At 43.1% G+C, this 72,089-nt stretch overlaps 2 protein-coding genes across 2 annotated transcripts; both read right to left on the reverse strand.

The window, feature by feature from the left end:
* Nucleotides 1-9,899: 9,899 nt before the first annotated feature.
* On the reverse strand, nucleotides 9,900-11,432 carry kcnj2a (potassium inwardly rectifying channel subfamily J member 2a). Its single transcript, XM_070851482.1, has one exon. The coding sequence runs from the start codon at nucleotides 11,232-11,234 to the stop codon at nucleotides 9,951-9,953; it is 1,284 nt and encodes a 427-aa protein (XP_070707583.1). The 5' UTR covers nucleotides 11,235-11,432; the 3' UTR covers nucleotides 9,900-9,950.
* Nucleotides 11,433-18,401: 6,969 nt separating this feature from the next.
* On the reverse strand, nucleotides 18,402-19,652 carry kcnj16a (potassium inwardly rectifying channel subfamily J member 16a). Its single transcript, XM_070852366.1, has one exon. It carries the CDS (start codon nucleotides 19,650-19,652, stop codon nucleotides 18,402-18,404), a length of 1,251 nt encoding a protein of 416 aa, XP_070708467.1.
* Between the last annotated feature and the right edge of the window lie 52,437 nt (nucleotides 19,653-72,089).

Raw genomic sequence — 72,089 nt, forward strand, 5'->3', positions numbered from 1 at the left:
TCAGACAGCTGTCAGCTGGTCGAGGTGGCAGAGGTTTGGAAAGAGAGGATCACCTCATTAGTTTGTTTGAGGAGCAGCAACGTGTTTCACACAAGCCTTAAAATGTACTCAAATAAAACCACCAAGCAAACGGCACTTTGTCAGGTTCCACAACGAACGGCACCTGATTCCTGCCCCTCTGTTGTTTTCAGTCAGTATTAGAGATGAAATACCGTAGCGAGTCACCATCACTGTCATCTCTTATGTTTGAAGATGCTACAAATCATAGCCAACTACAAAAAACCAGTGAAAAGCAGACTGTTGGAACAGAAGTGGTGTCGTCGTCTCGTCTAGTCACGTCGGTGCAAACTTGGCAGGATTCAGCTCGTTACAAGTAATTGCCATTTTGACTGGTCTGGTCGTGACAGAATCTCTAACTTGGATCTGATCTGTCGCTGTAACGATGGCCACTTTTGGTTTTATCCCAAAACAAGTGGAAGAGGTTTTGTGTTTTTTGCTCCTGTTGAAGCAGGAAGTCTTTAAAAGAGGACGGATGTTTACGGACATCGCTGTCGATAATTATACAGTTTGCCTTCCTTTTCTCTTCCAGTTAACAACCTCTCTGATTTCCTGACTGTTCGTTCTTCCATCTCTCCATTGGACCTATTTTTAGCAATGTTGGAAATGAATTTGGGTGCAGCGCCATCATAACAGGTAGGACGGCAGGAAGCACGGAAATAAAACCTTCTTTGATCTAACTGGGAAAGAGCAGGACTTGGTGACAGACAAACTGTAACAGCACTGGTTGCAGCGGCAGGTCGTGAGCCGTCGGTGCAGCTACTGTGTTTGACGTCACCAGTGAAAATATGATCAACAGCTACGTTCCAGCGGGTGTCACTGGCAGTGCAGTTTTATGGGCTGTGCCAAGGCCTCTTCTAACTCCCCACTTCAGTAGATCCTCGGCTATCAAACATTACACAACGTGATTTAGCTGCTCAGCAGCTGCCACGAAGGATTCAGACTGTCGGTGTCCAGATTTAGGAGGAACAAAGGGCTAAGACAATGAACACACAAGCGTCCCAGTACATCAGCCCACTGTAAATATACTTCACGGAGGAGTCTGTCATTAATAACTCTTGTGGCCAGTTTTTCTACCTCCTGGTGGGGAGGGATCTTATAATCAGACTGATCTGCCATTTTGTTTCACTTCATTATTCAGTCTGACGCTGTGTGTTATGTCAGCCACTTTTCTGTTTCTCTAAGTTCACTTATGAAACTCTGCTTGCTGCCATTTTTGTGGTAACTGTTCTCTTTGGGGTTTTTTCTCGTGCAAATTAAATATTGAAAATATTTGTCATTTTTGCTTATATAATAAAGATTTTAAAGGATTATCAGTTAACAAAAGTTAGTTGCTAATTAATTTCCTGTCGCTACAAGAGTGAACAGTAAACAACTGGGCTCTTTCCCGTGAATCCTTTGTGCGTTTGAAGGAAATTTGAACTGAATGCAGGAATGACGAGCTATGTGGAGGGGCAATTAAAGAGTAAGTACATGGATACTGTTGAACTGCTGACCATAAAAAGGACCAAGGACCCAAAAAAAGGACCAATATCATAAAAATCTTATTAGGTTTTTATCTTCAAAGGAGGAAAAACAGCACACAAAGGTTACTCCAGGTCGACAGCAGCACTGTCCGGCTTTTAAATCAGCCTAGAGAGTAAAAACCAGCCCTGCATGTGATCCAGATGTCACTGTTTTCTGTATGAATTCCTGCTTCTACCTGCATTATTGTCGGTGAGCTCTGTTCCCTGATTAGATTTGTTGAACGTTGCTCCGCTGCTGCTGTTTGCGGTGTTTGTCTCATGCTCTATAAAAAGACCAAGTGAGGCCAGATTGAATTGACAAAATGATTCGACCTTGTAATGATGATGATGATGGTGATGGGAATGCTTCCTAATTGGCCGTTACTGTGTGTGTGTGTGTGTGTGTGTGTGTGTGTGTGGTTATCAGTGGGATGAGGCAGCAGAGATCTCAGTTCGTACCCGTAATGTGTTCTTGTCACCCTGCTGTGGCTACAAAGCACCGAGCGACTGTGCGTTACACAGCTACATCACTCTGCCACTCACATCACTCACATTCTTTGGCTTTTTTGCCAACCTGACATTCTAGTGGGCGTTTGATAGGCGGATAATAGGAGGATCAGAACTGGAATTTGTTGAACAAACTGTGGTGCTTTGACTCGGAAACCTTTATTGTGGGTCCACAGAGTCCATAATGCTGCATTCCTCCCCCAGGTGAAGCAAAGGGGTGATGATTTTTAACACTGTTGTTACTCATATGATGCGATGAGACATCATTTTCAAAGAGGAAAGAAAAATTACACAAATGTGTTTTAAAAAAAAAACAGTCTTATGGTGTTTACACCATAAACTTGTGCTCTGTTGGAGCTCCTAATGTGTTGAGCTGCTTTTATTTTGTTACTTTTGAAGATTTCACAGGCTGCATGTGTCCCATGTGCCAAGTAGAATAAAACCTTTTCTTCATTAAGCTGCACTCGCTGCACTCTGCTGTGTAGATTCAGGACAACATCATGTGCAGGTGAGCAAATCTGAAAAACAAAACCACAAACCTAGTGAAGGCAAAGAGGACAAAAAGGCTCTGGCAGTTATGGGAACCCAATGCTGGGGGGGGTTTACATGTACAATCGTCTGTTTCGTTCATCTAGGTTGTCACATCATGGACAGCTGGCATCTTACTGGAAGTTGAACATTGTGAACTTTTCATTTCATGGTTGCTGTCCTAAACCACGAGGAGAGGGGTGGTTTGTCACCTCTATTCTGAAATAAAGGCAAAAAGAATCACACATAAATAAGAAGATTGATTTTACACATGGCCGCTGTGCTTCAGAGTGTAACACTCAGAGCTGTGCACTTCTGACATTTGGTCTTTTCTCAGGAACATAGTGGATCACACCGGTGAGAAGCTGTGCTGGGAGCCAAAAGCCTTTTTAATACAGTAAACTGTAGATACAGTCTCCTCGTAATTTGGTTTTATTGATTGAGATACAAAGACGTCGGACTACATTTTTACGTAGCTTTGATGTTTTCTTTCACACGGATCAGAGGTTTAGACGCCTGCGTCATGTCCCCCGTCCTGCCTGGTGTCTTATGGGACACGTCACAAATCACCGCTGACTGGCAGCTTTGTATCCCAGCGTGTTTCTTACATTCTCCTCGTCTGTCAGCGTGCATGAAGAGGCTAATCTCCCCCGCACAAGGCTCAGAGCTAAATATGAGGACAACCCCATCCGTCAAACAGTAAAGCCCCCCCTGCCAGTTTCAGGTTGCTGAGAGCGGCCGCACCCGACCCGACCCCCAAACCCTCCGGTGTCCCGTTAACCTCGGCTAGCTGCACCACTGGGAAGGTCAAGGTTAGACCGCATGTGCCGGGTCAAACGTAGGTCTAATCCTGTCAGTGTGCACGGCAGACGAGGAGAGAGACTCCGAGCACGACTATCACCGAACTATGCTCAGCATGCGTGAAGTGTTTTGGTCATTAGCTGAAGATTATCACAGTTACTTCTTTATAATCCTGAAGATGATCACAATGATTAACTTTAAGGAGGATTTTCAACAAGCTGAAGGAAAATGAAAGTAACAATCGTAGATTATTTCATAACAGACTCACGTTAGAGAGACCTGGTTACATGGTTTATATATAAAGTGTTTATTAGTTAGCAGGATGTTTAGTTTAACAGTCTAATAGTATTCTGTGAAATCTGTTGGAAAGTTAAGTCATGAGCGAAGGAATAAGTGATTAATGTTTGGTGTGGATCCCAGAGTTTGTAAGAGATCTTCAGTGGGACATTTGAAATGTAAACTGTGAGATTCTCCTGGATCTGGTTGCGCTGTAGGTGTGGTAGCTGGTAGCTGGTAGCTGGTAGCTGGTAGCTGGTAGCTGCCTGTGAGCACATGCAGGAAATGGAGACAGCGCTTCAGGGGACATGATTCATCTGGTCAGAGATCTAACTCTCCCTTTAAACAGGACAGCGTGCGGGGAAGATGAATAATTCAGGACGAGACCGAACAGCAACACGTTGTTTACAAACCTTCTGTTTCAGCTGTTTCAGAGTAAAATGCTGCTCCTTCCCACACTCTTTTATTTGCCTCTGCTTCCATTTGACTTTGGCTGTGACCTGTTTGTTGACAACACAGACCAGAGATGTAACAAAGCACCCATCTGTCACCCCCACTGCTCAGGATTTTGCCAAATAATGCCACCAATGCGAGCGGACCCCGACAGTATGTCAACTACCCAAGACTCGCGCAGGACAATCTGAAAAACACTTGACTGGTTTGCCAGAAAACAATTCAACAATGAGAAAAAAATTTCAATGGATGCAAAAGAGGGTTACGGTTCAGGAGAAAACGATTATGTGCCGTCCGATGACAGGGGTTTTGTCTCTGTCGGTGACAGTGTTTGGCGTCACATCAAAGACGGGTCAACAGCAGCTGGCAGAGCTTCAAAGTGCAGCTCCAGCGAGAGGCAGCGAGGCGTTTGAAGTCCACTGGATGGTCAGCTCCTCGGAAAATTCCACTGTCTCTCCGCAGGCCTGTGTGGCTGGCACACACAGCAACCTGCTGCATCATTCTGCTGTTTTATTATTGTTAGTAAGTGTTTTTGGTTCTGAGGATCACCGTCAGACATGTTTGGCATTTGTAATATTGGATTAGACGTTTCATTTTATTCAACACACTTTACATGTATGAATTCTAAGCACTTACATCTCCCAAGGCAGTAGAATTACTCTAAATTACAGATTTCTAATATATATCTGCTGACATGAGTCATTTATTGATTTAGTTAATTGATACAAAATGAATGAACAATTTTGATAATTCTTTGGTTACAGCTTCTCTCCATTTTCTCTGTTTTTATATTAAGATTAATTTCTTTCACTGTTGGTGGACAAAATGAGACATTTGCGGACCGCCTTCGATGGTAGGACTTCTCACATTTATTGGCTGCACTGTTGATTGACTGGGATACATCGTGCAGAGACTGACGGGGGGCGGGGGGGGTCACACTGCTTCCTCTCTGGTGTTATTATGGCTCCATTCAGTTTCAAGTTGATGGTATGAGGCGGGCTCTGAAAATGCTCTCCTAGTCATTATGATATTGCATTAGGAAGTGAGGACTTCCTCTCGGTCCTGACGAGTAATAACTCTTGAGAAACTGGGCCGTCTTGATTTGTAACGTACTGAATTCATTACTGTATAGAAGCGTCGTCCAGCCGTCCACCTTCTGCGGCGATGGTTTTGTCTGGCTGCGCAGGGGTCCGTGTGAAGCAGGAAGACTCGGCTTCAGCCAAAGACAAAACACACCGAGGATCACAGGTCTGAACGAGAGCTGCAGTCTGTTTGAACGTCAGGTTCCCAGAAGCTTCGATGAAAGCCAGAGGTTCCGGTTATAGTTCAGGAGCACAGATTGTGTTTGTGTTGCAGGTCCAAGCTTTTTACTCCTACATTGTTGTCTCCAGATTATAGCTGCAGCTCTGAAAGTCTCAATCAGCTGTGGAGCACGATGTAAAAAACACAAATAAATAGTGATAAAAAGTAAACTGTTTGGATACTTGATATCTCAGGGGTTTACTTAGAAATAATGGAAGTTGGCCTAACATTTATCTTTGGATGTTTACTCTGCTGATATACACTGTTATTGTTTTCCTAAACAGGGAATGAGCAGAGCTGCACAATAGAAAGAGACGTTCACCTCCAGCAGTCAGAGCCGCCTCACTGCTGCACCGCACAGCGCCCAACAATGTGCCACTAGTCTTCCTTTCGGACAGGAAGTAACCTCAATGTGCCTTTCCTGGTCACAACTTTAAATTAATAATTCAATAAATAAATGCAATATTAAATGGTGTGACCGGAAAGTTACTCCTTACTTTCCCACCAGTGTCGCCCTTCAGGGACAAATCGGGGGGGGGGGTGCTTTTGTTTACAAAAATAAATAAATGAGGTGGAATTTTTTTTATTTCTGTGCCATCATATCGCTTTTGTATTGTTCTAAATGCTTGACTTGTGTATCTTCTATTTAATCCTGCGCTGTGGTTCAAAGCATGATATTTAATTTTAAATTCTATCTCCTAGTGAAAATAGGAAATACACATCCTGACTATAACGAGCACGTGAAACAACTCCGATGACTCATTTTCTTTCTCTTCCTCTATCAAACTGATTGAGATGAATCGGATGCCGTAACTGCTTTATGTCAGATGAATGGAACACACACACACACACACACAGAAATAGCATTACGTTCAAAGCTCGAGCTCTGACTGGAGTTATGACTCCAGAAGTTGACATTAGTGTCAGTCTTCCTTAATGGTAAACCAAGGAATTTTCCATTGAGTTGGGTTCATGTCCAGGTTTTTTTTTTTTTTTCTGGGTCTGATTGCAGTTGAAGGGAAGAGGAAGAGTTGTGTAAGGCAAACTCTTACCAGCAGGAGAAAGAAAACAGTGTCCTCTGTGTCTGCTGGCTCAGAAGTAGAGTAAAATCATTTTGAAGACATTACTGGTCACAAAATACACCTTGATTCACCTGTATGTGTTTTTCAGAGTGGGAATGTCTACTTGCATCGTCTCATCACTTTGTCTATAAATTCAGGTCAAATCAAAGAAGGGTTTTACTTCATCACGTTGTTTGTGATCATTTTACAGCCTTCAGACTCAAACAGTGAAACAAAGAGTCGCTAGCTTCTCTGTTAGCTTGAACTTGGGCTAAATGCTAACGTCATAATGCAATGCTATGGCGATCACAATGACAATGCTAGCATGCTGTTACTACATCCTGTTTAGTGTAGCATGCTAATGTTTCTACCTGTGCAAATTACAGCCAATCCATTCAATAAGTGTTGACAAGCGACGTATCCAATCATGGCTGCACCTGTGCACCTGTGCACCTGTGTCCGGTGCACAGGTGCAGCACGATCAAACAGACAGAGCACAGACACTCGCTGGTCAGTCATCTTCTTATTTACTATGAGCAAAGACAAAGGTGTTTCAGCTACAAGCCGTCGTCAGTGTAATGAAAACCAGCAGAGAAGACGAACAGGTGAGGCCCAATCAGAAAAGAGGAGCCTCTTTTATGCAATCATGTGAGTAAAAGTTGGCCATCTTTGCCTGAACCTCACCTGTGTATGAAGACGGTCTGCTGGGAATGATTCCACTGGTGTTGTTGATGATTTTCCTTTTTTAAACTATATCTTTGCTCTGCTGCTCTGGGTTTGTTGCTACAAGCATTAATATAGAAGATAATTAGTGTTTTACTAAAAAGTGTGTGTGTGTGTGGCTGTTAAACAAGATTTAAACTTCCGATGTGAACATGTGACTCGCTGTGACCACTGAGTGGACTCCTGAGAGAATGATCGTGGACGTTTATAAGGACCAGAGAGACGGATGCAGAGAGAAAGAAGGATGAGCGCAATGTATGTCAAGAGCTCAAAAGAAAAGAGAGGGCGTTGATCCCTCGTGTGCCAGTGAAGGACGCAGGACGAGGCGGCTGGTTAGTGTCACAGCACACTGCTGCTCTTCTGGGTATAATCCTTGATACACTTATGGAAGGAGAAGAAGGAAGACGTATTGGGATCTTATGCTAAAATAAAAATGTAAAAGCATTGCATTCATGATTTCACTTATGTGGAAATATTAGCAGCAAAATCTCCTGTCAGTGTTTTATTTTAATTAATATTACTGATGCATTAACGTGTGAGCAGCATTTTAATGTTGTAGTTGGTCAAAATGCAGCTAATTCAGGTTGTTTTACATTTTGCATGTAAAATCTTGCTGGATGGTAACTAGTTAATAATGCTGTTAAATGTTTAAGTGCATGTAGCAGAGTAAAAAGTACAGGATTTACCCTGAAAAGCAACACAGTAGAAAAATAGAGTAGTGCCTTACTTCACAGTTGTTTTAAAAGCAAGGCGCACATAAAACTGAATTAATCCCAAAGATAATCTAAGTGTCATCTAGCCCCTCTGTCTCTTGGTGATTCTCTCTTTTTCTCTCTTTTTTTTTTTTAATGAAGTTTTATATAAATAAAACTGCGCTGACTTGTTTGAAGAGCTAAATAACTGAAAACGTCTGACCTGCCAGTTATAACGAGCGACACAGCGTGGTTCTGACTGTCCACTGACATTTTATTGAAAAAGGAACAATATAATATCATGTACAATAATAATAATATTAATATTAATACAAAAATCTGTACATTCCGTGGTTTTGCAGTACATTTGGAAGACTGATACAAAATAACTGCAACAGGGAGGGAGGTATTTACACGTGGATCTATGGAGCCTAGTGGCCGTCCGTCTCTGTTTGTCTTTAAAAAAAAACAAAAAGATACAGGATATAAATTTGTATTGATGCAAACTCTTGTGCAGTACACCTTCATATGCCGGGGTTACAGTACATTTGGCTTTGAACTACGCTTTTTCAAATCTTACATTCTCAAGTAAAACAAAAAGCATTACAACAGAGAATGGAAAAGTCAAGTAGTGTTGATAGTGAAGTATCGGTAGCCGATCGGTAGTCTGCATACAGCAAAAAGGGAAAGTGGCATTGAAAATGTTTTTGGAGATTTGATATTTTTTGCAAGAAAACTATTTTGCAAGAGAATTTTTCTCCAGTCATAACACTGTATCAGATTCAGACATTAGAAAGGAGGTCGAGTTGAAGTTCTCTTTGCAAAGCACATAGTCTACCACTTCCTATTTCATAACCTTTGAAAAGAAATAATCTTTTTAGCTCAAGTTGACACCTGAAAATCCTCCAAATAGGAGGAGGGTCACTTGTTCTTGTCCAGTAAAGCTTTGGTTGATTTGTACATCTTCACTTTCCCACTTTTTGACTTTCCAGATTAAGGCTTGATGAAGTGGCCCAGGGTAAAGATCATCGACGAGAAGAAAAAAAAAAAAAAAAAAGAAACTGTACACACATTCTTGAAAAACAAACCTTGTTAAAACACCCTAAATGTTCTACTTCTCTGTACCAAATCTAACCAGGTGTTGTTTTTAAGAAACACATAACTATGATAATAATACTCTTTGGCATTTTTCATCAACCGTTAAAAAAAAAAAAAAGAAGCAACATCATAGCAGCACTTTTAAGAACATTCAGATTCTCATATTACCCCGGTCTCTGTTTTAAATTAATGATTTTTCTGTCAGTTTGATGCCGTTAATACTACCCTGCTCTATCTCGTGACAGGAGCAGGCATGTTTCTATCAGTCTGACCAGCCATGAACAGTCTCTCAGACCAACAACTGCAAAGGATAAAGCAGAGGATCAGAAAATCAGTGCTGTAGAGTCAGAGGAAAATCCTAAACTTACAGGTCGCTCGACCTTTTATTGCATATGAGGTGTTTTAGGTGCAGTTTATTCAAACTCATGCGACGTCTGTTATGAGACCAGCTCGTGAACAAATACTCGTACCTTCTTTGTTCCAGACATCTACCCTCATGAACTCTTTGGTTCTTCAATAAAGCACAAAGTTTAACTTCCTCTATTTTCTAGCAGCACGTGAACATATTCTAACTATAAAAACCACCTTTCTGAAAGCGTCTTGTTCATGCCGGACAGAGAAACTGAGACATGCCTGCAATCTTGAAGTCATCTCAACAACCTTCGTCCTCTCTGTCGTCTTGCAGTCACCAGACACTGAGCACACATTCATGGGGACTTCATGGAGAATTCTTCCTGCAATATGCACATGGTTCATAGTGCTGTGTTTTGTCATACTGTATGTAGTCACAGTTCAAAAACTCTTACATACAATGTCCTAAACCTCGCCTCTTCCCACAGCAGTACCGTTCAGCTTGTTCCTCTACCCAAGGCCCAGCTCGGCTCGTGGTGCCTTTTGGAGCAGAGAGGTGATTTTAGAAAACCTCATGAGGTTTGAGGTCTGAACAGTCATATTTCTGATTCTCGTCTCAGAGGCCGAGGCTCTAGCGGCACCGTAGCTTGGCTGTGTTCAGTCTCTGAGATGTTGTCCGTCTGGGTGCCGTCGGGCCCAACGCTGCCTCCGTTCCCCTCATCCGTGTCCTCTTTGTTCTCCAGCGCCATCTCGTTTTCATAGCAGAAGGAGTTGGAGTTTGAGAGAATGTATTTTTTCTCTGCGAGGTCTCTGGCGCTGCACAGAGGGGTGCTCGGCACCTCGTATGTCTTATGGAAGCGGGAATAGTCCACCTTGTAGTAGTTCTTCTCCTCGAAGAGGACGGGCTCAAACCGATGGCCCCAGAGGATCTCGCCGGCGATGTAAGAGCTGCGGCACTGAGTGGTCATGGCGGTTGCCTCGACCATGCCCTCCAGGATGACCACAATTTCAAACTCGGAGTTCTCCAGGTCCTGTTTGCTCATGTCGTAGAAGGGGCTGTCCTCGTCAATCTCGTGAACAATGGTGATGGGCGAGACCAGGAAGATGCGGTCGACCCCACTGTCAAAGCCCACATCTATGTCCATCTGGTCGAGGGGGATGTACTCCCCCTCGGCTGTTGTTCGGGATTTCAGAAGTTGCGCCCGCACATGCGCCTCAACCAGGTGGCTCTTCCTTAAGTTGCCCACACGCCACATCAGGCAGAGCTTGTTGTCCCTCATAGCCACTGTGGCATTATGACTAAAAACCAAAGTTTCATTCCTCTTCTTGGGCTTTGCCATCTTTGCCATGACAGCGCCAATAATGAAGGCATCAATGATGCAGCCCACGATGCTTTGGAAAACCACCATAAAGACAGCGATGGGGCACTCGTCTGTCACGTATCTGTAGCCGTAACCAATAGTGGTTTGAGTCTCAATGGAGAACAGGAAGGCAGCGGTGAAGCTGCTCACGTTGGAGACGCACTTCTGGGCGTCACTTTCAAAGTCCCCATGGAAGATGGCCACCAGCCAGAAGACGCAGCCAAAAAACAGCCACGACAGGAGAAAGGCAAGGCAGAAGATTATGAACATCCACCTCCAGCGGATGTCCACGCATGTAGTGAAGATGTCAGCCAAGTACCGCTGACCTTTCTCGCTCACGTTGATGAACTGCACGTTGCAGTGACCGTCTTTCTTTACAAATCTGCTTTGCGGCTGGTGCCTCGTGTGCACCTTGCTCTTGCCGTTCCCGTAGCCGTTTGGTACCGCCATAGTGGCAAGCTTCATGCCGTCCTCCTCTGATGACACAATGCTGTAGCGGCTGGCTCGCACGCTTCCCATCACCTCAGTCTGGGAGGGCTGTGCTGCTTCTGCTTTGGAAAACAGTCTGAGTTTCTGGAAAAAGCGTTGGAGAAACAGTTTTGAAACACTTCTGGGGGACCAACTCGGAGAGGAAATGGTGACAATATGAGGCGGGCTGAAGGGACGCCTCTTCAGCCTCAGTGGCCCCTAGATGGAGTGCAACAAGAGGAGGATGAAGTGGTCACTCCTCTTTCATCAGGTGACTGGGCCTCATCAAGTTCATGTGCTGCGACAAAACAGAGAAGATGTCTGTTAGTCAAACCAGTTCCAGATAGAGCAGATAAACTTTAACGTCATCATGTCCAGGACATTTAAATTGGCAACAAAAATATAATGGTTAAGCATTCGAGCAACTACTTGTTGAACATGAACTATCTTTGACATGTCAGAACTGATAACTTCATCACCGTTAAGGCAGGCGTGTGTGCAGCCTGAGAAAAACCAGCAAAAACTTTAGACCCGGGGTCAGCAAAGCTCCTCCGTCTGTGCCAACAATATTTCATCCAGTTATGACAAACAACAACAGCAATATTTAACCCTGCTCTAACATTTCAACTTTCACTGAGAGAGGCCACCCTGTAATTGCACTCAGGTCCCGTTATTGGTCATTTACAAAGTCGACTTGTTTCTCTTGGCTGCCCTGCTCTGACCTGATCATTTCTTGTTGGATTGTGGGTTACAGCGTTTCTACAGGATCCCATGAACTGATGGTTTTGCCTGACTGATGGATCAAGTAAAAGTCTTTAAACTGAGAAAGTAGAAATGCAGAGCGTTTTTCTTGCTGTCATTTTTTTCAGATAATATGCCTATATAAGTTGAACCAAAGCAACATCCAGTCTGGATTGTTGATCACATCTTTTGTGAACTCCTGCCTTATTGCTCAGTGATGCATTATTAATGCACATTTTCACACTGACGCCCTCTCAACACCAAGAAAGGTGGAAAATGTTTTGCATGTGCAGCTTAATTTTGAAGTAGTTCTGGTTTTGTCACCTCTGGAAACTTTAAATGTCCCTAATAAACATCATGGGTATCATTTTTAAGAAGCAGTTTCATTGGTGATGTCAGCTTGAAACTGCTGTAGCTCACAGCTCAAGTCAGCCTCACATCTCCTGTGATGTCTGTTATTTTCAAGACGGATTTTAAAGGCAAAGTGTGAGCTCTGTCTTTGGCTGTGCAGCAGAGATGCACAGCTTGTTGACTCCCACAGAGTCCTCTGGGATTTCTTCTCTGTGCTGCAATCATAGCTGTCCTGAGAGGATTCTCCTGGCACAGCTAAAACACCACTCATTAGTTTTGGCTGTCCTGGCAACAAAGCCTAAATCGACCTGCTGCAGCCGACTGCAGTCTAGCTGTGTTCCCTTACTTTACTTTTGTTTTTGAGGGGATGGATTCCTCTCTGAGGCACTTAGAGATGAAGAGCAGCTTGTACTGAAGACTAGAAGGTTTGTCAGGCCACACGGCATCACATCCAGGCACCGACTGTGTGACATGACCACAACTGCAAGTCACTTAGTCATAATGTCGTTTCACTCCTGAACAAAGTCGACTGGCTGATGCAATTAGTCGGCGAGGCTGTCATGTACATACCATATAAAACTGCACATTTGTGCAAGTTCCAAAACAACATCTAGTGTGCATGCTCCACTGATCCTAATTACCACGGATGCTGTATTGACAGACAATGTTTAATCTTTACGCAGAAGATGGCTGATAGGCAAACATTTCAATTAACAATGCAGCAGGTTTTCTTCCTTTCCCTGTGCAGCCACATCTAAACTTAGGAGCAGTTATCTGAGACTTTTGTGGAAAACCCTAAAAAAACCTCCTATTTCTTTTAATGTCACTTGTATGGTGTTGTACTTTTAACAGTGTCTGACTGTTAGGGGACTGACAGAGCTGCTCTCGTGCAACAAATGCCAGCGACAAATGTTAACAGGTGCGAGGGGGGAAAAGGGAGCTGACTTCTGATGCAATCATCCACACACACACACACACACACACACACACACACCTCTCACACTGAGACACATGCACGCTTCACTTCCAGCTCAGGACCTCCGAAAATTAGGACTCATCTTCAAATCCTAAAATGAGAAGTGAGACGGAGTATGAGCGGATAAAAGTGAAACTTTTGGCGGGATCATCTGACAGTTGTGGCAGCAGATGTGCGTAAAAGCCAGGAAGTCGGCGCGTAATGGAGAATAAAGTAAAGCATTACAAGTTAATGTGAGCGGTTGTTTGCCAAAAGATAACAGTTGTGACATGCGTTCAGCGCTTATTAAGGGAATCACATCTCGTATGAAAGCACAAGAGGACCAGTTTAATAAAAACTCATGTTTCCTCTACCTGTTGCTCATTTGTGGACCGGTTGGATTCAGCCTGGAGAAATATAATCCAGATGTTTTTGGCCTCCGCTATCCTCTGCGTCGTTTCCGCGCGCTTGTTATTTACTTTGGCCGAGCAGATCGAGTGTGAAACTCCCCTCACATCTGTGGAGGACCGGTCTCGGTAAAGTGCCTCGCGATGAGTTCCCCCAAAGCGTTTTAAACAGCACGCACCGGCACGGCCCGCCCCCCGCTCCGCTGCCGGCCAATGGAGAGAGGAGGGGAGCGCACAGTGGGAAACAGGCGCAATTATAGCGTGTTCTTCTGTCATTTGTGTGTTTGATCACAACGATGATGTGAACAGGACACAACCTGGAAATAAGGGACAGCAACGTGACGCTAATTGACCAATGACACGTTCAGTGTCACTCAGTAAATAAATGATAAATGCTGAAGGAGCTACAATGAAATAAAAACACAATGTAAATGATCAGAAAAGCAACAATTAAGACAAAAGCACTACTAATCAATAGATTTACAGAAAACATAGAGGTTAAACAGTACATGTGTGTATTTAGGTGGTCCAGAAAGAGAAAGAGAGAGAGAGAGAGAGAGAACATTATAATAATCTAACATGAGTGAGACAAAATTAAAACTTAAAAAAAAAAAAGATTCAGGTCAAAACCATGATTTATCTTTTTGTGTGCACGGATTAAAATCCTCCAAAACAAGTGACTTCTGTGCTCGTCACCACCTGCTGCTGGCGGCGAGCACCCTGACTGCCCATCACCCTCGTCTTTGTGATATCCGTTGTTTTTATAGATCCTATTTTTTAATGTGGCTATGGAAAATGTGTTCAGACGGAAAGAGTGACTCACTCAATAAAGGCCTACATGCCTGTATTATGATATGACTGTCTTTCTCCACTGAGCTATCAAGTTGCTTCGGATGTTTAGACTATGCATCTGTTGCCCTATAATTTTAGGTCAGGCTGTAGCCATGTTGTCTTAAAGCCATTGACTAAATCATTCTTCCTGCTTACTAATTCATGATAAACATTAACCCGCCAACTGCATGTTTTTCAAAGAGGCTTTTGAACTGCTCATTTTTATCCCTGTGAGTCTTATTTTTAGTTCTGGTTATTTATAGCAGCACATATATTTAGCGCAAACCACCTGTGACAGTGGCCTGTGTGCGTTTTGTGTGTGTGTGTGTGTGTGTTTTCTTTCCATGCCCAATTTCCAGCAATAAAGAGAGCGATGCATGCGGCAGCCAGTGCTGCGTGTGGACCACAAGGTGGAGAGCTGGAGACTGGAATTAACCAGTGATTGCCTCCCACACACACTGATCTGTGATGAGAGCAGGCAGCCGACAGCAGCACAAGACAGGAGGAGGAGGAGGAGGAGCAGGGGGGGGGGGGGGCACTGAATCTGAACTTTTAATGGGACTGTGGTCCCTGCAGTGTCGACAGGATTTAGATAAAATGTGGAAACATGATAAAATATCAGCATTTTATGATCCAACAAGACATATTTTATTATAAGTGACTCTGGTATTAGACTGTTGGACTAATGAATGAATGACACTTGACGTGTTTTTTTAACTCTCACCTCTCCGCCTCTGCATCACCTAGGCCTCAAAAAGTCCTCCAAGCTCCACCATTTAGTAAGCTGCCTCCTAAAAAGACCCACATGAGCCGTGCAGACGTCTGACGAGCTGCTGATCGATAAACGAGCACTGACAGTGTAGAGCTACCTGTACTGACTGTGGTCACACTGTATTATAGTAAGTAAAGATATGATAATAAGTGAGCTTTAGAGGTGTTGGTAGGCAGTTTTTAATTCTGTTGGACAGACACAGGCTAGCTGTTTGTACCATGCTAAGCTAACCTGCTGCTAAAAACGCACTTCCCTTCAATCCCAGACAAGCTTCCAAATGAGAGTTGGGGCTTTGAAGCAGCCGTGGCCCAAAGAGCTCGAAGGCACCGGGTGACATTCCCTGACGCACTGAAAGTTTGCGGCAGTATTTGGGGTTTCGGTGGCCTTTTCAATATCACATGGATTTCTGAAACGTTCCAACTCTCTGGAGGTCAGGCCTCTTGGCCTTCCTGGAAAATCTATAACTAGAAGCTAAAAATGAGAGCGGCCAGTGGGTCAGCCAACTAGCTAAGAGGGAGGCTTCTTAGGAGTATTTGTTTGGCTATGGCTGTGCCCTCTTACCATAAACATTTATTTCTTTCCTTTTTGACCTCAAAAAATAATAATAATCATCCCCTTTGTAGTATTTTGGTCAGATGAAGACTCAGACTCAGTGGAGTATTGCATTTCTAAGTAGGCCAAGCCTGTGACTTGTTACTGGAGTGGAAGTTTTCCATTGAACTTATGGTTTCTTAGAACTTGGATCTTTCTTCTTTTGCACTATTTGGTCCACAGATGTCTTTCGAATACTTTAGGGAGTGATAGTGAAGGACAAAATGGCCTCAGTGAGCTGTTACCTTTTACCTCTCCACTTGCACAGTGTTGGCACCAGGTCCCGTTTGCTCGCGGATCAGTTTGGTGCAGTTATCTCGAACCTTATTGAACGTGTCTCTGTCACATGATCACGAGCCGAGTGATCCTCAAACTGGAGCCAGCAAGTCAGAAACAGCATCGCGGTGAATCAACACTGTCGTGATCTCATGCTTGACTGGTGCCTGAAGAACATCATGAGCTTTGAGTTGATCTATTTTGGATGGATGATAAAAGGAATGCATGGTTTTAACAGGATTACTGTCATACAATTCAGAGCAACAACAGCAGCAGCTTGTTGCACTGCAGCGTCTGCTTACTTTTGTCTGTCTGCTTACTTGACATCAAAGTGACTTTCCAGGTCCGAGCTTCGTGTTGTAAGAACCATGAACCATCTCAGACAGAAACGTGATTATTAGAGGAAGTGAAGATACAAGCCAGACATTTAAACATCACTTTATTGAAGTAGTTGATGCTGGTATTGTCTTATAAGCGATACTGTTTTAACATTTTATAAAATCTGCCTCGTGGCATTATATCACAAAATAAGAAATACACTTCATCAGTCTGTTGCAGTAGATCCTCTTATTCTTCATGAAATATTTCAGGATCCAAAATAGTTTGTCATTTACAAAAATCCAAGACAATAAACAGGCTTCATCACTAATAAGTTCACCTACTTTTATGTGAGAAGGTTCGATGAAGCGGTTTTGAAAAGCCTGACTTTTATGGTAATTGCTAAACAAATGTGATCCCACCACCACAAACATAAAGAAAACTTTACATATTACATGTTTTCTGTATAAACTGTGACTTCACTCATAATAAGGGACATTCCTGTAGTCGCCCCTATGACTTCAGTTTATTTACCATCAGCAGTGACCAGACTGTAGAGTTAACATTGAAAATAAAGAATCTCCTGATGGTGAGCAAAAGCACTGTAAAATGAAGAGATCCAATTTTTAAGGCATTGTTCTGATTATTTGACGTGCTTTTGTCATTATAGTCATAGTCGGTGTAGAATCAGCGTATTACCAACAGTCGGCGGTGGTCGACATGCCCGTTAGTTTGAAGAGGCAGCCAGGAGTACCGGCACAGACACTAAACAACATACTGCTATGGGCAGAGGAAAAAACATACACTATATCTAGAATATTTTCACCAATTTACACTGCTGTCAGGCAGCCTTCTCTATTTCGGCGTTCTGCAAGGTCAAATTACTCTTTTTCTTAATGGAGGCTGGTGGGTTTGAAGCAAGCAAAGAGAAACACAGGACGGCCCCAGTTCCCCGTGCAAAAGGCTGTCGGACAACAAGGTAAAGTTGTGAAAACAAAATACAATAAATACAAAATGTAAATACAATGTACACTCATACTGACGCTGATGGCTAAAACATGTTTTTCTGCTGCCCCGTCCACAGCAGCACTTTGTTTTGACTCGCGCCTGCTCCTCCAAACTGGGGCGCGCTGACCGCCGTCAGCTGTCGGTAAGGCATCGACTATGGATACGGCAGCACTTCAAATAATCCAAACTATCCCTTTAAATTAGAAGCATATGTTTTTTGGCCTAATTGTGTTTCAAAAACTGTTGACAAAATCTCACCACAAGGTCCATTTAGTAGCTGCTCTCGAGCTCTCGGTGGCATTTCATGATCTTCCTCAGTAGAATGTAGGTTCTGTTCTAATTTGCTGAGCGTTTTAACGACTTTTCCTCCATGCTGGCTTAAAGCTTGAGATTGAAAGTTCATTCTTGACCTTGGAAATGGCACAACCCCACCCCAAGGTCCATATGAAGTATAAAACTATCTTCACCCACCTCAGTATGCATCTTGTCTACAATAACCTTAATATGAATATCATGGCAACCCTAATGGGGCTTAGATATATGTTTTAATATTATTTCTTTGCTATTGCTTTTAAAAGTATTTGTACAGACACGACCTGTAGACCTTAAAGAGCTTAAAACATTGAAGCAGAGCCTTTCTGATGTTTCTTTAAGAGACACTTGAGGGTAGGCTACTCTTTGGTAGTGCTCTTGCTAAATTCTGTAAACCCTTTACTGTTTCTAAAACCACAGCTAAGGATCCCTTCATTAGCCTTTATCTAGCCTGTGTGCTGGATGAGCAGGTTTCATCTTTCAAACCTGCAAGGGGTTCAGTCTTTGGTCCTCAAAAACACATTGTCTCTTAAAACGGATCACATGCTCAAAAACACAGATGCCAGAACTTTCAGCACTCTTACAGTGAAGCATCCGTAATATTCCTTTAATTATCAGAAGAATGTCTGGTCATCTAAAACATCATGGCTCTGCTTTTATATCTCTGTACTCGTGAGGTCATTCGGTAAACTCAAAGTGTCCTGATGTTGGTTTTCTGCTTGAGATGTTGAAACAGTTGGTTCGGGGTGACTATCGGTCACAAGTTCCACAGTTACCTTTGGGGGCGTCAGAAGTTTTTCATGATGGTTTTGCCGCTGTGACCTGGGAGAGGGGCGCGGGGAAGATCTAGGTGAATGTCGTGGGGAGTGTCGGGGAGAGGGCCGCAGCTGCTTCTTGAGTTCATAGTCCTCAGCACTGACCTCAGGCACCAGCACCTTAGCGGTGTGGTTAAACAAGGTGTAGTCCACCCTGTAGTGCCTCCTGCTAACCCTGATCATCTCCTGGAACAGCTGACCCCACAGGATTTCAGCTGGAGTGTACGACGTTCGGGTCTGGTGCAGCATACCCGTGGAGTCATCCGTGTAGGTGAAAGACACCACCAGCTCAAAGTCCGCTTTGCGCAGATCTACCAAGCTCATGCTGTACAAAGGGCTGCCGGGTTCGATCCTGTGGAAGATGGTGGTCGGTGTGACCAGGACGATGTCCCTCTGTTGGATGACCATATCTTCGTAGGTAATGTCTATTTTCCCCGTGGCATGCATTGTAGAGTGGACGATCTGAGCACGAGCCGTCCCCTCCACCAGGTGGTTCCTCCGGAAGTCCCCGATTCTCCAGGAAAGACACAAGTAACCGTCGCGAAGGTTGATGACGGCGCAGTTGCTGAAGCCCACCGTCTGCGCCCGCTTTCTGGCTGAGGCCATTTTGGCAACAACAATTCCAATAACAAACGTGTCGATGAAGCAGCTGATGACATCTTGTATAGTGACGACGATAATGGCAATCATGCAGTTCTCGGACATTCCTCTGAAGCCATAGCCAATGGTGGTTTGAGTTTCGAGCGAGAAGAGGAAAGCAGCGGTGAAGCTGCGCACCTCGTACACGCAGGGGCTTGTGTTGTTTTTGGTGTCGCCGTGAGCGAGAGCGATGACCCAGTAGAGGATGCCAAAGAAGAGCCAGGACAGGATGTATGACAGGGCGAAGATCAGGAACATCACCCTCCATCTGATCTCCACCAAGGTGGTGAAAATGTCGGTCACAAACAGCAGCCACTCCTCGGGAACATGGCGGAAAACGACGTTACAGCTCCCTTCTTTGCGTATGTAGCGGCGCTTCTTTTGCTGAGGTCCATTCTCAGTCTTCACACTGATGTCATCGGTGGGGCTTACTGATGTATATTGCTTATGCATCTTCCAGAGTCTGTGAGGAAGATGATGAGGAAGAACATTTAGTAAGTTTATTCACCAGCATTACAGCATCAGCTCATTTACTTTAAATTTCAAACCTTTACATTGATTAAACTGTGTAGGGTTTTATGTGCTTATGAACAGATTTAACTTTAAGCAAGGACCAAAACAAAACCTCATGGTATAGTTTGGTATAGATTTAGGTTTGGAAAGCCAGACATGGTTTCTCAGGTGTAAATCAATCCCCTACTGGATTCCCCAACTGTCAGTTTGGAGCTAGAGGTTTGTAGTTTGTTGTTTTGTGGTTCAACTGACTCGAAACACTGAGAGGAGGTCATTAGAGTAATGCAGGTCATGACAGCCGGAGCAGACAGACCACAAATGAGACCAAACAGCTAATAAAAGCCGTCTCTGACCCACATGAGCAGTAAGAGTCCTCATTTACCCCACAAATACACAGATACGACACAAAATAGTTTTTTTTTTTAGTAGGAGAATTGTTGAAATGCCATTTTCATACTTTCATTACGTAGCTTTACTTGTGCTTAACGACCCAATAATCCGGTAAAGTAAGATAATATGCACAGAATAGTGCATGTATTGACTACAGCCAGTATGTTAGTTACAGCTCTTTTATCGACTGGACTGCTGATTGACAATGGAGTCCATGTTTCCACTGTTGGAAAAGGAAATTTGTGGTTAAAACAAGCAGTAGAGTTTATACACATCTTGGTACGTGTGAAAATATAAACAAATCTGTTTAATTACAAAGAGTTTTGACACTGCAACCTCTAAACAGATCCTTCAGAATACTCTTGAAGGGCTTTCCCTGCTGCTCCGACACAGAAAACATCCGTGCACCTAAACCAGTCTTTCCCATTTTCCGACTTTTTTTCCAGCCACTATTGTTGGAGGAAACAATTAACAGCAGAGTCTTCCATGTATCAGAAACATTGGCTGATCACTGGAAATCTCCAACCTCTTCGTCTCCTTCCTGTAGCATCTAATATAAATACATAATGAGCAGCACTTTGTTGACGAGAACAGTAAGACAGGGGGAAAAAGAGTCTATGTTGTGTGGCCGCTTTTTATTTTTTGTTTGTTTTTTTCCGTTATGGGTTATACTTCTAATTTCATTCACATGTTTCTTTCATATTTTGTGTCCCATTTAGTTTTTTTGTCTGTGCTTTGATTACTCTGGAGGTCTATTTTTAAGATAGCAATCTGGGAATGTTTACCATGTATGATTTTCTTTTTCCTGCCTCTTTGTACTGTGTCAATACATTTAATCATAACGGGGCAGTTGCCTGGAGATACAAAACCCACTGCAACAACTGCTGCTACTTTTTTCATGCTGCTGATGGGCCACTTGATGCCACTGATCTGAGTTTGTACAACTAACCGAGGACACCAGGAGTGGCTCACACCCCTACTCCACTTTGCTCTCTGTTTTAGAAACAGTTCTGGAAAGAGGCTTTAGTGTAGCAGATTGATAATTCTCTGTTTTATCAATGGTGGACGTTAACAATAGTTTACTAAAATAGCTCAAATTCAGTGAATGCTTCAAACAGTGCAGGTACAGGAGACATTTTAATTCTACTTAAAAGATCTGTCTGGTCATGAGTGGTTGGCTGTTGTGCCACAGTAGGATGTCCTTTGCCCCAGGAACATTAAACTCTCTGTAAACATACAATAATGTTTCCATGCAAAGGTTTGCTGTTGTCCAAAGCAATGGCCCAAGACAAGATTTCTTTTTTTTTTCTGGGTGGAGGTCAAAGAACTGTCAGAGGGCCAATAAAGGAAGCGCCACGGGACTGAACTGGTCTAAGTTAGCAGGGGAAAAATGAATGTGGAAACTGGAATAGTGTCGTGGTGCGATCACGGGCAGAGGAAGGATCAATCACAGCCAAACCACTGAGAGCATCCTCTACGCCCAAAACAAATGGGGTTTGAATCACCGCTATCTGACTGAGTGAACTGGGCTCCGGTCACAGACTCCACTTTCTCCTGGCTACAGCGAGCATCCCCACTGCCAGACTATGGAGCTCACTCCATGAGGTCATAGAAATAACGTCCTATTAGCTTCCCATAATCCCTTCCTAAATACCCTGATATGGACGAAAGGAGAAAAATGCAGCATCCTGCTGGAAAACCAGGAGACGCTGAGTGACTTTAGCATTCGTGGGTTATCAGTCTGAAATCAAACCTCTGTCTGCCATGTAGACAAAAATATATATATATATATATATATATATATATCTTTTATACAGTTATCTGAACTTCCTCAGCAGCACCATACAGGTGTGTCACTGCTTTATCCTGCTGCTTTTACACCTTTTGACCAGCTGTGTTTAAATTTCAGTCTCAGTTATTTAAGGGCCAAAGCTGCAATGATTAGTCGATTGACAGAAAATTATTTGGAAACTATTTTCATGATTGATCAAGTCATTTGTAGCTCTTAGGTTTGCAATGCAGTCGGTCAGTGGGTCAGTCGTTGTGCACCACTTGGGTCCAGACTGAAATATCTCAGCCTGTTCACACAGTCATGCTACTCAGAGGATGCACCCTAATGACCCCCCACCCCGTCACCACCATGAGGTTTGCATTTGGGGTTTTGGATGAAATATCTTTAAGTATTGGATGCACTGTCATGTCACCTTCCTTATTTTGCACCATCATCATGGCAAAATTCTATTTTGCCTTAGTGCTACCTGCTGTGTAGTGCTAGTTGGCTAATTCTAACATGCTAACACGCTAAACTAAAGTGTTGAAAATGCTATACATCACAGTCACTGTTAGCATGCTGGCGTTAGCATTGATTGGCTAATTTTTGGGGCCATTTTTCCAAACCAGAGTAGCCTGCTCTTGTGTAAGTGCCTCTGCAGACTAATAGTCTTTAATAACCTTTAGTCTCATGAAATATAAAGATGGATCACAGATTTCACAGATTACTGAATTGTTAATTGTTATATTTCACTTAATAGTAATTACGACTATGTATATCATAAGTATATCATATTTCTCCAGTGAGTGAAGGAGCTACTGTTCATGCATTAGTTCTGCTGTGTTGAGGCCTCTAATTTTATCTTCCTGTGCCTCACAGTCACAAGCCATAATGAAGATGAATGCTCTGGCAGTCCGTGTAGACTGTGTCACTTTGACAAATTCAGTGAACAAAATGAGTGAATAAAGCCTGAGCCTTAACAAAAGCATACATGCGCTCTTGTTTGATGTGGTCAGCTAATAAACTCAACCTCAAAAGACACAATTAATCCACTATTAATTCTACATTTTTTAATGTGATGTAACTGTTGTCGGAGTGATTTTGACCATAATAGCATGCAGAGTATCGGGCCATGAACACACTTTTTAATCAGCACTGAATGTTTTTTAAACGGTTCAAGATACTGAGGAGGAATTTCCAACACTTGCTGCCTGCTAAATATACTGAGCACTATTGTAATAAATAGGATTCTTTTATTTTTCAAACGATCATCATGTTAAATATAATATCCCGAGCATTAAAAAGTTCTGCTGATTAGTTCTTTGCAGTTTTACTGCATCATGTGGTTTCACCCAGTGAGCAGCACGTTTCAGTGGGCCCTGATAGCTCCCTGTGTTGTGTTGACCCACTAGGTTGAGCTGTTTTCTCCACATTCACGCTGCTCATTTGTGGAGCTTATGACCTGAAACAAGCAGCTCTGTGTACAAAACAAAACATCACACAAAACAGCCACTTACAAAACACATCCTGACCTTTGGCGTAAAGTTTCCACAGCACTCTCCACGAACAGAGCGATGATACTTTATATTTCTGAGGTCTGAATCATTGTTTTTCACTATCATTTTCTAAGAGTGTCCTTTTGTATTCTAAAGGTCCGTCATCCACTGCTGACAATAGGGATCGAGGGATGAACTCTGGAAACAACTTAGGCAATTGGGTTGTTTCCTCTCCTGCTCGGGGCACTTACAACTCCATTACATGCTCACTTACTGCAAATGACATTGTGCCACCCATCTGTGGTTCACTGGAACAGAACCGTATACACGGGTGGCTAGTCTTAGCTCTGCCCCGGGCCTTTCTGCCACCTCTAATGACCTTCAAAAACCTCAACTCTGCAAAATATTTCCATCTTAACGAGTCGCTCAGCCTCTCACTCGCTTGTCGAATGAACCGCCTGGCAGTGGGTGGTCGGATCAGTCCACTTGTTTGAGGAAACTCTCTGAAATGTGTCAAACCTGTTGACATTGATCCGCGCTGGGAGCTCTCCTCGCGTCGATACGTTTGCTCAAAAAGCAGTTTTTAAAGGCCGGAGCGCTGAGGCTCAGTAAGATGTTTTCTTTACGTGATCAAGTCAGAAGTTGAGTCCTGTAGTTCACCAGTCTGAAGCTTTGGTAAACCATTAACCTCCAGGAACAAAGTGCCAAGTGGACTGGAGCATTTGGTTTTGTATTGCTTTATCAAAAATGACTTTATGTGGCATTTAAAGAGGATTTAACCTCTTAGTCGTTGATTTTGACTGGATTCAGCTTCACTTTCTGTCATTTTAGACCTGCACCGCTGAATATTTAACGAGTCAATTGTTTGTCTTTTTATGTCCATTGATTTTGACCCCAAATGTGATTTTTCATGAATACTAAGTCAATAAAGTCACTGTTGTGTCAGCAGTGATGCTGCATCACACCTTCCTCTTTATACAGTGTTCCTCTTCATTTTACATCAGATTAAATCTATATAACATATTAATTTGCATTATTCACTAATCATATCTACCGGTTGCTGTTTTTAATACTTGCAATATCACCACTTTTCTTTCTCATGACTCCGAACATGGTCATAAATACTCATCACCTTGACCACATCTTGTTTTTGTTTTATTACCATTCAGGTATTGTGTTACTGCTCTTAATACTGTAGCTCAGGTTACTGATTGTTCTGCTGTCCACAACCTTTACTTACTTGTTGCATCAGATTTAGTTTTTTCAGCACTGTGTGATGCCTTTAAACAACCAGCAACTTAATTTACAGATTAATATACAGTATCTATTTCATTAGGTGGCCAAGAAGATTTATTATTCAATAGCTAGTGTGCTGCCTTTTAAGTTTATTTAAGAACATACAATTAATATTTTCTGGGTAAAAAGAAAAGTTTCTAGTATCTAAAAAATCACGTCTTAGAAATTCCTAACATACATGTACAGACTGTTCAGGTGTCCCATCCCTTTTTAGCTCATCTCTAAATTTGACATTGAATTCAACAGTCTGACTTTGCCATTTCTGATCAGTTGAAGAGCAACAGAGACAACAGAGACAACAGAGACAACAGAGACAACAGATTTCACAGATCAGTTCCTACCTTTCAGTAAAAGTAAATGTTGAACCAGTTGCAGGAAAGTCTGTACCTGAGTGGAAGAGCTCTCCGAGGGGCCGTACAGTAGCTCACCAGTCACCTGCTGGACTGAGCCAACCCACTTGTCACTGCAAAACTAAAGATTAACACCTCCTCCCCCAGCATCACATGGTGTCATACACACAGGTGAATGTTCTGTTTGAGCAGATGAATTAATGTGCTCTGTGTGTGTGTGTGTGTGTGTGTGTGTGTGTGTGTGTGTGTGTGTGTGTGTGTGTGTGTGTGACTGCACATTCATTCAGGTATTTATTAGGTTTTGGTGCTCTGGTGATATGACAACTTTGTTTGAAGCAAAACACCATTTAGTGAACTTTCATACCAACTCTGAGCAAATACGTGTATACAGAATGTATACAGAATGTACTATATATATATATATATATATATATATATATATATATATATATATATATATATATATGTACCAAAATGTTAATTAAACATGTATCTGACGTTGAAATAATGACTGCATACTCCAAAATTTAGCACCCTGATCCAAATACTGGAGCTTGTGATTCAAAACTATCAAGCTGATGAGCTTGAATTATTGAGAAGATGTGAAGGAAAGTTTAACTGGTGGGATGAGATGAGATGTGAGAAAACCTCTAAAGTGAAGCCGATACAAAAAGAGTACTTCATTTGATACTTTTCCACTTTTGTCTCAAACAATTCTTCCATATTTTATTCATTTTCTTCATCAAGCGCCCCCCCGGTGTGTAGTGCAGCCATACTGTCTGCTGCTTGCACCGATTGGCTGCGAGCGAAATCACAAAATAAGTTTTAGCAAATTTCTTTCTAGATCTGGACACAAAAAGGATCAAATGCAGGTATCGTTAGACTGGAGAGGTTCTTATTCTGCTCGTATTGGTTTATTTCATATTGATCCATACGATCAGCTCAGCGCTGACCACCGTCACATGTCGTCCAGTGAAGAACACGTATGTGCAGGTGTGAGACTTTCTGCTTTGAAGAATTACATGACGGCTTTTCTAGCTCCTAAAAAAACGTTTGTCTGCTAAATGCACAGACACCGAGCTCGAGGAGTTGGGCCACCCAAATGGTGAAAGAACAAACACATCTGCTGACTCATCCTTCGTGGTATCTAGCCATGCAGATAGTTTTGGTTTTATTTGTCCAGTTCCTGACATTTCTGCTTCCACAACATTACAATAGAGTTAAGTGGAATTTAATTTGTTTTGCTCACAGCACTGAAAAATTACATTTGAAAAAATCGACCAAAAAAAACCACCAAAACTTTCCACCTCAATGTGTGAGCAGTTTTCATAGGGACTATTTCTTTGGTAGAAAGAATGTTGAACTTTCTAGATGTAACTTCTGAATGCTGTGAGCTCCTCAAATGAAACCTCAGTGATTTCTTTAAAACAAAACTATCTGCAAATTACATTTTCTTTGACCAAACTGACCCTTAAAAACAAGTAGCACTGCTCAGATTGAACACACTGATTGGTATCAGTGTTGATGCTGACTTTACAAAGTGGTTTTTGGCTATTGGCCAGACGCACCAATCCACACTAAACACTGTTTCTCAGGGCTGCTGGGGTCAAATTAAAATTTGACAGTTCTCTAACACTTTCACAGGCGTAAGCAGTGTGTTTAAAAAGTTTTCACTCACAAAGCCATGTGTAATTATTAGAGCAGAGACGACTTTACTTCTGCATGAAAACCCTTTAAAACGATGTTAGATTATGGCTCCCAGCTTCAGCTCCTTTATTCTCAGCTACAAATTGACGAACACTCTCGCTCCTTTGTTGCCTCTCTTTTAGAAAGACTTCACTAAGAGTCCCTTAATCCCAGCCTGAAACTCCTTAGAGACCTAAACTCAAATATCTCTCTCACTTAATAACCGCTTTGCAACCGAACTCTTGTCATTGTCCCGAGCAAAAAGCTTCACTCAGGTTTCAAACATGATAATCTATTGGCTGTCAGCCTGCTCCTGGTGTGGAGAAAAGGCTCGCAGGTCTTCCATATTGTGATAACACAGGCCGCCCTTCTTATGTACCCACAAACAGATCTGGGACGATGGAAATGGGAGACTGCTGTCAGGTCAATGTGACTTTTCCATCCTGGTGGAGTTGATGTTTATTGTATGAATAGTGTGAACATGGCTACTGACCGTTGGTGTCTGAGGGTGTGCTGTACCTTTAACTATAGCTGTCACTTGAGCTGGCCTCCCTCCCCAGTACACACTGTAGCTAAGAAGCTGGTGCATGGATGAATAAAAGCTGGAGACGAGCATCTTTTCACACAGAAATGGAGCATTGTGCAGGTTTGTGACTTCAGAGGTTGTCTGAACATTTAAATGCAATTTGGTTTAACGTGGAGGAAGATTTCGGTGTCATGTTGCCGTAAGATGAAACTCTTTGTTTGAAAAGTCTCTCTCATAATGACGACGCTGATCACATCTACATTATTGTACGTTAGCATCTTCGCTTAGCATGCTAGCATCGGCTCATAGCACCAAACGAGATGGGAATTGTCATTTGTTTTGCAATTATTTGGTCATAAACCAAAGTATTGGACATATTTTGACTTAAGAATTGCACCAGATGGGATGAATTTAAATAAATTTAAATAAATGTCAATGCACGTCTGGTATGAGAAAAATAACGTGTTAGTGAACATTAAAGCATGTAAACTAACCTAACCCTGTTCTAGCAGGATCACCACATGAAAATGAGCAGAATATGAGACCTTTAAGGTTGAATCTCTGGGGATCAACTAAAATCTCAATCTCCTGCAGTCATGGTGCGAATGTGGCTAAAAAAAAACAGACGTATATTCAAAGAGCTTTAACCAGCAGGTATGTTTGAGACCATTCAGTCATGAAACGTATCCTTCCAGTGTTTTGCATGAGCACTAAATGCTCCTAGCTATCCAACACCTTTTGTAAAAATCTGCAAGCTAAGAGGGCAAGGCATATGAAATGACTCAGTGGTTTTATTTTTCTACTCGGAGCACAGTGGGGGGTCCTCTCAGTACATTTCTCTGGGTGTCTAAGATCATGTCTGTGAGAGAATGCCAGTTTTTATGTTTATGAACCTGACTGCATTTTTTAAACGTGAACAAATCTGTGTGTGTGCGTGTGTGTGTCCATGTTTCCATTGGTGTCTGTGTGTCTCCAGTGTTTTCATGTGCACACAGTTGGTGGGTTAACGGGGGTCTCAGCAAAAAGTGGACCCATAACAAATCACCTCATTTCCAGGAAAAAGAAATAATTTGTTCCCAATAAAAATGATCCACAAAAATACATGAGCACAATGTTGTGCACAGAGCTCTGATCAAACGTTCGAACACAAAGCCAAGGCACAAAATTAAAGAGGCCAGAAAGATTTCAGGGTGTGAAATGCAGACACTGGCTGCTGTCTAAGCATACATTTGTCCAGAATTTCAGGAAAAAAGGAAGACATTTAGAAATAACAAAAGGCCGGTCAGGATCTTTGTTTTCACAGGCTTTTAACAGACAAGTTGCATCACAGAAAAGGTGAACTGAGGTAGCGAACGTTCTCCGTTTCACTGTTATTTAAGTCCGTTTTTCTTTTTTAAGTCTGAACACAGAAGTGTGGATCCACTCTCCACAGACGCCTTGACCTCCCCATTGTACGTTAACGCAGGTCATTCACGTGAGCTCATAACTGATTAAACACCTTCCTATTGAACAGCTGCTCTGTGTATGGCTGTCAATCAGCAGATCAGTCGTAGCTCTTGTAGATTTCATGTTATTAGGAAGTAAAGTGTGCATCAGGAGTGTGTCAGGAGCTGCATAGCTTTTGGACCTTTAGCTCCTCTGGGGTGGTGCCAGGACCCGCTGCCCCTGGGTGTCCCCTCAGGAAGCCCTGGAGGTAAATCCGGCCTTTGTTTCCTGTGTGTGCGTGAGCATGTTTGTGTTTGCGTGTGTGTATCTCTTGGCCATCTGTGCAGCGTGTGTGTGTGTGTGTGTGTGTGTGAGGGTGATTGCATGCATGTAGTGTGTATCCCTGCAGTGGGGGGGTTTGTGTGGTTGGCATGAAATGATACAGGGTGTATCTTCTCCTAAAAGGCAGAACAAGCAAACAAACAGCTTTCCAGTAGGAAGCTTGTCGGCTGTTTAACAGCTGCTGAGGTTTGGTTCACTGCAGCTTCAGCTGATAATGACTGTGAACAGAGCAGGGAGCACTGTACTGTACATCCTGCCTCTGCTTTCACCTTGCGTCCACCGGCCTTTCATGTCCATTGCACAATCCGCATTTCAGCACAGGACGCAGCCTCTCCCCCCCAAACTCCCCTCAAATCCTCCGTCTGCACTCAGCACAAAGGTGGGAAGACGTCAAAACATTTAAAGAAAAGTCTTAACTACGGCGTTTTATGCCTTTTTAGTGGATAGAAGACGGCAGAGACGGACACGAGCTGAAGAGAGATAAGAAAGGGAGCACGGGACCCGACGTCTTTCCGTTTCTTGGCTTAAATAAAGCTCCCTCTCTGTAGCCGGTTATGTTTGGAGCCAGATGTGTAATTGTCACCCTGCTTGTCTGTGCTCGTTCTTTCCTTCATGTGTTTTCAGGCCTCCTTTGGATCACAGAAGATTTAGCCCTTGTTACTCGATTGGATGGAAAACGGCCGTTGTTTAAATCTAAATGCTCTTTAATTAGAGAGCAAACACACACACACACACGTACAGACGCTAAAAGACAGTAAATCGGCCGGGAGGGCATTTCAGGCTCATTGTTCTGGCCGAGGATCAGTGAGGTTCCAGCAATTTCACCGTGTCTCCTGTTTCATTCAGAAGCAACTGCTAAGTGTTGTGTGTGTGCCACTTTCATAAGCATTCCTGTGTCACGGCTCATGAGGCTACGATGTGACGCTAATCTAGCTCAGCACCACCGGGGGGAAACAGCTACTTTGTTCTGGCTCGAAACCACACTGGACCGTTTGGCGAACTTTGCAGGTTTCCATCTTCACATGTTTATTCTTCTCTCTCTGCTTTTCAGCTCCTTCATGTATCACTGATTTCTCTTGTTTTTTTGATATAAAGAGGAAATAAAACCAGATGAATTATAGCAGGGTCCAGTCCAGAGTGCCCCTCTGCAACAGTGACCCTCGTCAAAGATGAAATGCGTGAGTGATAATCGCTTCTCATTTGTAGTTGTTTTTGGGTTTTTTTTTCTCTTCAGCTGAATCAACTGTAATTTTGTGAGTTAGTATATCTGCATATTAAAACCATCTGACGTTCTTCTATGTAAACCAGCAGCTAAAAAAGGGCAAAGCAACTACGGTTGGGCGATGTGTACCAAATGAACCATTGTTCTTTGGGCAAACCTGAGGAGCAAAACTCTTCCATGAGCTGTTTACTCCTCTGGATTGATCCTCCTTGATTCATTTTGGAAAAAGTTCACCATCGTTGATGAAACTTGTCTGCACACAGATTAACTTTGAAGTTGACACCATCTTTTTCACCGTTATGCTTTTATATTATCTTCAGTGATCTTCTCTGTCATGTCATTGAAACCCTAAACATCTGCTATCAGTCCTTGTATCATTTAGACGTCATTTCGTGGCTCTCAGCAGGTGTACAGCAGTTTTCTTGATGTTCCTCATGGACATAAGCAGTGACCCCATAGAAAAGCATTTATGGGCCCATTTGTTCCCCCCCCAGACAGTCCTGGCTCAAACCCTGTAACCATCGTAGAACATGCAGTCTAAGCCTCGTGACACAGCTATCATTTTCACATTAATTTGATTAAACAGACTAATAAAAGATTAAAATCTCTATTAACCTATTTGGTTTTAATCACAGATTAAATGGTTTGTAAACCCTGTTTATGGCGCCATGCTCAGAGTTTGGATCTATAAAATCAAGGTGTCTGAAACTTCCCGACAAAAAAACAATTTCCCTCGTCCATTTGTGCTGTTTACTGGCTATTATACAGGCAGTGTAAACAGCCTCTTAGGTACCTCAATAAAAACAGGCCTGTGTTTCCTCAGCTCATACTATACTGTCAAAGAGATCTGGAAGCAGGAGCTACCACTACATCGTATTGTGGCTTCACTCCTGACTTTGTTATGTTTTGGTGTTTCTTTGCAGCCTATCTGTTCCCTCTCTTGCACAATTATGTCATTTCTTTTTAAGTTCAAGAAACACGATCACCAATCTAACATCCAGTCTTTGATCTGCCAAACTTCATGTCTTTGACTTTGCTGGTCAAAATGATTCAACCTCTTCGAATCTCTTGGAAATATTTTTGTTCAAACAATCTCGTTCCAGCAGCACTAAAAATATCATCGACTTCAAGTATTGTCTTGTGGTCTCGGGCTACGCGAGTTCGGTTTGAACATCAACTGCAAAGTTTCCAATTTAAACTGACTGCATTCTGCAGGGCAAGTGTTCAGATCTTAGCATGAGGTCGAAATTCAATGATTTGACTGCAGCTTGCTTATTTAGCCCCTGATTCATCCATAATCTCCACCAAGAAAGTCTTGGCCTTAATTTCCCTTTAAACTCTTCTGAGGTAAAAAAAAAAAAAAATAGAGTTCACTGCATTGTTTAGAAAGCTCAATGAGACCTGAAGCTCATTCACAAACTTGTTTAAAGTGAAAAACTATGAGACACGATTGTGTTTCTTTATCTGTTTAAGACACGTAACGTGTGTGTGAGACCATCACTTACTTTTCGGACGTTTTCAACTCCAAAAGCTGAGAAAACAGACACAGAGGCGAACAGATTTTATTCTGCTTCTCTTCAAGGTTTGTCGACAAATTTTACTACTAAACAGTAAAATTAAGTACTACTAAAACGAGCTGTTTCAGAGTGCAGTCTTCCTTCTACAGACATCCAGTTTGAGCCTGGAAACACTCCTTGTACTTTAAACACCGCTTCAGAAATGACTGACCTGCTGTCGTCTGGGGACAAAGTCCCCTTTTTTACATCCTTACAAGACCTCATGGAAATGTCTCACACACGAGAGGTTTGACTTTTCCCTCGTTCATTGTAGCAGGTACGACTGTGGGGCTGAACGATGAGAGGAAAATATCTAATTATTATTATTATTATCTATAAAAGTCAGTCTGTTAAACAAGATTTGCATTATCACAAACATGTTTCATTACACATGAATAGCATCAGATAAAATCAGTTTTTAAATCGTGATCTCAATAACAGTTAATTGTCCAGCTCTTCCAGATACAGTGACAGTTCTTATTTTCCGCACGTAGACTTCGAGCATGTTTCCATCACTGCTCGGTTAATTTTTATTCATTTATCTTAAATCTATCCTTTTATCCAAAAAGTGTCCCATCAAGACTGAAAATCTCTTGTACAAGGGAGTCCTGGCCTGGATTTAAGACTAATTCACAGTTTTAAAACAGTCTGTGGCTGTGGAATACCTAAAAGTCCTCTTCCTGCTCTCAGTACGAACATTCGATAAGGTGCTTTTACGCTGAAAGCCTGCAGAAGCTCTTCACTGGGTAACAAAACCCAGCCCTGGATAACCCACTTCACCCCGCGCTATATTAAGCTACAATTTGACCACAGGCTGGAAGCGAGGTTTTCCTAATGGAGATGACATTATGAGTGATTCCTTTCCTTCTGCCCCCACATGCGCTCTCGTTGCCACAGTCACAGACTCGTCATGCACCTCCACAGCGATCACACCGGGCCGGTGAAACCACAGGGAGGCTGTCGGCTACACCATGTGAATGTAGATGCATGCATGCATAGCATGAGACAGACAAATTAAAGGTCAGCCCCCCCCCCTCCCCATCTCCTTCTCTTTCTCTTTTCACTTCTACACAGCTTTGGAAAATTCTCTGGAGTTTATTTGTAGATTGAAACAGTGGAGGAGAATGGCTTGTAAGTGTTTCCAGCCATTTGGGTTTTTCCACGGTTTCCACTCACTTTTTGGTCGAGTCAGCACCTTTAGTGTGGGACATGTACCTTTTTTTTTTTTTGGTTGTCAGAGAGATTCTGTGCTCGTTCCTGTATCGTGCAGGCTTTTCATTATCTGATTGTGAAATTGCAAATAATGTCCACTGTAACTAATTGTTGCTTCTGTCAGACGGCGGCAGTGATGACAAATCGAAGGAACCCTGCAGGAGAAGAAGCAGATCGTGGTTGTTTGCTCTGGACAATGAGCAGCACGACATCAAAAGCAGGATTAAGGATTGGGTAGGAGAGGATCTGACAGGACGCACAGTAAGATGAGAGGCATTGTGGGACTCGAAGCATTAGTCAGCTGGATAACAAGCAAGAGAAACTCTGTGAACTCAGACACTTGAGAGTCCCAGTCAAGTTAAAAACAGAAATAAAGGGAACATGTCTTCCAATTCTGGAACTGCTGAAGTGGGTGTTGAGTCATTTGACTGAGGAAACTGTGCTGTGTGAATACGCTTCCCTTGAGGGAATAGTAATAAAGACTTTGCTGAAAGGACTCAGATTTATGGGCCCGATCAGCACCGAGATGCTCAGCTGTAGGAAAGAGGAGAAAGAGGAGAAAGAGGAGTGGAAACTAGCTTTTTACAGCCACCGTCCCAGTGGATGAAACCACTGCAGCGCTGTCAACGAGTCCCTCGCCAGTGTGTGGCGGTCTGGCAAGGGTCAGCGGGGCTTGACCCGGGGCAAACCACTAATGGCCACCAGAGAGGGTCATGTTGGGGAAAGCGGGGCGGCTGTCAGGCCAGAAGAGACGAGCAGCTTTACAGTCGCTCCCTCTTGGTGTTGTTCTTGAACTCTGGTCCTGGCAGTTCCCTTTTTTTCATGATCTCCTTTCCCTTTCTGTTTTAAAGCTGCTGCACCAAATGGCACTAAGAGATAACCACAAGTCTTATGACGCTGCTGTTTTTTTCACCTGGAAAGTTTGTAACTCGTCATTTAAGGCCTCGGTCCTTCGACCTACATGAAACCAGCAGTACTGAGTCTAACTTTCTCTGGACTGAACACCTTTCTGTTATTAGGTCTGCACCTAATGATTATTATCCATAGAAAGCTATTGATTTGATTGTGATTTCTATTGTGTATATATAAGAATATTTATCCATGTACTTTTGGCTTTGCTAGTGGTGTAGATCGGTCAGTCCACCACTTTGGTCCAGACTGAAATAACTCACAAATACAAGTACAAAATCTCATTGGAAAAATAGTTTGGCATTCATGGTCCCTGGAGGACGAACCTTACTGACTTTGGTGACTTTTCCTCTAGCGCCACCAGCAGCTTGACATTGCTGGTTATGAAAATGTCTCCCAAGCTATTGAATAGATGGTTGTGAAATTTGGTGACAACATTCATGGTCCCAAGAGGATGGATTGTAATAACTTTGATCACCATCGTGAGGTCAACATTTTACCTTTTAATGCATCATAAATCATAAACCTGCAGCACTAATAACATTTTAATCAGCCTCAGCTGTACTTTGTCTTTAGTGATAACTAGCAAACATGATGGTGAACGTGGAAAAGATATCCCATTTATTTAGTGATTATAAGATACTGAAATGCAATAAACTATCACATTTGACAAGCTGGAATTATTAATTAGTAGTGAAAGTTGTTTTCCAGGTGTTCCAGCAGTTTGTTTCAACTCATTTTTAACTCTTTTTAATATTTTTTTTCACCATATACGTAATTCAGGATGGACGAAATGTTAAAGAGATGTTTTAAAAAGCTGTATATATAGATGTGCACCTAATAATGTATTTATGTTCGCAGAGTTACAAAGCTTACACAGGACACAGTTAATATGCAGCTGGTAAATTGAACAAGAAGTTAAGGCCTTGCTTCTTTTCCAGTAAGGAGTCACTGTACTGTAGTCACATGTCAACATGTCCACTTGATCATGGAGAGGGCCCTCAGGCATGGCCTGGATGGGGCTTCATTCTGAACACCGCTGGTTCCTCCAGCTGGGCCTACAACCTCGACAGCATCACACACTCTGCCCCACCTGTGACAATAAACAGCTTTATTACCTCCTCCCGTCCACTGACGCCATTTAATGTTTTCACCCCAGGATGATCCGAGCAGAAACCCTCCCCTAAAGCTGACCCGGCAAAGACAGTGTTGTACAATTTAGATTACATTCAATTTTAGATGCTCTTCGCTCCGTTTATTTGTATTTATTAAACCGACAGCTGAAGTTTTTCATTGATCCATACAGTCTGACACCTGTAACCTCATCTGGCTGTTTCACTGATGGTAGCAGCCTCAGGTGGAGATGGACTGATGCGACATTGCTGATCTAACCTATATTTATCCTCTTTAACATCTACTAAACTGTTAATAATCCTTCCATGTGTTCTTTTCTTAAAGTTGCCTAATATTCAGGTCCCATAAATGAATGAAGTGAAACAGTTTTGCTGTGCAGACATGTCATACGACACACGCTGACGCTCTACAGTATGTATGTCAGCTGTAAACTTCACAGCTGTGACTTTTAATAGCTCGTGCAAACGCAGGGCAACCACGCCCATCATCAGTTTGGCAGCTTGTAGACGTTCAGATGAGTTCAACACTGTTTCCAGCTACAGAACTGTGTTGCTCCTGCAGTACGGTAAATTGCACAATTTTCTCCATCATCAACTTTGCGTTTGTTGCTGCATAGAGGGAGTTACACTCGTTTTTTGTTGCTCTGACAACTGTTGCATGTGTTTTTATTGTGTATGTGGTGATGAACTCCCAACATACCTCCATCAGTCTTTGCATTCAGGCGTTTCTTTTCTGCGTTCACATAAAAACCTCCACACAGCTACTGCAGCTGCTGCAGTTACCTCATCATGTGACGCTATATCAGCAGTTACCTGACTAGTCAGGGCACATATTCGTCAGTACTTTCTATTTGAGTGTAACTTCTTCTTATGCATCTGATTTTCTTGGGCACCAGTGAATCAGGTTCCTCGGTCTCGGGGCTTCACAGTCCTCTTTAGCTAAGATGCAGAAGCAGTTCACCATACATCAGGGCCTCCATACGTGCACACAAACAGCCTCTCGTGCACAGAACAGTAGCTCAGAGCCACATCTACCTTTTTTAGTTCATTGAGAAGTAAATGAATGGCCAGACAGATTAATTGATCTCAGATGTGTGAATGGTTCCAGTCCTGGTGAGAAAGTTAGTTCTTGCTCTTTCTTTTACAACCTCTGGCTTATTTATACATTTATATATTTGTGTTTTTTGTGGGACCGTATTCTGCCCAGTCCTCATAACTCCTAAGTCACACAGACTCATTAAAGTGATTGATTGGCTGCTTAGGGCTTTGCTTTTTCCACTAGTTTATTTACCTGTTTTGGAGCAGATTCCAGTTTGCACTAGCGTATGGTAACGTGATCTCTCTTTTTTTTTTTTTTTTTCCTGTTAAAGTGTATACGACATATGTCAGTGTGTGCTGTAGTTGGAGTTAAACGGTCTCATTGCCCACCGGCTCTTTTCCGGGGCAGCGTAAAAGACGGCTCTGTAGGTTAAGGAGTGTTAAAGAGCCACACACATGGTTTTCCTAAGCTGTAAATTTTATGGATAATTTCTGATGTGGTTACAGATTTATACCCCCCAACTAAGCACAGCAGCTGCAGGTAATTACTCCCTCACCCGCCTCTCTCTGCCTCTACTTGTTCACTCTCTGTGTCTCTTCCACTTCTTCTCTCTCTGACTCTGTCCATTGTGGCCTTTGACTCATTCATTCGCTCAGACGAGAGCGCGACACGTTCATCTACTGCTGTTGAGAGACTGAGACACTGAAACAGAACAGCAGAACAACGAGGTCGAATGCTTGATCTCTTGTCAGAGTAACGCTAGTTCGGCTCTGTGTTGAGGTTCCAGGATGCAACATTTAAGAGGAGGTCAATCTGACCGTTGTTGGGTTAAGAAGCATTGTGAATGTGTAGAGGAGCATCCAAACCGTCAAATGACATAAAAGTAGACAACCTCCCAAAATACCTTCTTGAATATCCACAAGAAAAGTGATCTTTGCACACCTGTTGACCGACAGGTGTGCAGGAGAATAAGTGACGAGTCTAAGTTTCTGTATCTTTTCACAAAAAGTGAACAGAATTCAAATTGTAGTTTGATTTAAAGCAAAGAATACGAGTGTTTCCTGCGAGCTGCTCGTGGTCAGGTCACGGCACGCCGTCTACAAACCCGTGTCACCTCCGTCAGTCAGTCAACAGTTGCAGGCTGATAAATCAGTCAGTACAGGACCTTGGCAGGCCGCGGCGTTAGGTGCACTCAGTACACTCTCCCAGGCTGGACTGGGGTGAAGTCCCACCATGCGCTCATGCCCATAACTCAACTGCAGCCAAACCAACTCATTAGTGAAACAATCCTAACCACGCACTGGTGTGTACGTTTGTATGAGTGTGTGTGTGTCTGAATGAGCAAATGAGAGAGTAAAGGGTGAGATTTCATGTTGTTCTGGAAGATTTGTCATCACAAGTGCAGAATGCATTATATTGTTACAATATCTCTTGTATTCCAACTACCTGTAACATTTTCCGATTTGCTAATATTTTCCATGATATTTTCCCACATTCGCTCAATCACTCCCAACACATTATCCACACATTATCCAGTCTTTGCTTGCACAATATTTATTCATGTTACACAATATTCCAAGTGCCCCCATTTAATGTGCTTATTAACCTTTATAAAAACAGACATGTTATGAATGTGTGTGTATAAGCAACACCTCAAAGCTGACTGTGAAGACTTTAATGAGGAATGTTAGCAGTTCAGTGAGCTCTTTGGCAAACGCAGTTCAGTAATCCATTTATACACACTTTGCCTTTCTGTCAGACCTCATTGTTAAATCATTAAAACGTGTGGCTGCTACAACTCTAACATTGTGTGACAAAGTGCTCATTAGCATCCACAGGCCCATATGGTCTTATGAGCAAAGCCATGAACACAAGGTTCACAGGATGTCGGATCTTTGTTCTCTCACACATCAGACAAACGCAGAGTTTTTCATTCGAGAATCGTCCCGATCAGCGGATTGGCTGAAATATTGGAAAACTAAGTGTTACCGGATTTATTCCAGTTCAGCTAAGCCATCAAAAAGTACGTAAAGGCAGCTTTATTGGTGTAGCACCTTTCAGCAGCATCAATACAAAATGCTTTACATGAAATATAAAAGGCCTTAAGACAAGATGTGTAAATGTAGAAGAACCATAACATAATCAGCGAACACGAAGAAGCCACGAGCTTCACAACTTTTACTTTTCGATCAATCGTTTCTATAATATCTGCAGTATCAGAGGGAAAGAGAAGATCATCATCCAGGTGGGATGTGACCTACAGCAGCTCACCACCTCCACCTGTACCGTCCTCAGGTTTCTGTGAGCCACGGGAACATCATCACAGCGAAAAGTGTTGAAACTAATGATTATTTGTTTGATCAGTAAAGCATCAGAAAATGGGGAAATATCTTCTTATCCTAACCTAAAGATGTTCACTTTACTGTCATGGATCAAAATATAATTGTTGCCGCTGTGATAACTATGACCACAGTTGGATTATTATATTGTTTGGGTGTCTGATAAACCTTCATCTTCATGGATTTATTACTTAAAGTGGATTTATTACTTAAAGTGGACATCCTGAGACGCGGAGGTTAAGCACCACTGGGCTTTCTGTGTATTCACCAGTCAGATCAGAAGGCTTCACGTAAGGTGGGAAAACACGTTTAATCCAGTTCTGGAGGATAATTTGGCACTAGGATAGATTATTTCTTCATCTAAAGCACACCAGTGGAGCTGAAACATCTTCAGAAATACACAGGAAGTCCTTTTCCTTCAACTTCTAACTATTATATATCCTGTGCCGTGACTGTCTGAGGCGTAGAGTAGATCAGACCACCGGCACTGCTACCGAAAGCTTCACCTGACAGTGGATGATGTAACGTCATCACCGTTAAGCACACTGTTCCTGTGAGCTTTAGTTAGAGGGCTTATCATTAGTCGCCAGTGTTCACCATGCCCTCAGAGCCTTACCTCTGAAAAGTCCAATTTATCATCTCATTTTCTTCCTTAGCTTTATGGGATGTGAGGTGCAGGAGTCCAACTTTGAGGGTGTTCCAGTTCTTCTCTTATTAATCTGCAGCTATAAAGGCAATAGCAGAGGAAAATCAAGTCATAACAAGGGTACAGTTCACTTTTCCTGTCCTGTCTATGTGGAGAATTTACTGCTATGACTTTGAACTAACAACCAAATAGTAAATCTTACCCACTAGAACAAAGCGGAGGAACGCTGCAGGCAAGAAGTAAGTGTTCATCTCATTATAAAGAGCTTATTAGGTTGTGTTTCTTATTAGGCCACAGACACATTATTGTGTGGAGTAATACTTCATAAGGGTGCATTTTAATTGAATCCTTGCCTTCTGTTCGAGCTTAATAGTCACTATTCAATGATTATAGATGTTTCAGTGTATAAATCAATTCAGCTTTCTCTCCCTCACTCACACACTCGGGGCTGGACTCAATTATTTGGCCCAGTTGGGTTGATTTTGATTGTTGAACGAGCAAATGAGACATGACATGGAAAAACATATCCCTTTTTATATGAACCTGAAACTCCTTTAAGTGTGAGCTCTGCCTGCCCATTGGACTTGATGTATTCTTTGGGAAATTGATACAACCTTTTTATTCTTTTAAAAGCCATTTGAGCTTCCTCTCTCCCCCCCACTTTTATTCATTGTTATGTATTTCTTGGCACGAGCAGAGCTGAGCAGCAAATACCTTGTTGATACAGTCACCAGGCAAATAAAAGCACACCAACAGAATAATGAAATGATTTCTGCTTATAGTTATAGTCTGCACAGGCTACTTTCATTGATCTGTTGGGATACTCAGTCACTCGCCGTGTAACACATTTCAAAGAATTTCATGTGGCAGAAGTTAGTATGTACAGTATATTCTATTATTAGAGAGTTCGGAGAGCAGTACCAGCGCACCCTGTGAGTCGTCCTGGGTCTCCTCATCACGCTGTCCAAACACCAGTCAGATGCCGGGACACTTTTAGATCCAGTTTATACAGTCTGCATGACAGCTGACGGCTCAGTTTGGTCAAGCAGAGCCCCGACTTCCTCTGCTGTCCTTTTTAAAGGGGCTAAATGTGGTGGTCCTGAACACCAGTCTGTGTTAATTATCTCATTATGTGATTATTAGGTTAATTATCACACCTTTGCATAATCCAGCTGATTCCAGCTAACAGCTAGTGATTAGCATGTTTTACTAGGCTGGAGCAACAGTATCAGATAAACTGACCAAGATGACATCACATCCTGCGGGATTAAAGAAAATTAGGGTTAAAACTCAAAATGCTGATTTGCGAGTGTTACTTAAAACTGTGATGCACTCAGTGAGTTGTTCCTCCTGCTGACTGATGTATTGATTTGACGTCAGGCTGATTATCAGACACTTCTGTACTATTCTACCTTTTCTTTTATATGTAATGGATGGCAGACATGAAAAATAATCCCATGTTTACAAAGTGCAAACTTCATGTCATTGCACAACTCAAGTTAATGGCACGATATCTATATAATAGAAATGAATACTGTGCACTGACAATATATCACTACATCCTTTCACCTCTGTAGTATTAAGTGTCCAGTTGGATCAGATGCTCCATCATGTTTGTTTGTTCTGTAGTGTATAAATGATTGTGCTTGTCAATTATTTTTCCATTTTGCACAAATGTATACAAATTTGGGGAGAATGTGAATGAAGTGGCTGCATTAAAGGTTGGAAACTAGTAATCAAGAGCCATTTGATGAGCACGTGAGTCACCTCAAAGACGTCTTGGGTGTTGATGTGAACGATAAATTGGAAACTAAATATAGAGGAGTGCAACGCTTTGGTAATATTAGCAGAGCTTTGCTGACCAAGATAAACGGGCTGAGTCTGAGCAGGGCGAAGATATCAGCAGACCAAAGTAAAGTCGTTTTTGGGCAGCTGACTACCAGCATTAGCTTCACGCTGCTGATGTTGTGCTAGGTACGGTCTGTGCCCGTTTCCTGTCAAACCCAGCGAGTGCAGAACTCTAGCAGTGCTTCACACACCATCTTTAATCCTACTGAGTCAAACTGGGAGCTCTACCAAGTGGTGGTGATTTCAGCCCCTGTGTTTCTTGGGTGGATTCTCTTAGCCTGGCCATCAGCAGACCTTCGTGATGTCGTGACCCGGTGACGCTACATCTCAGACTCTCTGGTCACTACTGTGTTTGGGCCGGGGCTTCTTGGCAAGCGTTTGCCGCGAAGCTCATAATGTGATGGAAGCGTGCCAGCGTCCTGAGAGAGCTGACATGAAGAAAAATAGAGCAGTAAGTGAATGTTTTGATTTCCTTTTTACTCACTCACTCAACCTCTCAGGGTTCTTGGGTCTCAGTTTCACTCAGTTAATGAGGTATATTGTGAATTATGGATTTATATGATTGATACCTTCTAATTTATGGCCTTCTGATCTTAAAGAAGTAATTATCTCTTGCTTCCTCTCTCTTGCTTCTGTCAGTTTGTCCAAAAAGTGGAGATGTGAGTGAACAGACTGAAGCAGCTCTTGAGCCTGGGTGCTGTCCAGGCAGAACAAAAGTTGTGGTTTTCTATTCGCATGAAGTGGAGCTGGTCCACATTCTGGTGGGTAAAAGTAATGAGAGGCTGACCGGGACAGAGTGTGCGGTGAAGATGCTGAGGTGAGGAAGGGAGGAGCGAGGGAAGCAGGAAAGGAGAAAGGGCTTGTGGAAAAGGGAGTGGCAGAAAGAAAAGGACACAGGGTGATAGACGGGCCACACACAGGATGCAAGGAGTGAAGATGTGCAAAGAAACACAACTAAAGGTGTCGATTTGTCTCGGGCAGCATAAAAAAGTGTCCACAGAGGCTTCGATCAGTTTATAATTCATCAAGCATTAAAAAAATGAGTAAACTTCTTCCACTCTTTTGCCATTTAATGGAAATTTGGCACATTTGGATGGAAGTTTGGAGTGTGGACATTCGGGACACGTACCTACAAACACGTCTTCAGGCAGCTCATTTGAAGCAAACTCAACCCCTAAATACTTTAGTATCAATCAACTATAGTTAAATGATAAATGTTTTCATGATCATCATTTAAGACATTTTTCAAGAAGTGATCTTTCCAGATTCTCACGTGTGAGGATTTCCTGCTTTCTTTGGACAATATTTTGATATTTTAGGGTTTGTAAATGTTGGTTGGACAAAATAAGACATTTGATGAAGTCACTTTTTCTAATTAGTTTCCAATTAATCTATTAATCAAGTGAATAATCTGCACATGAATCAGTAAAGAACATAATAGTTAGTTGCTGCCTTAAACTGAATGTTGGTGTAATTAATAACCAACAGAATAATTGATAACTCACATTTTGAAGGATATCTCCCTTTGCTGTGACATCTAACAACAGCCCGAGCCTCCTCGGCCTCCCCCCCACTCATTCTTAAAAAACATAAACAAATGAAAAACCATTATTATTCTATTTGCATGGGGACGCAGCATCTCTTATTGGGTCTCTTGTCTCTATTTTGAAAATGCTGTTTGTGTTCGGAGAGGGTCATGAAGTGCTTGCTGTGATAGGAGTTCAGCCAATAAAGTCTGATAAGGACCCGTAACTGAAATCGTGCAGCATGAGTGCTGAATAAATGTATAGACGACCTAGATTGGACTTGAGTGCACCTGGACAGTCCGGGTCAGATTAAGGTGTTTACACCGACTCGTTAGCCTAAACCTCTGCTGTGTGGACGTCTCCTGCCCCGTCACTGTGCCACAAGCTAACAACCCCGCTGCCCTGCAGAGGGAGGCTGGACTCTGCATAGTTTCCACTCACTTGTTCACGTACACTTAAAAAAATAATTAAAGGGCATGTTTTTAAGGGGCTCCGGAGTGGTCCTGATGTCTTCCTGCCGGAGCCTGCTGTCTGATCTCAGCTGGGCTCTAATCAGAGGGACCACCGAGTCAGGTCACTAACTGTTAAAGGAACAAACAGTGCTGACCCTGTTGCGATAGAGGCCACTAGTTTGGATCAGACCCTTCGGAGAGAGAAGGCATTAAATTCCAAGATGTTATGAGCAGGAAAACTTTGTCAGATACTGTTTCAAGACGATGGGAAAGTAATTTTCTTTGTTATCATTTAGAATTTTTTTCATTAGTTTGGAATTGTGATCACAGGGCCAAGTGTTTACAAACTGCTGTTATGTCTCCGCTGTATAATGTGCAGATGTCACAGCAGAGGGTGGATTTGTCTGCAGAGCATCATGGCCTAGTTTAAGAACCAATTATACTGCAGATCACTGACAAATACCTGCACCCATTGGGAACACATTAGGAAGCAATGTGTTCATTCTTTCCGAACAGGGGTGATGCACTCGTCTGGTATGGGCGGCTGTGTTTGGTGGGCGGCCTCGGCCAAACCCTTCCAGAGGGAGAGAGAGGGAGAGCTCTGCTACTAGTTAGCATACATCTGTAGCTCCGGTGGACAAGAGCCGGACCTCAAAGGCCACAGCGCGGGCAAATAAATGTTGAAAAATGAAATACAGCAGCCACTTACAGAAACACACATGCACATCACGGACGGCCCGGCGAGCCACTCGGCATCCGTTTGCGTGTCTGGTTTCTCCGACTTTCATAAACTTGTGCGAGCGAGCCAAGGCGCGTTGCTGCCATGTGTTCTCCCTCCATGCCACACATTAATGAGTGAAGATATCAGCGGCCGGGAGGCCACGCTAGTGCCCCTGAGTCACAGAAATGTTTAACCCAGCTAACCTGGCCCCGGCTGGCGTTCCTGCGCCTGTTTACATGTGCTCCTACTGACAGCAGTGAACTCGGTAATTGAATTTTATTCTCCAGTTCAACACATGGGAAAAGACGGCTACTTTACCCACAAATATTTTGCTGTCTCCCCCGACTGTCTTGTTTTGCAGGAGGACAGTTTTCAATTTCAATTTGTTTTCACTTCTCTCACGTCTTCCAATTTGCCGTCTAGAACAAACACCGGAGTCATCGCTTCCGAACATGTTGTGGTGTTCTTTGTCATCTTCTCACCTTGTGTTTTTCCAACGAGCCGTGTCTTTATACGAGTGTGGCTTTGATCTGTGTGCTCCTTTTTTAAGGATCCTTATATAACTGGAACTCCCCGGAGAGCCATACAGATGGACAAGTTACAGATGTCCTTATGTCACAGCGCTTCCACGAACCATACAAACACATTTGGCTCCTCTGCTGCGCACCACCACACACTGTATGACCACACAACCAGGCAGTTCAGTGGGAAACGCTGATCAAATCCAGATGCCCTTCATGCACATAGAGCCTCTATCACGATCTGTCTGTCTCTCCTCCTCACACACACACACACACACACACACACACACTTAGGCTGCCGCACACATCTGTAATAATGTATAGGGATGCACTGATCGATTGGTGACCACAAGTCTTTGATATAGACTTTATTATCACACTATTCTTCTAAAACGTGTCTTGCTTCCTGAGATATTAACTGTTTAACATCAATAACCAAATACAGTTTAACCAGACAACAAAAACACCATATCGTGTGGCGGAGCTAAATTCATAAATACATTTGATGATCACAGCGTAGTTTGATTGGGAAGATGGATGAAGTGCCAGCAGCGACTTCCCATGAAAGGACACAAAGACGGGGTTGGTGGGCAGGTTAGATGAAGGCATCACGTTTCCCCTTCACATAAGAACAAGTTATAGGAATTGAAACTGTTGAGGATGAAACAAACTGAAGCTACAAACACTGAAACATTTGTCCTCTCTGTCCGTTAACCTGGAGGACTTCTTTACTTTGTTGTGAGTGAGTGAAGGTCCTGCAACCTGCTGCAGCTTTGGACAAAATGCTTTACTTACTACTTTAATAGAAAGCAAATCAGGCTTTTAAGAAACAAAAGAAAACTGAAATCTGTGCAGGGCAGGCCGGTGGTGCAGCTGTCAGCTTTGTGTTTGGATTCCTCCAGGTACTCAGTCCAAAGACATGCCGGTTCGTTGAATTGGTGACTGTAGGTTGCCATTAGGTGTGAGTGTGAGTGTGAGTGGTCTGTCTCTGTGTGCTGCTGCACTGATTAACAACCTGTTGATGGTGTACCTGCCCCTCGCCCAACGTCAGCTGGGATTGCCCCCCCCCCACTCCCACCTTGAAGCACAAGCAGATAGATGACGGATGGATAAAATGGGTGCATTTCTGGTAATGCAGTGTTACATATTTCCATTTTCCCCACATTTGGATGTCTTCAGTGCAGCCAGAATGTTCTCCAGCGTTGGCTTTCTCTCTGGCTGCATCATTTCCAGGGTCGCAGGGTCACTTTAGATCCTGTGTTTGTTCAAAAGCCACATGTTAACAAATATGTTATCGGTCTTTTTGGAGTTTCAGTTGAGTAGCATGACATTTCTTTGAACACGAGATAAAGAAACAGCTTTATTTTGTCCACCTGTGCTGTGCATTTCAAATGAAGCCATAGGAAGACTTTCTGCAGCTCAGATTCTGTACATTGATATTGCTTAGTTATGTTTTTTTTTTTTTTAATGTTGGCTCACCATATTGCTTAATCAGTGTTTTCAGGGGTTCTTTCTCCCTGTAAGCACTTCGTGGTCTGTTAGGTGTGAGCCATGGAATGTGTTTAAAACTACCTGCTGGGCGCTAGTTAGCCTTAGACACTAACTACATGGCAGACAACATGTTAACGGCCCTTAGAACGCTTGTACTCTTGTTAAAAACACACAAACACATTCTGAAATAAAGAGACCACACTATACTGGAGCTTAACTCCGAGCCAAGCAAGCAGCTTGCATCTTGTTTACCATCCACTCCATGAGGAGAACAGTTTTAAAAATGTAAAGGCCGACCTCGCTGCCGATTAGATTCCCGACTGCGATCTATTTCAGCAGCTGGAGCTCCATTTTGATTGGCAAGAGGATTGTTTTCCCTTTTTATTGTGAGCAGGCTTATTTTAGTGCACAGAATTTCTCATGAAAGAAAATTAGCCGTTAACTTGCTCAGGTTTCTTTAAATAAATCGAATTTGTGGAATAAACTGAAAAGCACAAGTGGAACCAGGGGATTTGGGGGAAGGCAATAAATGCAGAATTTACTTCCCTGGCTCAGAAGTAGGCCGTTCGTCCTGTAACAGTTGCGTATCAGCGAGTACACACCGAGTGCCCAAACAAACATTACAAGAGGAATGTCACTGATGGCGGATCTCGGTCCAGCTCTGGTCCCAGATGGCTCACCTGCACTCATCTTCGCCAGGTTGGAGCACATGTGCGGCGTGTCAGGCGTCACTCTGCTGCAGCGGTCAGCGAGGATACGGTGTTTTCACAGCTGTCCGTGGCTGCGTGCACTTGCAACCTCACACGCAGACAATGCAGGCACACATACTCTCACATACACTCTAAACTTCCTGCCAAAGTTTCCCAGTATACACAGCAGAGAGCGGAACTCCAGGGATGAAGGAAAGCATAGTAGATCACAAACCTCCACCAGCGGATACAAGAGTGGAAATAACAAAGCAAGTTCATTCAGTATTGCTGAGTTTCACTGTTGGAGGTTAACCATCACAAGCTAACATGTCACTGTAATGACACGTTAACAGGAGGTACATGTGAAGCCTCATCGAAGTGTGCTGGAAGCAGCAAATTACAATCGAATATCCAACATGGGAATCGCTTTTGTCAAGTGAAAGATGAGCTCTTAGGATAGTTTTTTAAAGATTACATCAATACAGTATTGGTGGCTGTATTCATTCTGCTCCGCACCAGCTGTGCACAAATCCCTTCCTGAGGTGACTACACTGTGAGAAATGGGATGAAGTCAGGGCTGTAGGCTAGAAGAAGCTTGAGAAACTGGAGGCTCCTGCAGAGAGAAACAAGTCAGTCGCTTCTTTATGAAATTACCTTTCCCTGGTAGTGGTAAATACACCTGATGCTTTCTGGTAGTCACAAATAGAACAAAACAAAACACAGGCCTGATTTGGCCAAGTGAGGTTAGGATGCATTTTTGCGAGAAGATGAAACAGTGATGCTGGGCCTCATCTTTAATGCACTTACAGATCGCTGATAAAGAGTTCAGTGTGCTTGAACCAAACTTGGTCATAAATGCAAAAAGTGCTTATACTTTTTCAAAAGGCTAAGGCCTGCTGTGTGTAGGTTACAGAACAAAGAAGAAGAAGCAAATACCTTCAAGAAACACATTTAAAACGGACAAAATAAGAAATGTAGCCTGTTTGCTGAAGTTAGAAGCATGAAAATCAAGGAAAATCATCAAAATCTGAGCCGACTGCTTCTCAGATGCGTTTGTCAGGTGTGAAGCCGCGTGAAGCAAAACCAGACCGCAGTCAGAACGCAGCGCTGATGGGATCACGGCAGTGTACAACTGGGAATAAGGGTGCACACCTATTGGCAGTCTCTCCTCAAAGGCATTCACAGTTGTAGCCTTGGGTTCAGATGCTGTAGCAGGCACTTAGCGACGGCATTCTTCCCTCAAATTCTCGTTGTAATTGTATTTAGCTTGCATCCCGACCAGTTCTGTAAGATGGGACACAAAAAGCACCTGACTTTCTGAAGACAGGGAAGTCTGTTCATGGTGCTAAGTGTGTTGACCTGTTTGTGTTAAGCTCCAGTACAACCATGAAGCCACATTCCAGGGAGCGGCCTGGTTTAATTTTGGACATTTCTAAGCAATCTGATTGAGAACAGAAAGCGAACGGATGAGGGACATTGTATCCTGCCATGCGAGTTGTATTTGTCACAGTGTTATTTCATGCTCCTGACTGGAATAATCTTGAAAAAGTCTTTGATGTCTTGACCCTGCATTTTCATGGACTGTTATGGCTGGGTGGCCAAAGCCACTCTGTGGGGAAAGTCTTTATGTAAACACAGTGAATCACAACCACACATTTGACTCAAAATGGTTCTCCAGCGCATTGAAAAGAATTTGGAAATGTCCTAATCTTTGATGTAACTCTGGGAAGAGATAAGGAATCCCACATTGTGACAGTAAACGCCTGCCCTCACCTTAGCTCGTAGGTGGGTTTTTGTGCATGTGTGAGTGGGTATGTGGTATCTAGTGTGTACCGTATGCAGGAATAGCTCTGGAATTCAAGCATCACTCATAGGAATGTGGCCTCAATTAGGCCCATCTGATTTAGTCCACAGTGCTGCATGAGTCAGGAGCACTTGGCCCTCCAATATCTATAGTTCTCTCCTGTTGTTAAATGTGGCTCAGCGAAATTATATCTCACGATGCTTTTCCCAGTAGGGCGACGTTTTGCGTTGGGATTCAAGTGCAGGAATTGAAATCTGAGTTTGGTTCTTGGGTCCAAAAAGTTCTCCACAGAGAACTTTTCCTTCCAGGGAACATCTGAGTGGAGTTTACAGTGCTGAACATCACTAACTGGTCGACCACAAGCCTCGAGACTGTGAAACTGTTCATTCAGACTGCAAAGTAATGGTTGGACCATCACAGGTTGACCTGTGCTGTTGCCCGGGGTCAACGTGTGTTGACGCTGCAGAAAAATAACACATTTGTTATCACATGATGCAACGCAATCAAGTGAGAAGCAACTGAGAAACCAAACTGAAACGTAACAGTATTGTTCTTTGAGGTTATGTAGTCGACGGAGCTCCAAGCCAGACTGTCCATGTCTTCCTCCCCGAAGCTTACAACCTCTTGTACGCTGGCGCCTTCCTGCAAACTACATGCCTTGAAGCTTTCAACGAAACTTTATTGTCAATACCCAGAGCGTCTGTAAGGGCTGACAGGCCGTTGTATTTTCTATGTTAACACATAAATTATGAGCTTTGGCAGACAAGTTACTCATACAGTAGGAATTAGGGAAAGCATACAGTGTGTGCCCAGCTTCACAGAAATAACAGGCCGCTAATAAGATATGTTAAATCAGCACAGTTCTGTGATTAGTGAGGAAAACTACCAGTTAACTGCTGTTAGCAACAGCTACTGCCATACAACCTCTGCTTCACATCATGTGCTGCCAAGCCGGGGCCAGCTGACAGGCCGGGGGTTGAGGTACTCTGTTTCACCTCCATCATTCTCCTAATATTGTTTCCAATAGCAACCCAACAACCAAACGTTCAAAAATTATACAACTCGTTTGCCTCTCACCAAAGCAAAGAACGGTCAAGTGCACCGAGACATGAAGGAGTGCTATGAAAGGAAAATGATCTAATCCACTTCCCTCTGTAATGCTTCACAAGACAATATTTACTAATTTGCAGAATCGATGCCACTGGCAGAAGATTACAAAAAGGAGAGAGAGGGAGAGGGAGAGAGAGCGAGAGAGAGGGAGAGGAGGGTTTGTCATCCTGTAATTACACTCCATTTACATTTGCTCCATCCAAACATCAACAGTGTGTGACAGGCCAACAATATGACCAGCATCTAATGGCAGCAGCCCCAGTGTGGATGCGGAGACCTCTGCATGACCGCACTCTGGGCCCGTCTGCATGCAAAGACCTCCGTCTCTCACCTCAACATAATCCCTCACAGCTGAATCCAGTCACCGGGAGACCTCTGATAACACCGGTGCACCAAGCTAAAAATAATTCCAGAGGATTAAGTCTCGGCCGTGATAAAATCAAGATGAGTCTGTGACTTAGGCCATGTCTTCAGCTGTCCATTTTTAATCACTGCAATCAAAACAAGCAGCGGTGTGAAGCCGACTTCAAGAGTGCACTTTCTGACCCTCCTTTCATGTCTCCTCTTGCCTTGTTTTCCATCATCCAATCTCACTTGATCGGAATAATTTCAGCACTTTTTCCTGTTTCCTGTTTGGATATCTGGCCTGCTGCGTTAACCACTACAATTACTCAAAGAGTGTTGTTGAGAATGTATTGGAAAAGCTTGGGGAGGATGAGAGCAGGAGGAGGAGGGGACGGCTGATAGCATGACGGAGGTGCGTAAACGGATGATTCTGTTGTTGCCTGGGAAAATACAACAAACAAACCCGTGGAAAAAGATGTTGTTTACACTCGCAGACAAAACCTTTTTTTCTCCTCTTTTGTTCGAAATACCAGCAGACGTGTTCTATGACAAAAGGTGTTAAACCTTGGATTTCCTGGTAGAAGGAATATTTGGAAAGTGGACATGGAAAATGGGCCGCTTTTTCCGCTCAGCTATCACACCTGATTTATTTGAGATATTCCTGGAAAGTCTTGCCACTGCTGCTGTCTCTGCCTACCCACGCGAAGGCCGGACTTCGGGCTCGCCAGGCGCCCTTAATCACACACCACGCAAACACTTCTGAGTGATCTGAGGCTGCAGGAGTGTATTTCCAGATATTAACATAACCACGAGAGGAAGCAGTTATGATTAAAAATAATAATAAGATTTACAGAAGTTGGGGGGAGCAGCCAAATTAGACCACGCTGGAATGTGAGCGGTGTGGTCCGCGGCTGACTGCCGCTATGCAGCGGTCAGAGCGGGGGTGTACAGTTTTTGTGTCTTGGTGCAACCAGCCCTGTTACTCTAATCAGCAGTATTATTAATGCACTACTTGTTTGTTTTTCTGGTTCGTAGCAAACATCTTAACAACTCAAACACGGTCATCACTTTCTGGCCACTTGAGGCTTAGAGCTAAAAAAAACATTAGCTCATGAAGTTTCTCGTGGCGAAGCTGCTTTCTTTCACATCCAACAGACACAGAGCAACAGCATTACTTCACCACTCGTGTTTTCATCCACCTGAAGGCTGTGAGTCCAATATTCACCTTCCTTGTAGCTCTTATTTGGTCTCCACCAACTCCTGCTTGATAATCTCCTCTCTTCACCAGCTACAGTATTCAGTAACGTTGTTTGTCTGCAGTTTGGTGCTTGGCAGGTCGTCACGAAGCAGTAAAATGTGTTCGAATTTCCAAGAGCTGATGTGTTCAGTCCAAATCTTGCATCATATATCGTCATCATGCAGCATCTATGGCTACTTCATTAAAAGCATCAAATCCTTACATTTGAAAAGTGACAGAGATGTTTGGGATTTTTGCTTGAAAACGTGATTTAGCGATCAAAATCAAAATTTGAAATAAAAAAACGTGGATATTCTGAGATTAAAGTGGTTCATTTATGAGATAAATTGAGAAATCTATTTAAAAAAGCACTAGTTTGCAGTGCATTAGCAGTGGATGACCTAATCAGATTATATTTTGGGATTGGAAAGGTTTGAGGTCTGTAATCTCGGATCATTTGAACCACTGTTCATATTAAAATGTTTATTAGTGTGGTGGAAAGTCAAATAACAAGTCATCCTTAACTTTAGAAATAGCAGTTTGTACACAGTTCAGTCCATGTACATTGAGCTTTTTCTGGACCTTTCAGGTTTATCACATGGTCTTCATCCAGCAGTGGTGTTGGACGATGCAGCAGAATTTCCTCAGGAAAGTTTACATTTGCTTGAATGGGGAAAAAGTCACGCGTCCAACGGTCATCCATCTCTGAATGCATGTCGATGCAGATTAAAAACAGGTTAACATTTACTATTATTTAACCAACAGATTTAGAGACTTGTGAATTCGTGCTACAGGTATAAATAATACATTTCACCACTAAATAGGGTCGATCACTAAATAAAGAAGTGCACAATTATAGAAAAATACATTTTAAATCTGCATCTGGATCCAGATCTGTATCAAAACACAGACTGAGAGATGACCGTGGGATACACGTGTCCGATTTTTTTTCCCTTCAGCTAAGTGGACATGAATGGCCTGAGTGCACGTAGAGAGCAAAGTTAGTCAGGTCAGCGAGAGGTGAGACACTCAACACGTCTATTTAAAGACGCTTTGTGAAGACCTGAGTAATGTGTCATCCCTCCTAATCCACCTCAGGAGTTATCAATCTTCTCAGTCACACCAACGGAGGTTTGGAGGGAGAAAATGATCCTTTGATGACGGTCCAGATCTGACACAAGACTTTGTCTGTTACCTTACCAACAGTATTTTAGTAACCAAACACAATCTGGAGGACGAAATTATCCCATTTTTCTGTTGTCCACAAGTTAAAAAAGACCAATAATGTTTGAGTTTGTTTTGGCCTGGATGCACGGACCACGTCATTGGGCTCAAACTCTGAAAATGTTCTGAATGCACAGCATGGGATGAGTCACCTACACCCAGTTTACATCATGTGTCTCAGGTGAAGTGCCTGCAGGTCGTTTATGATCATTTACTGGAAGTAAGTTTTTCATCATCGGCATCAAACGTCATAAATGTATAATTAGCTGCTCGCTTTATTGTTCCACTGGGGAGGCACTGCTCGCTTTTGGGTGGTAACTTTGCTTTGTTGGTTTCCCTTTAGCACTCGCCAAGGAAGGAAGCAGGTTCATGTTATCAGATGGTTAGTTATACCCTTTGGACTACTTAGGAAATAAAAAAAACTATGGGCTATTGATTCCCAGTCATCTGATTGGTGCAAGTTAGCACTGCACCCTGGGAAATTGCGAGTGGTCCATTGTCCTGATAGATGAGTCGGTTCCTGAACAACATGACCTCATTCGCTCCCTGGGGAGAGGTCTTGAGCAGCAAGGCGAGGTGTTGAAAACTCACTTTAGTGAGTTTAATAGTGTAATAATGGGGCGGGCGATCATAAATAACAGAATTCAGCCCACTCGTCAGCGGGCTGTGTGGCTGTGTCAGCTTCCGATCGCTGCCTCTACACAGTGTAACAGTGACACGTAAGGCCACACCGATGATTCCCAGCTTTTAAAGCACATCGATAGTGCCAACGTGGTCCGTTGTCAATTGAAGATCGCAGCCAATGAGGAGTCTGTGCAGGCGGCTTCACAGAGGCTGTGCTGAGTGGAAAGAGAGGCGAGTGCTGTGTGTCCAGTGTAGAACATTATTGCCTATGGCCCCGGGGACTGGGTCATTGGCCTGCTGGGGTTGAACCTGTACGGGGGCTCTGTGGCAGCACGTGCTGCTCAGGGCACATGTTGACAACATAAGCAGCTTTCAGACATACTGGCTTCATGTTTTAACAGCCATCAAGTCACTTTTACGAAATCTAAAATGGGACCTCACCCGTAATGCTTAAACATGGCTGAAGTCTGAACTGACTCCTCAGCATGGAAATCAGACTGTGCCGGTTGTCACGCTGATGCTCGTACATCCATGATATTAATGCTGTACGTACTTTAGCTGATGCAGAGGACATCAGAGGAGTCCAGGACATTCACCGTCACACTGACCTCCAAATGTGGCAGAAATCGCAGTGGACTGAACTGCAAAGGAAATTGTTTTAAGATTCGGTGATTAACAAGGTTATGACATGTTTGCAGTTGGGGAAAAATGGTGAAAAGAGTATTTGGCTATTAAGCAAATATACATGCAGAGCCTACAACATGAATTAAAAACTGATGAATGGATGAAATGATTGAAAATTGTGTTAATGAATAAGTAATTAGCCGTCTTGACCAGCAGGGCTTTCTACTCTGCATGCGGCCCACTGATAGACACAGCAGTCCCCCTTCGCCTTACAAGAGGTGCTGTTTTCAATAAGTCGAGAAGGAAAAGAGTTGACTTCACTGAAGCAGCTCCCCAGTATCAAAAACATGATTCATGTTGTCCATACGCACAGTTAACGACACACAGCAGTGGCCTCGTGGAAAAAGCTGCCCTTGTTTTCCAGATAGAAAGAGGAAATCAACTCAGGGCCTTTAACTGTGGAGGGAAAGAAAATAAAGACGAGGAGGAGACGAACAACACAAATAAACAAAGCAACAAGTGTAGTAACGGCGACATGTGACGTCATGCGTTCTTACAAAATCATTACAGAGCGGGTCTTCATCACTGATGATGGCTCGACACATTTTTAATACTTAGACTAGTGCGTCTGGCAGCCTTTCTGCTCCCACTTCACGGTGATTGATGAGAGCAGCACTGTGGTAGAAAATCCTCCTAATTCATTTTCATATTGAGTCATGACGATGATTAGCGGGCAGAACAGCAGGGTCAAGTGTTTATTATGTAAAGGGAAGAGGTTTGATGTGGAAGTCAGTCTGATACCACGACTGAGTCTTTGATTTGATCAGGTTTTATGGTATGTCGAGCTCATAAAGGCACGATGATACAAAACCTCTGTTAATTCAGAGAACAGCACACTTTTTAAACAAAGTGAGCGGCTTCATACATGCATGCATATTAATTATTATGGTCAGTAGGTGAAAACTCAGGACACTGACACAGTTTTACTTTATGAACACTTGGACATAACAGACCGAAGCACCTGCTAATGGATGAGCAAATTACATAAATGTGTATGTAATACTGCAAAATGTCAGCTGTTGGGGGAATAAGGGCTAATATCAACCAGGGGACCGCTTGATTTAGACGTTACCTCTCTACATATGTGTGTGTTTTGTGCAGGACATTCACACAGGATGAGCAAAGTCTGCATTTTACTTGAATTTACTGACGTTATCCCCAGATATGATGTCAAGACAGCCTCCATGATTTGAGAGCGGGAAAGAGATGGAGAAAAGGTGCAGAGACGACAAAACAAAGATGTCGTTTCACACAGGCCTGATATGATCACATTAGCTCTGTGTTTGGGGAAATATAGAAGAATATTTGCAGTGGAAATTTTACCTAATTTCATGATAATCACACTCTGAACCAAAACATGTCGGCCTGGAGGTGGTGCAAGAAGAAAAGTCACCAAATTCTGTGGGACTCATCTTCTGGGCACCATGAATGTCTGTGCAAAGTTCAGTGGTAATCCATCCAGTAGGTATTGAGATGTTTCAGCCTGGATGAAGGTGGTTCACTGACAGACCAACAGACTGAGCAGTGGACGTTGCCATGGTGATGTTATCTGCTGGTCTCTTCTCGTGTTTGGCATGACCTGCCTCTGATTGGTCACGTGCTAGTCCAGCCCAAAAACATGCCGTGTTTTATCATCTATTTTCCTCTAAATGGGACCATAATTTACTAAATGAACATCCTGCTGTGTTGAAGATTTGAAGCTACCTGATGCACCTCCTGGTCTCCTACGTATCTGTTTAACCCTGTGGTCAGACTGTGAGGAGACTCCATTACTTTAACTCTCAGTAGCTTTGACATGTTGCCGTGGACACGACTAAGCAGCCTCAGCTGACGTCTCCATGTGGAGCCAGATGCACTGAATACTTCTGAGTGTTTGCTATCAGGACATTTGAGAAGTGTTGCTGTTAGAGTTGTTTTTCAGTTGTGACTTTGGGGTTTAAATGATTTTCTTTTATGATTTGGCAAGTTCTGATCAGATCCATTATCATTGTCTTTTATCATTCAGTTGGGAGTCTTTTCAAAAGTGCCCTCACTTACGATTTAATTGTGTTAAATTCTTCAGAATAACAGCGGGCATGTGCTTGGACTCTGATCTGATTTAAACATTCATTTGAAGTGAGCAATGACTCAGATTTTCCTTCATGTGTGAGAGATCTACAGTGCTTCCTCTGCAGTAGGGTGGTCTTGTGTGTTGTGCAAATCCATTTGATCGGTGAGAAGGTTCCATGGCATCCGCCCAGATATATCTGGATTTAGTCCTCTGTTATGATGTCGAGTCTGCCGAGCAGGAGCGGTGCAAAATGTCAACGTTCTTCAGATCTCAGGTGATCTTCTCTCACGACTGATGTGATCTGATTTTGTCACATGTCTGGGCCGCTTCCAGGAAATCATTCAGGGGCGACATCAGATCAAACAGGCGCCCGTGCAGCAGGTAAATAATCAATGTCCATTTGGAGAATACAGGCCAGTAGGATATGGCCAGCAGGACTGGGACTGGACTCAGAGCTCAGCTGTGAGGGCCGTGACCTCTTCAGTCTGGGGGGAGGCGAACAGGGAAGAAGGTCAGTGCCAGGTGCCTAATCCATTTCTCTGGCCCCTCTCTTCAGGGGCTGTTGTCGAGCCTCGGGGTAGGCAACTGTATCAACACAATCTGGGGCTTCGTGTGGTCTCGTTCACCCAGACCCCTCCGAACAGTCACCAAAGCCGACTGTGCACATCGAGCAAACACTGGGAAAAACAGCAGACGCTGAATAACTATCGCCCTCGGGGGGGAAGCTTTTTGGGGTTGCAAATGGAGTTCAGAATGGGCTGGAAGGAATGCTTCAAATGCAGGCAGCACTGAGACGCAAACGTGCAGACTCTGGTGTATTTTGGCAATGATGCAAATACTTTCAAAGATAATTAACAGAGTACTTGACTTGGGAGGTGTGACTCCTCAGAATGATGCACACAGTGTTGTCATGCAGCTTCAATATAGCAAATATTAGATGGAGAATAATGTGTGGTGTTGCAATAACAAAACAATATTAGGGCAAAGAAGAACATGTAAAATAAAAAGTAAAAATGAAGGCAAATACAGATAAGAATACTTGTATGACAATAAATATGTTTCAAATCAAGAATATAGGAAGTTCCTGCAGCCCTCCAATAACAATACAACCATTTGGTTGAGTCGAACTTTAATTAAATGTTTTGACTCATTTAACTTCGTACTGAACTCCCAAATCCTCCAAGAACAAAAAGCACTAATGCAGCATCATGTTCAGATAAATGGTTTGAAGCAGTTTAACCATCTGAAGACGAGTCTCTTTGTTCGTGAACTGAAACGTTCTCTGAGGACAAAAATCCTTTAATTCGTCAATGTGAAGCTAACAAGTTCACCGATGGGGGGGAAGGGCTTGACAGACTTGAGCCGACAGAGTGAGCTGGCTGCAAACTTAAGGTTTGAAGTGAAGAACTTATTTATGAAGGAAATGTTTTACTGTGACATTATTTAGCTCCTCAGTTTGTGTGTGAAGCTCCGTCCCAGGCTGCGACCGCTAGCTAGCAAAAACTAACTTAAAGTGTTAACAAGTTATAAACTGTGTCTTTTGCTTTACGCTGCTTCATCAAAGCCAGCAGTCCTTTAGCTGTAGCTCCTAACAGTGCAGTAGTGTTGGCTGGAGTGAGGGCCACACGTGTGAAGGGGGACTGCACTGAGTTCCTTTAGAACTGGATGCTGGAACATTCTCTGTACATGTGGTGGAATAGTGCCCTCCTGAATATAGTAACCTGTTGCTCTTGTGTGTGCATTTCCTTCCAGGCAAGTTCACAATTAAAAGGTGGGATTATTATATTGAAATAGTGCAAAATCTTAAACTTCCTTTGGGAATTTGTGTGGAAATGTACGGCCTGTTTGCAGCCCTCTGGAGGACTGACATGTCGGAGGAGTGAGTGTGTCACATCGTGCTGCCTGTCAACATGCTCCTACAGTAATATCTGAACTGTTGTATGATATAAGATGCAGCATGAAGAGCTGGAAGGAAAGAAGACTTACATGGCAGTGATTATTAGATCAGTCAGGATGATCATGAATCATGATGAGGAGGTGCTTTCTGAGTACTGTAATAAACACATCAGCGTGGGAGGTGGTGTTTCTGTTGCACGCTCTCTGTTTCTATACGTTCAAAAGACAGTCTGCCACCATGGGCAGGGTGGTGACAATAAATAGCCTGCTGGCCTTTGCCGGTAAACACGATGTGACGTGACAGGCACCTGGTGTTATGGCAACACACAGATCAGCGTGCATCCATTGCAATTGTATTTTGGTAACACTCATTTGATGATTTCAGAGTGAGTGTAGTGTGATACAGCTTCACAACATAGTGGAATTATGTGTTCAGGACCCACCTGCATTTATCAGTATGGCCTGCTCCTCTGGCTTTATGTGAAATGCTGACAGATTTTATTTTGAAAGGCACAGAGATGACCTTAAACATTAGTTTGAATGATCGGCTCAGTCGACTTTTAGATGGCAGACGTCAAAAGAAATAGATATTTATTGTAGTGTAGGTGTTCTGTGGGACATGATCTGAAATAGTTCAATTAGCATAAATCGAAACAGATCAATTCATTAAAAAAAAAGTCTTTCAGTCCAAATCATGTCACAAGGACTTGTAAGCAGATTGGAAGAGAACATGCAGGTCCTCCCAGGCTCTGAAATCTGACCCAGACTTGTATTTATTTTTCTTTCATGGCTGTTTAATTGCACCGACATCTTGATAAATGTTGGCTGGTTTGCCGTGAAATTTCCCCAGAGGAGGATCCCCGACTTGTCATCTAAAGCCATCATGAGACATTTTGTACCAGATGGATTACTGTAGAATGTGATGCAGACATTCGTGTCCATCAGGTCAGAACTTTACCCAGTCTTATGACCAAATGCCTGCAAAACTAATTTCCTTGCATGCATTTTCTTTTGTTAGCGTGTTCGGCTGAGGAGTATTAGCATTACAGCATTTCTCAAACCACTGGTGTCCCAAAGTACAGCCTCACGGAGCCCCAAGCACAGCTGTCTTATTTACGTGAACAGGGCTTAAAGTCCCAGGTGTCTGCTTATGTAAGGTTGTTTTATGCATCTCATTTATTCTGTACTGAAAGTCGAAATCTGAGACTTGAATGTCTCAACTCAATTCAGATAAGATAGGATGAGATATTCCTTTATTGGTCCCACGACGGGGAACTTTACAATCCTTTAGGCACTCTGAGGAAGTTTAAGTCTCCCAGCCGATATCAAGTTTTTGTGACCGTGAGTCCAAGTCCTCACACCCTTCAGCTCTCCAGGCTCAACTTGGCCTAGCTTGGTATGAGAGTGCCACTGCGTGCTGTTGGTTTCCTACTGTTCAGACCTCAGGTCACGAAGCAGCCGCCAATGATCCTGTCCAGCCTCGGCGATCTGTCATCGCCAGTAGCTCTCATGTTTGAGAGTGTCTCGTTTAAGTCTCAGACCTCCGATGGATCCGGGCCCAGAGGCCTGCCGTGACCCCAGGATGTACAGCAGGAGTTGCTGCAGAGGTTTTGGCAGGGCCTGTGGTTCCCGTGCAACTGTTTGCTAATGACCTGCACAGCTGTGAGATCAGGAGGAAATGTGTTGAATAACGTAACATGGCAGGCCAGACTTTCTCTCTCTGACCACGATCCAAAGCATTTTTATTTTTTATTGTCTCATTGTCAGAGTGAGACTCCATTTGCCCTTTCAAAGCTTTTCTACATGTAATAGATCATATTCTGTGCTTATTTTACGACTTCCCATAGCCCGTCTTGGACATGACAAAAACCTGGCCAAAAATCAGGCCTTTTCTGGCAGCTGTACACAGACATAACATTTACATGGACTGTAATATTTCCAGTATTAACTTGATTAAGACAACACCCTGAATAAGAAACTCATGCAAACAGCATTTTCTGATTACCGATATGTACCGACCCAACAAAGGCTGTAACTGAATTAAGAATTGGAATATTTCAACTTGCACATCAATGAAGGGGCGGTTTAGAAATGCAAACACAATCAAACAATTCAGGTTTTAAATGCCGCTCCGGATCGCATACAGCAAACAAAACCACCTGCTGCTGGGTTTGTTTGTTCAGGCGCCTTTTGATTGTGTTGCACAGAAAAAGCGTTGAGCTATTCCATAATTACTAAGCTCTCTTTATCTGCTTTATGTCATCAGAAAGTTTGTTTTTTTTAGCATCCACTGTATATCAGGCTTATTGGGTGATGTTCTGCATCATGGCACAGGTTGTGAGCGGTTTCAGAACAGGAAACCAAACTGTCAAATCTGCTGCGAGTCAACAGTATTCTCATGTAACGGGTCAAACCACAACTTAGAGATAGACACGGGGGGTTTACCACAGTAGCAAAATGACACAAACTGGGGTTTGGGGTGAACACTGGAACATTTTAATGAACTGAGGCAGCACCAGTTGTTTGAGCAACCCGTAGAAGCAGCTTTACCCAAATACCACTTAGAAATTCACAGTAGAACCGGAGATCAGTTAGATCTCCTAGAGTATGGTCGATACAAGTAATACGTTTCTGTCTTTGTTGATGTTTGATGCTCACTATCTCCAAAGAGGTTAACTTTGTGCAAGGAAACTCTTATTACAGCTTATCATGGCTGACCTGAAGCGATCCAGTCCAATGGATCATTCAGAGAATAGAATACAGATCTGAGAGGCACCAAAGGGAGAAAATATCAATATCTCCACTCTGCACTGTTGTGTAGCCAATAGAATAGATTTAATAGAAATCCATCCAGTCTGGAAGATATTCATCAATGCCTGATATTCACCTGCAGTCCTTCATGAAAGAGGAGTTTTAGACATAAAAACCATCTCATGACAGAACTGGTTTAACTTAGAATTAATGAAGTTAGAGGAGGATTTTCACTGGAGCTCAGAGCGAACACAGAATGAGGGCGTGAATCCGCTGCAGGCTGACGTCATTGCTCGTATATGGTTGTATTTTTGTAACCTGCGTTGTCGAGGAGACTGTAGAAGAAAAAAAAAAATCTGACAGGAATAATGAAAAGTCTCTCTGCAGCCACTTTGGACCAGAAAATAATGCTCTGTGTTTGATTATCCTGATTAGAATAACATGAAAACCACCGAAGCAGAGCTGTGATGAAACAAATCTTAAGGTGTGTGCGCTACTTATTGGTTTTCCTTTTGTCTTCTGGTTTGAGCTTTTAGAGGCCGCCAGCACCAAACACCACAGCAGCAGACGTAATGCTTTTAGGTCAGACAGCAGAGACACATTGCCCTGAAACAGTTAGAGGCATCATTCATCGACGGTCTACATGCTTACAGCTGGAGCTGCAGTCGCTCCACTTTCATGTGCCTTCAAATATCTCTCTGCTGCACTTATGCATCTTCTCACTACAGCGATTGCATCTTTATGGGAACCTGACCACCTTACTTTGAAAAACAGAAAATAAGGAATGGCATTCGACACAACAGGAAGACGAAAGGACAGCAAGGGGTCAGGATAAGATTAAGGGCAAAAACAGGTGTATTACTGCCCTGTTTGGTAAATAGTGAGATTCAATCTCCCGGCCTTCCCGTTCCGCTGTCTGTTTGAGGGTAAATACCACCATGTGGCCCTGCAGAATAAATAAAGAAATGACAGAACACTTTTGCCCGGGGAGCAGGACTACTGTAATAACAATCCAAAATTAGAGCTCCCATTGGTCGATATGAAATATCCTGTAGTCCTCACTGGCTCAATCTATCATCATACCTCATTATGGAGAAATCCAAACAGTCCAGTACCCAATGTTTGGGTGTTTTTACACCACCAATCTTGGACTCACAGATGTGTACGCTCTCAGCGCCTGGTTGCATGCAAAATGACATAACGTTGACAGCACATGCTCTTGCATTACGCTCGTGTGTTTGGGAGTGTTTTTCACCGAAGTAGATTACAGTTATTTTCCATGCTGCTCATCCCTGTGATGTATTATCCACCTAATTCAACTGATTATGAAGCCATGTTTAATGTATTTAATCAGACTTAAGATAAGTCTGATTCCACTTTGCGTCTCTTGCTGGGTAGCTTTTGCTAGGAATCTACTTTGAAGTGGAAAGCCTCTTTCCTGAGTGCACCTTGCAGAACAGCGCCGGTGGAGGGGACAGTGTTTTAGTGACAACAAAGGACAAACATGACATAAACACACAGTCACGCTGCAAGTGATTTACTGCACCTAGGAAAGAGTGTGCGTTTCATTAAGGCTATTCGCTCATCGCGCCTCTTAGATTTTCCTAAAATCAGAGAAAGAAAGGGGTCGTGTGTGGATTTGGGTTAGGATGCTGCGTTAATCTCCAGCGGGAGTTTGCTTGGAGGTTAACCCTCACAGCCTCCGGGAGGAAGAGGACGAGGTTTGTGCAAACATGTACAACACAATGCATAAGTGAAGTAGCAGCCCGAAGCTTTTTTTTTCCCACCCAGAGGGGGAGTTGGGGGGGATGGATTGGAAAAGGAGGCTGTTTTTACCTGACCTCCACGTCGCAGTGATTACCTCCTGAGAGGAAAAGAAGGAAACATGGAAAAATCTTGCAATGGAAATTAAAAATATATGTTCTCATGGAGTCATCCACTGAATTAACATGTTTGGATTTAACTTAAAGGACATTTTTGATTGAGTTGCCATTCACTGGAACACTTTGTTGTCTTCAGTCAAAAGCTCGTTTCTAATTCAATTTAGCTCGCTGTAGCGAGGCTTTAGGAGTTGACATTTGTATGAATTCAGCAAAAGAAATCCCCATGCAGAAGTGTGATTACCTTACATTAGTAAGAAAATGTCAGAATACCATCACTAACCAACTAACTGCTTTCAGAGAAGGTTATTAGATTAATGAGATCAGCTTCAGGGGGGGATAGTGACGGGACAGGAGGTGCATCAGTCTTTCTGTTTTCCTCCAATTGAACAACAACAACTTTAAACAATACATTTCCCTGCCTTTACTGCTGTTCAGACATTTTCACTGGTAAAAGGAACACTCAGTATACAGACATCCAGGCGCTGCTTATAGGTGTGTAAACTATTCCTGCTTTGCTCTGATCTTTTCCTGCTCAGTGAGCCTCATCACACTGCCGACGTATGCAACTACTTATAGAACTTATCAAGTTATATATCTGTAGCGGTTTGTTAACATGTGAACTAATAAGTAAATAAATGCAATCAGTTGTATTAGTGTTTGAGTTTCTATCTGTGTGACGACATGTATGAGCACAGCTTTAGCTTTGCAGCAAGCTAAACACACTTCCAGTGACAGTTGAAAACAGGAGTTTTCAAGTATGACAGGATGGAAACATTACTGAATAAAACACAACCAATTCAATGACATGGTGCCTTCAAATGGGGTGTATTTGACGTGCATAATGCCCCCCCACGTCAAGACTTTGGAATACTACATTCTCTGAAAGTGTCACGAATTGGGACAATTTGTTGGATGGTAATTAATATTTTAATATCTTTACACTTCCTGCTCGCTCACTAGCTAACTTGTGCACCTCAGCAGCTTCTAGACACCAAAAACGAGGAGTCTTTAGGCATCCAGGTCGCTAAGCAGAGGGGCTTTCTCTTGACGTAACCACTTGAACGCCACGTTTATATGTCATCATCACAAACTCATCAGTTCATCATTTGAAGGCAGTAACAGTGATCTGAAAGAGATGTCATGAGACAAGAAAACTGGATTCACAAAGAAACGTTGTATGTAAAGGAAGAACCACCCAGACTCACTTTATAGTGAACTATTTTATTGTTGGTGTTCCTGGAGATAATGTTCTGACTTGGAGAGCAGATAAAAGGTGTCTGTGAAATGGTGGATGTAACATTAAACTGCTGTAGAACATGTTGGACTGCTGGTGGCAGAACAGGTCGACTTTTTTCTGTTTGGAAAAACAGATTTTTGGTGTTTAATTATGATCTGTGAGATGAAGACAGCTTTAAGCTAACTGTTTTACTCTAGTGTACAGACCTGTTTACCTGGTGGTTAGCGTAGTCTTGTAGTCCTGACACATTAACTACCATGGACACTGGGTGGCTAATTGCTAAGGATAACTCAAGAATGAAAGGAAGTTCTTTGAGGAAAAAATTGAGAGCAGATTTTATGCAAAAACATGATTTTTTTAAAAAGCATTCAACCCTTTTGGCCCGATGCCGCTCTGACTAATAGCCTACAAGAAAGCTGAAAATCATCTAAGTGTTTCCAATACAAGTCTACACTTGAGAACACTTTCTCTTGCCTTTACTGTCCCATGTTTACTTTCTTTTCCCTCCACATGCTCTGGGTTCATGTAGAAAATCTGGGGGAGCAGTGGTGAGCAGGTTCTGCAGGATAGAGAGAGAGAGAGAGAGAGAGAGAGAGATAGACTAAGCACAATTAGGGGGCTTGCATTCCTTTCGTTTTTCTATAAATACTCTGCACATTTCCTCTCTTCTGTCTGTGATTCTCATTAAACCAGTGGAAAATCTGCCTGCCTCGCGTGGTAGAGAGAGCCCCTTTATTTCTCTCGGCCTCTGAAAGGGGACATAGTGAGTGGCAGTGCTGGTGGGGGGTGTGGGGGGGGTAATGGAGCCCATATAGGCAGCTTTAGATGTAGGTTGTAGAGTGCAAACGGAAATATATCTGTGGTAAGTCACCTGCTTCGTGTGGGGTTTGCAAAGTTCATCTGATCAAAAAATGGCGCTGACCTCTGCCCACAGAGCATGCTCAGTAAAGCATTCGAGACTCCCACTGGGTGAGCCAGCTGACTTCCTGTTGGTTCCCCACACTCACGAGTGTCATAGAATTACGTAATAATGTGCTGTTTCTAGACTTTCCACATGCTATCCAAATTTTGACGTTAAAAGGGCACATTTTGGGGGTTGTGATGTTTGTAATGGACCGACGTGCATCACGTAAAGTTGCAATACAAAATCCCTTCACAGCCACTCTCGGGTGTTTGTGTTGGATATCAAAACTTACAAAAACGTCCTAATTCCAATGTCAGGAAGGTGTTTGGAAAGGACAGTCCGTCTGCTTTCGATGTCGGTTTGCTGAACATCATCTGAATCCACCATCTCCAATCATACAATAGGTAAATACACCATTTGTAAAAGATGCATTGATAATAGTGTGATTAAGCTGCAGCCAGCCATCAGTAGAGTGCACAGGTATATGAGGGCCAGACGGGGAAAGATGTCACCTGTGCCACATAGAAGTATGTAGGGTTCATCATCAGGTCACTACAGGGCAGCGTTTGAGGCGACAGGAACGGCACTCGGGTCAGGCTGAGTGCTAACTGGGTTGATCACTGAGGCACTTTGGGGGCATGTGGCTGTGCAGGGCGACATCTGAGCTCGGAGGTGTCCCATTAGTGCACAGACATTAACTAATGTGGTGGAGAGAAAGGAAGCTTCGGTGCCCTTTAGTGCCCTCTTGAGACTAGCATGCAACACTGCCTGGTTAGACAGTGAAGAACGCAGCGCTCGTTTACCCTCTTGGCACCTTATTTCTCTGCATTTCTTCCCCTCATGTTGCCCCTCAATTCTGAAATATGCATAAAATCCAGTTACAACATACAGAATACATCCAGAAATCCACATACAACATACATGGCTGGACTTTCTCATGCTGGAATTATAATTTACTTCACATTTAAAGTACAACTAAGGTGTGATATATTTAAAATGCAGCACTGCCTTCTCATCCTACCAAAGCATGGACTCTCTTGACAGTCAGCAACACAGTCAGAATATTTTCTATGAACGATGAAATAAATTCTTGTCCTGGCAAAAACACAATAGATTCCTTTGTTGTTCTCTTTGACGAGCATAAAACATAAAATCTGTAGTAAAATCAGAGGTACACACTCAAAGGGGGGAGGTCCAAATAATTTCAGTGTGTGTGAGCTCTGTTAAAAACATAATGTACTCTGTCACTCTGAAACCAAAAGGTATTCACAGGCTGGAAATATTTTTATGGTCCAAGCAACGGAAATGTTTGACTCAGGTCAGTCTGTTCCCCGAAACACCAATCTGGAGCCATATGGACACAATAATAAATGCATACAAGCAAACACTTGATAGCACATCATCAAGCTCAAGTGTATCATAGACCCTTGGACGTGAGACGGTAATAATGAGATGAGGAGAGACTGATCGATCCGCCCCGGTGATATGAGGTTCAGTGCATGCTACTCTGACGTCAAGACAGAGCGGAGCTGGTCCTCTCCAGGTCCTGTGGTTTCGGTGCTTGAAAGGGACGGTGCAGAGTCCACACGAAATCCCCTCTGAGAAACTCTGCTCCCGCTCCTTCGGTTCTGGCTGTCCTCGGCGTAGCTGCGCTGAACTTTCTCAAACCTGATCACACACCCATGGGATGAGCTCTGTTTCAATAACAGATACGCTAACTATGTAAGAAATGAGACTGAATGGGTGGAAGGAAAATCCGAGGTGGAGCTCTACTAGGTGGACAACAAGGATGGAATAGAAATCAATAATCTGAAAAACAATAGTCCTGCAATAAATCCTGCCTTCATGAAGGTTAGAACAGTTTTAGTAATAGTTTTTACTTGATTTGACTTTGAAGCTGTTGAACGTTACTGTTTGACAGAGAGGTGTTTCTACATCAAACCATGTGGGTTTGTTGTGCTCAGCTCCTATTTACTGCAGGACTAGTGGATCTAATAAACTGGTAACGGGTATTTTAAGGTATTTTGATACTGTAAATGTACAGACATGTGTAGGATATTTTAAATAATAGTAATAAATACTATTTCAGTCGAGGAAACAACACATACATGAACATCAGGCCTTAGTAAAGCCAATACAAAGTAATACAGAACGCCTCGTCCCTGTTGTAGCTTCGAAAATGTCAGGATTCGCTGCTTTTCTTGTTGTGGCTCATCGTCACTTGATAGATTTTGGGGTTTTGGACACTACGAGATACGTGAAGGCCTTTTCTTTGTGTTTAGAAGACGGTGCTCAGCATCTTCTGCCATTATCTGACATTTTATGGTCAGTAATCAGTGATGAAGATGGTCATTGGTTCCTCTTTGTAAGGGACTGTTCATTTGTTGCATCTTTTATGTGCACACATTTATTTTCAAAGTGTTAAAAAGGTGTTAAAGATGAATAACTCGCCGGCTGGTTGCAGTGTGCATTGATTTGGTGATTTGAGGGTCATTAACTGTATCTAGTTTCCATAAATCTGTAGTCTAATGGTTGTAGAAACAGCTGTACGTAAGCTAGATGTTTAAAGCGAAGCCTTACCAAGGTGACATGGCAGCTGTGTCTGAACGTTGTCCCCATCTCATCTGCCACAGCTGCGCTCACTGCGGAGACGAGGCCGTTTTCTCTCCGGTGAAGGTCATTAGGCCTCAATTTTCCAAAATGTGTCCTTTGAACTTAGGATGCCACATCCTGGGGGCTTCGGGCTGATCACATTTCTTGAGTATCCCTTAGCCTCCCGAACCCATCGCCACCTGATGAGGCCACACGCCATCTCCTCTCATTTCTGCAGCGCCGGTGATGTGAGAGCACACCTGCGCTCATGTCATCAAGACCTGGAAAGGCTCACTCGCACGACAGACCGCATTTAGTTCATTACCCGCCGTCCTCCAATCTTTTTACTTCCTGAAAGGCCCCATTTGCCACACGTACTACACAGACTTCCATGAGCCTCCGAGGGGACTTGGCAAAAAGGCCCTGACGCTCTAATTGCACCAAAATCAAGGCAACGTAATTCCAGGCTGCCTGAATATCACCCAGAGGTCGGTGGATCAAGTGGGGGGAGAAGAAAGAAGTGACGTAGTGTGTGCGGATGTGCGTCTCTTTTCTTAGCGCTGCAGGTAAAACTGCTGAGTAGCCATGTGCAAAATTAAGAGGGGGCCCACAGCATCGTTACTATAGGCTGCATTCTCACGCTATGTCTTCCCCTGCTCATGTCCACACATTTCCACCGACGGGAACCAAGGAGAAGGACACACATACGTGCTTTACAAAGTAAAGTTTGAAAATGCTAACTTGCAAACTAGACTAAGAGGCTACAGTCGTGCTAGCTGCTCTGTGAGGCTTTGGAACAGTTCTGATGTTTAGCATGTATGTTCACCCTCTTATTTTAGCATGGTAGCATGTTAGCATGCATTAATGGGAATGGCAGGTTTTTGAAGACATTTAGTCATGAACCAAAGTAGTGGACACATTTCCTCTTTGGTGGCGCTGGAGGAGAAGTAAAGGGCTCCACATCATCCAGAGGAGAACATCACTCAGGCGAAGTTTATATTTTCAATCAAAATGCATGTTGCTGATATTGTCACATTCAAAACATTCAACACGGCGGATTGTTCGTGTTTGTTGTACAGTTTTATATGTGGGTTATATGAAGGGTTAAAAAACTAACAATGATTCCAAAGAGGTGATGAGCTTTGACGATGGTGCGTCAAACTGGTGGACTGGAAGCAACATGTCCTCCTTCATGGAGGTTATAAAGTGTGTAAATAAGTCATCCTACAGTCTCATGGTTATAATGTCTTTGTTGCTTTACAGCTGTGTTACTGTCTGTGAGAACATCTACTCTGTCTCTCCTCTGTAGAAAGGAGGATGATTCACTGAATGATTTAAGGATTAGAGTTGATCTACAGCTCTCTCTCTCTCTTTACTGCTCTAACTTCCACTCCACTGTGACTTGAAATGATTGATTGATTTACCAAGTTTGGTCGAGCACTTTATTCATTCAGTGACGAGTAATTCCAGCAATAGATAGATGCAAAGACTCTGCTGGTGATGCAGGTTCCTCCAGCTGCAGAGTGGCCGGCCAGACAGAGTCCGCTGGCGGACGAAGCAGCTACTGCTCCTTTTTATGAGTCTCCACTGCTGTTTAGCTCGAGTCTGGTGAAATCATTTTGGTGTATTATTACTAGCTGCGTGCTTTTGCAGTACATGTGTGTGTTGTAATACTGAAGTAGCTGAAAGTAAAAGGTCTCCATGGCCTTACAAATTACAGCTTTTAATGGGATGAAGGAAGTTTGACAGTTGGCTGACTTTTAACACCGTAGGAATCGGAAGTCAAGTCATTTAAAGTCGTATTTAAATTTTTTCTTCATTAAGTGTGACACTATGATTGATTTCTTTATTTTCCAGAGGTTGTGATCAATTCAGAGCAGCTTGTCGATGCCGGCCCTGTTTGTGATCCCGGGACGATCAAAATGAGAGGAAAATGTGACATCATGAGGCGAACCGTAAGTCAAGACAGAACGTTTGTGGTTGGACATGTTTTTCAGTAGTTGCAGAGGCCTGAGTCGCGTGTGCCTGCCTCCTCTGTGAATCATCTCTATGTGACGATATTCATTTTCTGTTTTACAGTTTTTGTTTTGGTGGAGGATTTTAGCTGATTTTGTTTTTTTTTGTTTTGTTTTGTTTTTTTCCACTTGTGCCAGATCTTGTGGTTTTCGCATGACGAAAGTCTGCGAGCACAGCCTTTTCCGGAACGGGGTGAACAGGCTCGGCCAATAGGTCCTTGAGTTTCCACCGCATAACAACAATGTTTCAATTTCTCTAATCGGGGGTATTTAGGCTAAGTAAACTATCACTCTTCAGGATTTCATCTGTAGCCACAGCCCAGTCATGCAGACCTCTTATTTAAACCATTTGTGTGCGGTCGAGAGTGGGAGTGGGGAGGGCAGCCAGTGGAGATGACGGGGGGATTGGATAACTCAGGGAGAGAGTCTGGGACGCAGAGAGTGAGAGGTCTTGGCAAGAAGCTGGAAACCACACGCAGCTTGCGTGATTGTGGTTCTCCCACAGACTTCTCCGTCTCCGCTTTTCCCCCTTCGCTTCCTCTCCGAAGCACCTGCATGCCTCGCCGCTCGACCTTTGCGACCTTCGAACTCGGCCAGAGAGACACGAGAGTTCGTATGTTAGGTCATCGCACCGGTCCAGTGTGGTCTGAGTATTTGGGCCAAAGGTTGACTTTTTAAAAGCCGATGTTATATTCACCGTTTGGAGCAGATGAATCCAACTTAACATCTACGTCAAAGTAATAAATACCTGAATAAATACATTTGGTTTGTGGCTTATGAGTGGCCAGGAAGGATTACTTCCTGTTGTTAAATGCCACAACGTTAATGTTTGTACATATTCAGGGCGAGGAGGATGCTACAGAGTGCGATTCCATGAATGAATGAATAGTTATGTGTCTGGATTATTTGGAAGAGAGAACGACAAAGTGGTCAGTACAGTAGAAGTCCAATGGTTCCTCCCGTTGTGCCTGTCTTGACTTGATGTATTTGAAATGGGTCAGATGTGACTGGATTGCCACGTCAGCTGTTAACGAGAACTCTGTGTTTAAGGTTGTTTCCTGGAGTTAAGTATTGCTCCATCTAGAGTAACATATCCAAAGTAATGGCTGCCCCTCCGCTGGTCAAGCTCACTGAGCACCAGTGTCCTAGATTAGTAAATTATGGTCCCATTTAGAGGAAAATAGATGGTGAAGCAGGGTATGCTTAAGGACAGGACTACCTTGTGACTAACCAATCAGAGGTGGTCTTTGCAGAGTGAACGTCACTTCTGCTTCCACAAAATCAAGATGGTGACGCCCGTAAAGAAACTCAAGGCTTCAAAAACGGTCGTCCACAAACAAACCAACGGGCGACGTCACGCTGGCCACGTCCACGCCTTATTCACAGTTTAGTGAGTAAGTAGTGAGAAGAGGCAACCCTCTAGTGCTGGACACAAATGTGAAGTGCCAGAAGCTAAAGGAAGATCAAATTAAAAGATAAAAGTTGAAAAGAGTTGCACAGACCAGCTTGTTGCCGAGATCCTGAGACCTCTGTGGGACGTTTCTGGTGATTCTTGACAAATAAGAAGTCAAACTCGGTCATTTCTTCCTGACCGCTGCAGCGACACTGGTCATCAGATTATTGTTGGCACAATATACATAAGGAAGGTGCATAAGTACTGGAGTTCAGCACGGATTAGTACTTGTACTTTAATTAGGTAAGTTTCTAGCCTCTTGAACTCTTTCTACACTTCAGGGGTAAATATGGAGCTTTTTTGAACTGCATTTATTTGATATTTACTTTGCAGACAAACATTTTACATTTTACATGCAAAACATACGATCCAAACTTATACATTAAACTCCCAACTGTACCACAACAGTGAAACACCACTAATGAATGCATCGGTAATAATAATGATAATAATCATGTAAAGAAATCATAGTACGACATCAAATGCCCTTTTTTTTTTACTGAATAAGGAAGACTTGATACTTCTACTTAAGTCACAGTGTCTGTTACTTGTAATGGACAAATGTTTCATCCTTGATTTAATGTGTATTTAGACAGAAGTGGTCGTGTTTCCCAGAACAAAGACGATGCATCTGAGCACCTGAGAAACCATAAAAAATGGAAAAAGAAGCGTGGAGTTTGGATCATCATCCAGCAGGAGCCGGGATAACTCCTATTATCACTGATGGTCGTATAGATCAGGTATCAGTATTGAGACTGTTTAATAATCAGTTTGAAACTCCTCATAGTAGGTTTAAGTGAAGAGTTTGGATATTTAACACATTTGAATGTGCTGAAGCATTCACAGTATGTTTAACACCTGCACTGAAGACACCACTTGGTCAGGGTTAGCATGCCACAGTGCAAAGAGCCACACAATCACCAACACTACCTTTTATTCGTGAGGTCATGGCACCGCTTACCTTACCCAACTCCTCCATCTCAGCTTCCTGCATCGATTTAGGATCATAACTGGCCTCATAAAAGTTTGAGAGGGGACGTGAGAGCCAAAATCCAGACCCAGCCAGCAAGTTTTAATGGTACAGGTTTATAATGAAACACTCCTTGAGCCTTTCTCCCAAAGCGCTGACGTTATCCACTGGACACACGCGCATATTAAAAGCGCACGCTATTTATAAAGTGTGGGACTATCAGTGAGGCAAGGCGGCGGGGAGCTGAGAGGATGTGTGTGTGTGTGTGTGTGTGAGAGAGAGAGAGAGAGAGAGAGAGAGAGAGAGAGAGAGAGCTCCAAAATGACCGTTACCCAGAGGTTTGTCTGCCTCAGTTACACTGTGCAGTTTTGTCATGAGGGTTTTGGCTGTTTGAGCGGATGAGCGGAGCGCTGTGTTGTTGTAAAGAGCAGATGTTTTGAGGTCACTGCCTCTCGATCCGCCTCCCTGCAAGTGTTGACACTTGTGGGCTGGAGTCATACTTAATGAGGGAATCATGATGTGTGGGTTGCGGCCCATAGGAAACACAGAATGAGCGCCGTGGCCATTCATATCCTCAAGAGCCGATGATTAGCTATCACAGCGTCCAGCCACTCCGACCTCCTTTTTTGGTGACATTTCCACTTCCACAGGATATTTTAAGGCACTCAGAAGGAGTTTCTATAGTTATTTATCCACTGCAGCAGTCCCGTTTCAGGTAATGGTGCATTCAGTCTGTCCATGTTGTTCATTCCTGGTCAGAGCCCATTGCCTCCACCTGTCCGCTCCACACTGACTCCTTCTGATTAAAGTTCAAATGCTCCCATGTGTGGTCACTACCAGCCTGTAGCGTCTGGTTACCACCCTCACCCGGCCTATGAACACTCACCAATGATGTAATTTCCTGCCCCCAGGGGCTCCTGCTCTTTCCCTGATGGTGAACAGTGCAGCAGACGGTATCTCGAACATGACTCAGGTTAGTCTTGATCTGATACCTCTGAGCTCCTGCAACAAC

Source organism: Pempheris klunzingeri, chromosome 20, assembly GCF_042242105.1.
Source record: "Pempheris klunzingeri isolate RE-2024b chromosome 20, fPemKlu1.hap1, whole genome shotgun sequence".
In the NCBI taxonomy this organism is placed as follows: domain Eukaryota; kingdom Metazoa; phylum Chordata; class Actinopteri; order Acropomatiformes; family Pempheridae; genus Pempheris; species Pempheris klunzingeri.

Bases quoted from the DNA above. Each gene is read 5' to 3' on its own strand.
- kcnj16a (XM_070852366.1), bottom strand. From the start codon at position 19,652: ATGCATAAGCAATATACATCAGTAAGCCCCACCGATGACATCAGTGTG.
- kcnj2a (XM_070851482.1), bottom strand. From the start codon at position 11,234: ATGGGAAGCGTGCGAGCCAGCCGCTACAGCATTGTGTCATCAGAGGAG.